Raw genomic sequence first — 71,777 nt, forward strand, 5'->3', positions numbered from 1 at the left:
TATGTAAACATGATACACAATGTAATGCCAATACGTGTGTGTATACAACTGCACATTTTAACTGCACACATGAAAAGGCCCAAAGGACAAAGTTGGGAAAAAATATTATTTGCTATGTACCTATGCATGTCTCTGTATTGTTATTTAAAAATGAGGGATGGTCACCAATATGATGGAAAAGGCATGAGGATAAGATAAAGTATGAAATTAAACATTGGAGTTTTATGACATTGTGGTTAAAATTACAAGGAAACAAAAAGAACTATAATTCTTCTTTTTACAGCTCTTTGAATTTTTTTCTCCTCTATTGGATTGTGATTTACTGTGTAATGCAGATGGTTTCATTTTCCAAAAAAGTTCTTTGCACATTTTCTACTCATCTTTTTTGTCATCGTTGCCCAGGTTAATTTTTCTCACATCCTGTTTCTCACTGAGAAGAGACCGGTAAGATAATGAATCTTTCACAGAATGGTTTTTGGGCAACATGGCTGTCCCACCATATGGTGGGGAAAGTATAATAATTTATTATGCCTACATTCATCATCCAAATATTTCATTAATGCTATTTTATCAACTTTACTACATAAAGCTACAAAGAACAGAAAGCAAACATTTGCAGCAGGACTGCAGTGTATTCAGCAGGTGCATTGACAAATAATTGACAAATAATGTTTATTTAGGGTATCAAGTGTCTGCTGTATTTCATGCAGAACTTGAAATCTGTATTCTGTCCTCAGTATATCTTAATGTTTTTTATGTGCAGAACATTGTCATCATATGTTGAGCAGTCTGGTTCCAATAACCAAGGCTAGATAAAATTGTTTTTCCTCTAGACCTGTCACACCGCAGCTTATTAAAAATACTTCTTCAGAACATCAACAGCAGTAACAAGGTCCCAGGTTGTGAGTCAGGTTACTCCCTCAGCCAGGAGAAATGTTAATCTGTCTTGCTTGTGTTAGTCAGCAATCAATGAGAAGAACTGTAGTTCCTAATAGAGATCTGAGCGCTGCTGTCTTCCTTTTTCATCAGGCACCATTCCGTGTTTTAAGTGGCCTTGTTTCCTTGATCCTTTCATTAACTTTTTGCTTGTTGCTATACCTAAATTCATCATGCCTCTTTCTCTCCTCTGGGGAGTGGAAGTGAGAGGAATCATTATAGCTGCAGCTTGCTGTGAATTCCTTGCAGGAAAATGTACATATTCAGCTTCAGACCACTGAATGTGCTTTTTGGTGTGCAATTAATTCCCTAAGAAACTTCTCTGCACAGCTTCCAGTCTTTAAATTAGGACTTAGCATTTCAGGGCCTCTTCTGTAAATGTCTTGGGCAAGGTAATAAATATAGCTGCTGATGGCTGGCATGAATTGTCTATTCTGGTAGTTGGCTATAGAATGGTATGATGGAGATTACTCTTGGTTTTTATAGATGATTTAATCCCGTAATGAACATATTTTAAATCCAAATTTGTGGCTGAGGTAAAGTTGTCCGGGATGACTAGAGCTAAGCAGACCACAAAACACTAGATAGACACTGGGGCAGGATACCTCAGTCTCAGCATGATTTTAAAACAATTTTTGGAACAGATGTCACCTCTTGCAACAAAGATTCAATGACAATGAATCCAAGTAATTTTTTGTCTAGGGAAGTGTAAATTAAAATTGGTCCATGTCGATGAACAAGCAATATGTTAACAATGACTGTGTCAAAGGGTTATTACTGCATCAAAGTGCTAATGAAACCTAATCTATTTACACTCAGAATGCCACCCTGATGCTAGTACAAATATCTCTCTCCACCTTGCTGTGCTATAAGACCTTATGGGAATTTTCTAGTGTAACCTTTTGTCCAGATGTCTGTCTGTTCCTTGTGGAGAGCTAACTGAAGTGTGTTTAGTCTTTACTAATATTTGACCATGTTGTTGACTCATGGCTAAAATGTAATCAGGTTTTATTTTTGCTGTTTTGTTCTTTGTTTTCTCAAAGTATGAGGAAAATGGGTAAAAAGAAAGAGATCCTGAACATGTTGTCCTCATCTGGGATTTAGCAGGGGAGGCAAAGACATAAGTTAACCTTTAGCTCTCTCTTAGGGACTTAAACACCCACGGCAACCGAATCCAACAACCACATCCCTGGGGCATATATGTAATGCCCAATTTTAATATAAAGCCAGGACTCTCTGCAAATAATACCAGTAAAAATCCAATCCAGAACAGTGCAAAGATTAGGTTTGGAGATCTTAATAGAGATGTCTAACATGTGCATCCTTGCTGATCTCATTAGAAACATTTCATAACCAACCCAGAACTAGAGCTCCACAGCAAGTGGTCAAACGATGTGCCTTTTACATTTTTTTTAGTCCTTCTACCTCCTCACCCTCCTCTTTGGAAGAACTTTAGTTCTTTGTTCATATTGGTCCATTAAGATAAGAAAAGGCTGAATCAGACTGTCCCACACGAAAGAGGTCTCGCAGTAGTGCAATACAAAATGGAAAACCACAATATCCCTTGTCAGAATTTGATTAAGGAATTCTCAGAGGCATTGAAGTATACTGTTAAAAAGCACATTAGGTGAAAAAACCCAAAGTTTGATAAATGTACTTAGCAGACCAAGGACACAGCTTTGCAGATATAAAGCAGATTGGCCTAACATCTCTGTTATTAGAGAAGTGGGCATTGGCAGTGCAAGCTTCTTCAAGATCTTGAGATCATCTTGAATCTTGATCTCAAGCTCCTAGAAGTTGTTGTTGTACAAAAAAAATTCTCATAAAATGTCTAAATTCTTTGACTGTCATTTGTATATCTGTGAAAGTCTGCGTAGTTGTTCATGTACTGCCAATACTAATGTGCTTTTGAGGGTGCGGGGTAATGAATACTACCACGTGAAGATATATTTCCTGTTTTCCCACTTTAGCTTATGAATTTTTGTGTAAATTTAGGGACTATTCAGATACTGTCTTTAAAAGAAAGTCTAAACTAAAAATGAATAGAGTAATGTGTTTAAATGGAAACAATACAGATTAACCTTTAGGTTTTCAAGGCCAAGCAGATGAGTTAATCAGCTGTCCTCTCTCCTCTTACTTATCACTCACTCAGTCTGGTGAGTGACAAGTAAGGGGAGAGAGAGGACAGCTGATTGGCCTCAGACTGAATCTGGTGTCAGGACCTCATACAGGGCTTAAGGATAGCTTATGAGAGAAATTCTAGAATGCCCCTCCCTCTTCCCTGGGTTCACAGAGGTGTCACTTGTCTGGAAGACTATTTTGGAAGGGTGTGAACGCTTTAAACTCCACTTTTTCATGATGGCCCACCTTCATTTATTCTGTGGAAGGCTATAAGTCACTGCAGGGACATCAACTTGCCATGGAGGAGAGAGAGAGAGAGAGAGAGAGAGAGAGAGAGAGAGAGAGAGAGAAAATGAGAATGAGTGTGTGTTGGGGAGGGGGGGGGTTGTAAGAGTTTGGCTGTGTATGTATATGAGAAGGTGCTGTGGAGGAATCTGGGTAATGCTCTGTTACTTGACTTTGGATGGCAACCAAAAGCTGTAAAAGCAGCTCTGGAACAAGCATCATGGACTTCTTGTGGAACACAGGATGTTGCAGAACAGTAGGCCTATTCAAACCAACCATTTTCCCCAGCATAATTTTAAATTGTAAAAAAAAAAAAGAGGTCACAGTATTTTAACACATCATGTCAAAAAAGCAGAGAATATGCTTGTTTTTTTCTTCTACAAGAGCAGCAGAGGTTATTTGGTCTTTTATTTTGATCTATTCTCTCCGGGGGAGAAAATAGTCTGATATCCTGTTATGTGCAATAGTGGTTTTATTATTTTTTCCCAGGTTTGTTCAATGTTAATATTTTGATCTGGGTTTTTTCATTTATTTTATTTTTATTTAATGTGCGTGCGTGCATGTGTGAGAGAGTGCAAGTGAAAAAAAAGTACATTTCTTTGCAGCCTGTCCCATCTGGCTTCCATGATGCTCTGGGCATACAAACTTGAAACCACGATACGCATTTTACGCCAATGAGACGGCCGAGTTCCACCATTCCACCTTGTGGTGCAAACAGATTTTTTTGGAAGCAGATGGAGACAGCACATAATCTGGGGTAAGAATGACTACCTTATGAGGCCTTGATCCAGGGATACAGATAGAGTGAAAGCTCTCCATGGGGATATGATTATTTTCGGCTAAGTTACCAAATATGGTGGAATGAAATCCAGATGCATTTTTTTGGCTGTTGCTGCCAGAGTTGGGTTTTGGCTATATCTGCAAGATCAAGGGAGCACATTTAAAAGAGTGAGAGAGAGAGAAAAAAAAATCTATTGCATAACTGGATCTTCTAATTAAATGCCAGTAAAGGCAAACCCTTATAGAGCTGCAATGCAATGGAATTTAATTTTACCAAAGCATGCCTAGAGACTGTCCCAAATAAGTTAATCTCTCTCTTTCTCTCTCTCTTGCTCTCTCTGTAGTACTTTGCTAAGTGATGTGAGGCCAGTTCTTTGGGACATCATTCCTGGTGAGAAGTGCACTGTTTGAGTTTTCTTTATGCTCTCATTCCATAAATTTCCTGGTTGGGACTGTGAGGGGATTTTAGGTTTTCCTGAGAGGCAAACATGGCCGTAAAGAATGCTTTGCAAAGTGTAAAGAAAACAGCTACCCTAGATGATGGGTAGTTACATATTCCTGAAGTTGGTGTAATGATATGGCAGAAAGTGAGAATCTATCATTATTATTATTATTATTATTATTATTATTATTATTATTATTACAAAAAAAGCAATGGTTCAGAGGGATTAGATGTTACTTGACGAAACGTTTCAAATTTTAAAGAAGGGATGTATTGTCTTTCTTTAAAATGTATTTTCACTCTGTAGGGCAAAATGACCCCTTAATAAATAATAATAATTAAAAAATAATAATAATAATAAAAAAAAATAATAATATGATAACAATATTCCAAAGGAAACATCATTTAAGGAGTGAAATATTTTGAATACATGCAGATGTAGGCCATGACTTAGACCTGCAATGTAGCTTATTAGCATACTGACACTGTTTTCATAAGATAGCATTGGCTTTCTTTCTCCACTCTATCCCTTTATGCACCAGTAAGTGAATTTATTTATTGTATGATTTTTCCAAAAATAATTTTAACTTCTGGGGTCTAACAATCACATTGCATGCGAAATTTTGCTGAAATGACTTAATATGAAATTACCAACTAACTAAAGTCTGTAGCTTCTGAATCCAGATTTCATGGAGTGATGGCTAAGTAGCCTTGTATCCGCAGAGGATTTTTACCACACAATATTTTCTCTGGCACTGGAAGGTTTGACATACTGCCACTGTTCTTGCTTTGCAGTGCCTGAATTCCCTTGCTTTTTAGGTAGCTACTTTTATTATTTTTTTTGTTTTGTGTTGTCTGTGTGAGTATGCAAACTATGAGAGAATTTACAAATAATCTCAGCCAGCTTCACATTGTCAAGTTAACGTCCACTGTCATCACTCCAGTGCCACAATTATGATTACATTTGCAACACAAGGCAAACCACTGTAACAATTGAACAACATTGTCTCAGAAGTCAGTATCTTGATTATTTCAGTCACAGACTTCATACTCTTCAATAGCATTCAGAGATGTTTTTCCAAAAAATATCAAATGGCTGAGGTCATCTATAGCAGCCACTCTAAGTCATCTAATTCTGTAGGTGAACACTTGTTACGAATTTTAGATCTTACTGCTTTTACAAGATATTCACACAGCCTGCTGGCCACATGCTTTTGATTCTGCAGAGAACACAATGCACTCACACACACAAAAAAAAAACCCCTGCTCAAAGTATTTGAATAATTCCATCTAGATATTCATCCTCTACTAATTTGCTTATTTGTTAGCATTAAAAAAAAATTCAATCCAAATGGCATGCTTCCTCATATCATTTTATTGTATGGTGCAATAAATCAAGCATCTTTGGACAGCAACAAGTTTCAGTTACACTGAGCAGTACAGTTGTACACTAAAGTGTGCTTAGGAAATAACAGGCACCTATTAGCTGGAACATTGAATGACAGCAGCTCTGCAGTGGATATCCAGTCCCTGTACACAAGATTTCCACTGTGTGCCACCGTGGAACATTTTAATGAAGAGCAGCCTATTTAGTACGTGTTTATTCACCCGTTAATAATGTTAACTTAGTTACAGTTACAGGCTGTGCTCAAACAACAGTGAAGGCTTGTCTGCAAACCATACAAACATGCTACATAATACACTGTGTGTTTTGATAAGATGCCACAGAAAGGATTAAAAGTCTAGAAATTACTTTTAATCCATGACAACATGAAGATGTTTCTTATTAGCAAAATCATAAGAGCTATGTGTTTCTTGGTGAGTCCAATGTTTGTTTGTTTTTCAGAACAATGCACAGTATTGAGATGTCATAAAAATTCACCCAGTCCATATAATCCATGACAGTCTGTAACATTGTGAATCTTAAAGAACAGATCTCCATCCCAAGGCTGAGGTTAGGGTCTTGGCCTCTCAGAGTTTCTGTTGTCATTAACTGCATAATTCAGTGCTGATTCATAGCTACAAGTTGTTAGCTCTGTGGGTCTTTCTGGCTCTAAAGGTCTGTGTGCAGCAAAAACTGTGGGGAGGAAGCCTAGTCTGTGGCTAGGCCCCCACCCCTTCCACCGCCCCGCCCCTCCCCACCCTGCCCTACCCCATTTCTGAGCTGGAACAGCCTGTTCCTAAAGTTTTACACTTTGCACCAAAACTGTGACAATTAGCCAAGACCTTGGGCTAGACTGGTAATACTCATACAAATCATTGGTGTTGGTGGCCACCCATCAGAAGCTTATTACTTCAAACTGAAATGAACACGGTACACTGTTTCTAGCTGTTCTCAGTCTCTCAGAGTCTTGAATGCCAAAGTATCGTGCTCTGTTGAAAAAGGCTATTTTTATTTCTCTCACATCGTTATTATTCCCCTAGCTTCTGTGATTCGGCCCAGGATACTGTCTTTTCCTGAGAACATGGCAACACAGGCTGGGTTTGACAGACGACCAGGAATGACTCATTGTGGTTTTAAACAGCAATGCCGTTGGAAGTCCCTGACTGAAGAAGCGTTAACATATCACATGCAAGCAGAGGATACTGTACCTCAAAGAATCCCATTATTAGGGGTGTGTGTGTGTGTGTGTGTGTGTGTATAACCTTGTTTTACAAAGGTTATACCATATTATGGGAAGTGGTAGCTCAGAGGTTAAAGTACTTGACTTGTACTCAATCAGTAGGTTGCTGGTTCAGGCCCCACCACTGCTAAGTTGCTGCAGTTGGGCCCCTGAGCAAGGCTTTTAACCCTCCATTGCTCAAGTTGTACTTAGTCATAATTGTAAATTGCTTTGGATAAAAAGCATCAGCTGAATGTAAATATTACCAGTGTGACTGTGCTTGCTTTATTAGCATCAGTAACACATGGCTTAAATGAGGCCTGCTCTAAAGAGAAGCGGGGCCTGGAACCTAGTTCATGAAGCCAAGGTCTAGAGTTTATGACACTAGCAAAAATAACTGCCTATAACTTTTGATTACTGATATTATGTTACAGCTAAGGGGATGGCCTTTGAAAAAATTCAGGTCAATAAATAAAAGGAGATGACATTATCACATAAACATGATTTATCTGCTGATCCCAACACCTTAAATGTATGCAAATGTAAACTTAAAAAACCCTAATTTTAAATTTAGCTTTAATTTTTAAGCAGTGGCTCAGCACTATGCAGTTTGCTAGATACTAATTAAAGAGTTTTTACTCACAAGCTCCTTCCAAAGATGACTAACTGACTAACAGGCAAATCAGGAATTTCAACTATAAAAGTTTAATTTTAGTTATTTGAACCATAAAACCTTACTTCTATTCAACAAAGGAAGTCAAACCCACCACAATGTGGTTGAAAGCAGAATCTACGAGCACAATATATGAGTTTTACACTGGAAACCCAATAAGTACTAAGCTTTCTCCATTGGCCAGTCTTGTGTCTTCTCTCAGATTACCAGTGACATGCTGGAATGGTAACCGTAATTGAGACCGTTAACAGCCCCCAATATTGACTGACAGTGCTGGGAGATATGGAATTTGTGGATGGCAGATTTGCACAGGCTCTAAATTTACCCTTAATGCAGGGGAAGGATGTGCAGGCCGACCTGTGTGATGAGCTGAACTGTGCTTGAATGGCTGCATGGAGAGTGCAGAGCATGTTGGTATGGTTTCGCCGCAAGTGTACAGAGCCGTGTTTACAGCAGCCAGCTGAGGCCTCATGCATGTAATTTTCTTTATTGAAATAACAGATCACAATGTCCCCGTTCTGGGACTGAGGTGCAGGCTAAGTTCACAGTTCGGTGAGTTAACCCTTGTCTGGGGAGTAGAGAGCAGCTGCCCTTTGCACTCAATAACACTCTCAGCCGAGCATCCATGTCTCTCTAGGAGTTCTCACTGGAGAGGGGCAGCTGTGTTTGCCATTTTTACATGCATTGCCTACAGACACATTGATTGCTGTTACAAACACAAGCCTTGCTTGTCTCTGTAACAACAGGTCACAACTATTCCGCACTGTGTGACAAGGCCAGTAGGTATTTATGAGAGTCATTGCTTATGAAATCTTTCTCTGTATTCCACATACTCAAAACAATAAGGATTGCCATTGACTTTTTTTTGTGAAATTATGGCAGTTCTATAATGTTCTAATAGACAAAAATTGTGATGCATACAAAACACTTTTTTATTGTCTTTAGAAGTGCTGTTTCACCATTTTAAGACATGCACAACAGTGACTGGTATCTAAACTTAACTGGTTTCAGCTGTCACTTGAATACAGCATATTAATATGATATTGCAGAAGAAAGGAGATTATCAGCATAGCAAAGGGACAAATGTGATGTGCCAAATGCTATAAATGCAAAATCCACTTTCACATCTGTACAATATAAACTCTGCACTGACTGGCTACAGATTCTGGAATATCTGAATTTTTGCTTTGGGCTCACAACATTGAAGCTATGCATTTCTTATCAAACATGTCATGTCCCAATGGTGGACATATGCCATCTACATCATTTGTAAGAGGAAATTTGATCAATGGAATTATTTTACAGCCCAGCTCCATTTGTTCATGGAATTGATTTCTCTATGGAATAATATTCCTTTGGCAAAGTTCTATTCTTACATGCTGTATGTTTTCCTCAAGAAAAAACTCTTCAATTCAGTGGTTTGTCATTAGTGACTATTCCAGCAGCTGTGCTCCTGTTTCCTGCTGAAATTAGTTATGACCCAATCAAAGTCCAATTGTGTTAGTGGGGAATTGACCCCACTCACAACCTCCCACCTTCCTCTTTCAAGCTGTCAGAGGTTGGATGTCACATACATCCAATATTTAAAATATAATTTTAGCACAAGGCTTCCCCACAGAAATGCTATACTGATTGATCAAAGCCCTGTTCATGGGGCCTCCAAACAAGGCCCTTTGACGCAGAGACTGCTATTTAGCAGGATCTCCACCTGTCACAGTTGCCTGGAGTAAGTCCCACGAGGACTTGCTGCTTTTATGAGCACACCACGCTGCATTATACGAAGAGGCTATTTAAGTCTGGATGGTTGGCAAGGAGCTGTAAGTAGGGGCTTAGGAACTAAAGTTAGACAAGGCCAGAGGCCTAGCTGGGAGAGCTAGGGAGGATTTGCTTAAACAGGACAGAGCTGCAGAAGTGCTTGCTGCCTTTTTGGACGTGCTATTGTTCTTTGATATATTGTTCAGACTTTGATATCTGCATCATAAACAAAAATTTTCAGTATTCCATGGAACATCTGAAGGTTGTATAAGCATTATAAAAAAGCACTAGCAGACCAAGATGTTGGAGCATTACATACAAAAATGTTTATCAAATTTGAATTAAATTACTAATATCTAGATATCTACAAATAACAGCTAACACTTGATTACAAAAAGAATAACAATGTTTTATACAATTAGTCAGTATATTCCTCCAAGTGAGCTGGTCAGTTTTTTTAAAGAGTAACCAATCATCTTCTTTCTTCAATGCATTTTTCAATGAGTTTGCTATAGTTCCAAAGTAGTTAGGTAAATGTATTGCTCATTTAGGAATTCATGCAAATTTCTCAGACCAAAGCAGCATTCCTGTCTGACAATATTCCTTGACAACAAACACGAAATGCCCATGTATGCAAACACAAGGAATTAATTGGGTTTTATAGGTGATTTGGTGCCTTTATACATGTTTAATCTATGTAGGCACATATTTTAATACATTGTGAAAGTGGCTCTCTATAGTGATAAGTGCAGTGATGTATGCAGTTGACATGGTGTACTCTGCAGGAACATTTCCCTGTTGCCAAGTAAACAAGAAAAGGTTCATGCAGAATAGTAGTGAAATAAATATGAAGCATTTAAAAAATCTAATAAAACTGTAGTAATTTAGGGTAATGATATTAATGTAAGACTGTATTTGTCACGGTTGGCCCCTTCTAGTATTCCTGTCTCCATGATTTCCCTGTCTCATGTTGTCGTTTCATTTTCTCCATTCCTATTCCAGTCCTTGTTTTGGTTTTCACTGTTTTCATTAGTTCACCTGTGTCTTGTTAAGTTATCATTACCCTGTGTATGTAAACCCTGCCTTTTTGTCTGTGTTGGCTGGTCATTGTTAATCCTAACCTCAGTGTAAGTAATACTAGCCTTCATTTATCCTAGACTCATTATTATAGCCTGCTCCCTTTTTGTCATCGTGTGTTTTGTTTCCTTTCGGTTAATCATGTGTTCCCGGACTCTATGTGTTTGCTCACTGACCCTGGACTGTTCTAACGACTCTGATTATGGATTTGCCCTTAATAAATCTCGTTTTTCTCAGAGTATGCATCCGCTTCACAATCATTCCATGTTACAGTAATCTAAAGAGATGCCTCTTTTACTTGAAAACATCCACGTATGTGTATGCCAATGTATTAATAGGTTTCTGAAATATTTTAAAACTTTGGAAAGTCTATGGTTAATTCCTATGCTTTTAGGAGTACTACTGTCATTCATTATTCCAAATTTATGGACTGAAGATAGAGACTTGCTTAATGTGATTGCCACACTGTAGGGATCTACATATTCACATGGGGGTATTGTCACTGACCTTTATGGTTCTCTTATTCTCCTATGCTGTATAGTGTCATGCTCAGCAGATTACATATGGCTTCCTTCCAGACCTCACAAACACTAGCCCTAACGTGGTTAGATTAGGTCTACGTATCAAGGTTGCTTGCAGTCGCAAATCTGGAGTCAAACCTCCTGAATGCAAATCATTTACACTGTTTAAATTAATGACTCAGTGTGACAGTAAATATTTGCTCAGTGTCCACACCAGAAACTTCCTGGTCCCATATAGAATTATACATGGACAGGTTAGCACAAAGACTGAAAAAAACATTGTTGAAAGTATTTCTGAGCACAAAAGCAATGCATTTTATGGTATATTCAGTAAATGGTAAGTGAGTCAGTCACTGAGTAAGTGAGTCAGTCATTTTGATGGTTGTGAAATGTCCTCTCTCATTCATTTCATTAACTTCCTTCTACCCTTTGAAAACTTAAAAATGCAATGTTGTGAAAACAGCAACTTGTCAGTCATTCAATTAAATAGCATTTACAGGATTAATAAAGCTAATAAAAGTTAATAAAGTTAATAAAGTGTGCACAGGAAGATATCTTACAGACTGAAATTGATGAATGTGGAATTTAATGTAATGACTCAATCAAACAAGAATCGCACCCAGAAAGCACACAGATCTTGTATATTAATATATTCACAGTACCTGTGTGTGTTCTGAACATTCTTAGTCGATGCCTAGCTTTTCCCATAGAAGTAATTCAGTGCAACTACTAAGTGTAGGAATTTTCATGTGGCCTTCTTCAATCATCACATGTAATATTAACTTATCATGCTGTGTGTCTTATATAGCACAGTGTCTGACACAGCATAGTTTATCCAATGAGTCTGAAGTGAAAGCAGAAACGTTACAATGGACTGTGTCTTCCAGAGTTTACAGAGTCCTTGGTAATCATATTACAAAAATAAAAGCTTAGCATTTGCCTGTAGTATACTTTAAGGATGTCCTAAAATGCTGGTGTGTATTATAGATTTTACTTTGTTAGTACAGAATATACTTATTACATCTTCAGGTTTTAACTGACAACCATTAAACTTTCACAAATACAATTACAAAATAATTCTGAGCTTCTCCATCCATTGGTTGTCTTCATTGCCTGCTATGAAATATATGTGTATAGTTTGATATGTTGATATAGTCAGTAATCCCCTGGGTCTGATAATTCTAATTATGCTCTGATAAAAACTACCAGTCTGTAGCTCCTTCTAGGGTTTCACTAGCCATCCCAGTCTGTGCTGTCACAGGTTGCTCTGATATGACAAGGTCTAGCCCTGTAAATACCTCTAGAAGGGAACACATCAAGAGCAGCTGGGTGAAGTGTCTCTGGTGTCATGCACCTATGGCCCCTCCACACACAACCAGAATGTTCTGTATTTATTACAAATAAAATGCAAGAAACAGAATTCTATCTGCCTTGTAAATTATCATGGACTGCAATATAAATAAGCACACAAATTAAACTTGATTATTGTGTTACAACCGAATATACTGAATACTTACTGTAAATAAACCATCAGTAATTTAACCATTTAAAACCATGCACTATACATAAACAACTGTCAATTTGGATGCTAACATTTGCACTTATATTGTCTTTGTCAACTGTTGTGATTGATAATAATAATTTTCCTTTATTATGCCAAACATCATGTGCAAATGTCTTTCAGCCATTTGTGGTGCACATTATGCAAGTGTAATTAGTGGAATAGTGAGAGGGTAAGATACATTATAAACAAGTAATAGCAGATTTTGACCATTGACTCAAGTCAGAGCATTGAATAGTATAGCTTTTGTCACATAGTAACGAATGGCGAATGAGATGTAAGAACTGATTACTACCAAAGAAAAATACTATTTCATTATTACTTTTACTTCATTTGTATCTCCATGATTGTGTTTTTGTGCTACCTAAACGTGATTCCATTTAGACCCATGCATATGTGCTGGTGACCCTTTGAAGTAACCATGTGGAGGTCTGTGTCTGCAGTTCAGTGGTTGGGCCTTATGTGGGAAGGCATGTATTACAATATCATTGTTTTGAGGTGAGCAAAGAGGTGCTATAGATCCTGGACTCATGAAGGCAGACTGACTGCAGTAGTCAGAGGATACTGGACAGGAAAGAGCTGGTGTGTGTTGATCAGGTAGAGTATGTGATGTATATTGTTAGAAGGAGATCTGTAAATGTAACATGTCCTGCTCTATTTTCACAGTAATAAAAGCTGCATCTTGTTTGTTATTTCTAAATATGCTCTTCATTTTATGCTTTGAAATTGTAGGTTGTGTCTATATGTCATGCTTTGTTGAACTTAAGCAATAATAATGGATGGATTCCAAGATTTTTGCACAAAAATGAAACTATAATACATTTTACATAGTAGTATGAGAACTCTATGATCAGTATGGTGCTGGTGTAATAACATGTGACATTAACTATATGAGGTACTGACACAATTTATTAACCATCAACATGCTTCAGCTCTAATTCACTTCCAGTTACATTGCACAACAGTAATAGCATGATCATGTTTTAGAACTTTGGAACACTCTGGTTTTCCCTACTCCATAAGAGCCATCTTAAGATGTTTTGTGCAGTGAGAGAGAGAAAAAAGATTTTTCAAAGGGTTCTAACAATATTTCTTCAACATTAAGTAGTTTGCATACATCTTTATATGAATACATACAGAAATCATGTTAGTGAATGGATGTCAAATCAAATTGTAAATTGTAAATCAGATAAAATATAAAGAAAAAAAGGAAAATAATGGGACTTTGTATTGAATTTTATGTAACATTCTGATGTAACAGTTAACAGATGTACAAAGATGCTAAAAAACAAGCCTCAATCGAATAAATAATAACAAAAATAAATGGTGTCAGCTGGAATATACAATGCTACAAACCAAAGAAAATGTCTGGGGAAACAACCCGGAAACTTTTCCTCCTCTTTACAGTGCTTTATCCATGGAAGGGTTATGAAATCACTCTTGCAGTCAACAGAATGTGCTAATGTCTTTAATGATGATGAAACTGTTGCCCTTTCCAGGAGTACTGTGCATCTACTGTAAGAATGTATTACACACTGGTGAAAATGTATCATATTTAAAAATTAGCCAAGTCAGAAACTCAAATTAAAATATGCGGAAAAAAACAAGTTTATCCTTTTTTTTTTTTTTTGGTTTCATGCAGCACACTACAATAAAATAAATTCTGTACCTGTCTCTCATAGGTTATGCATGGTTTATTACTGAGTCTGGCAACTGTGTGCTCAGATCCACTGAGACCTTGACATATTAATTTAGTGTAACAGTAATCATTTGCTCGTACTTTTTAATACTTCTTCAATATTGTAATTTTGTAACTGTGTTCTTATAAAAACAAGAATATAAATATTTGATTACCAATCTTTAAAAAAAAATTTAACTGTTTAATTACAAACAGTTGTTTTCAGATATGAGCCATCAGCCATCAGGCATTTTCTCTGAAACCCACACCAAATGTCAAATTCCTCTTTCTGCACACAGCTTTGCAAAACATAAATAATGCCTAAACTTCTTAAATCCAACAAGTGGGATGCTTTAATGGCCAGTGCAATGAATCAAAGTCTACTGGAACTGATGACTGAGACATCCAAAATGTAATATTATGGCAGAGCTGTTTAGACAACTTAATCAGTATTTTCTTCTTAGCATTGGCCTTTGATCTTTAGCATGGAACATTCACGTTATTAGAATACAATTAAAAAAAACGGACACCCTCAAGATAGTAAAAGTAGTATAGTTGAAAAGTAACCTATTGATTCACACATCTTTCAGATTTTCTTATTCATATACATATTGTGTATTGCACCAATCTACTCCATATCTTACATTTTAAATTTATATTGTTTTCTATTGTTGCTCCCGATTTAACATACAATTCAGCTGAAGATGACAAGATCCAAACTGAAAGACCCACGCGAGCTGTGAACATTATTAGGCTATTTACTTTAACCATTAGACCAAGGCTGGATTTTATTTGTAGATTCGGGAATTCCAGTTGTGGTAGGAACATGCCTTATATTTAACACGTATTCACCATTTATGCGTATAAATCACATTTTAAGTGTAAAGGACAATTAATTAGTCCAAACAACTGTATAAAAGCGAGAAGAATTCGGAGAGGTTCCCAATAGATTTGAAGCGTCTGTTTCTTTAAGGCTTTCAAGGGGCGGGAAAATCTGTCGAAGGCGACGTGTTCGACTGGGGGAATCCAGGGACGAAATCCGACTTTACTCACTTGTAGTATTGCTGCTGTTCCTGTTCGCTGTCACAGCTCGAAGGTGGCGGATGACTTTCACTTCGGTATAGTCTTTGCGTAATTCGACATCACACGCTATACGTGGTTCATGACACAGCAGCGCGATTATTATGTTGCATATGACACTTGAAGCAAGTAGTTAGTGTAGTGGACTTTGTGCAATATACTTTCTTGCGCTTGTTTTAACACAAGTAAGTGGTTCTTCAGTGTTCGTTCCTGTCGTTTCTTTGCTGAAAATAGATAGTCTCGGCTAATAACTTAATTGAACGTGTGGCATTAAACGAAGACTGTTAGTTCTCGAAGAATACGACATTGGGGTCTCTAGTGCACTGAGACAGACAGAATCGGTAAGTGTTTTCTAAAACATCTTTTTAATTTTTGCCACAAACGAGATAACCCATCATTCAAATATTATTACAACAACATCAATCAAATAACTAGCAAGGCATCTTTACAAGGGCAATCTTGGATACAAGGCTGGATCTTAATTATGTGTATCATTTTGCTCCTATCTATAAATCAACTATGATCAATGACATTTGAACGGAAACCATAGATGCGATAATTGATTATTCAAAACTGAGTCACGGATTTAAATACAGGTCATCGTATTATAGGTTTACACACTCATTCAGTAAAATCCTGTTTTGTTGGTTTCTTGACTTCAATTTAAATTCTAACCTTGCTAATGTTTTATCATCTTAAATAGATTTAAACTAGCAACAAATTATGCATTCCCAGTTGGCTGATTGATAACTTTAAGCTATCGACTACAGATCTCAATTTATTTTGATTTGAACCAAATATGAAACGGCAAACACAAACGTTTACAGCAGATTCATATTAACGCTCTTAAAAAGTGCAGCACCTGTGAAGCGCTGTGGGAGGGCGACACAGACTAGTTATTCACTATCACCAGAGATCAGAAATATAGTTACATAAGTCAATACACAGTAAAACATTTTCATGGGTGCTTTGAGGTCTTTGCTAAACTGTTGTGTAATAATCATTTAAAACTAAAACATTTAAAACTAATCAATTAATTAAATTATGTCTTTTTATTTTAAAAGTGAATTTATTATAATAACTAAAATAAAACATTTAAAACACAATTCATCTGTGCAGTATTGATGGAGACATATGCAGTAACCCCTAGGTGCTCAGGCCATGTATCTTAGTTTGCTTTCAGCACAGCATATTTCAAGTTCTGTTGGTTATGTGAGAGCAGGCCACAGCTAAATGCCCTCTCTTTTTAAAGTTAAAGAAAACAACAATGAGCAGTTAGAATAGCTTGCTAAAAATGAGCTTTGAGCATAACACAAAGCCACCAATTCTATAAATATGTTGATTAAAGGACAATCTGTCATGAGCTTAATATCTTTGAAAACATCAGTGAGTTCTGTAAATGCTGTAAATAAATACACTCCTTTCTAGGCTTTTAAGAGGTAACCCCTGTGTGGTCCATCATATGAAATTATAGTCATTTTGGTAAAATGCATGCTTCATAGTGCACTGCACTCCTCCAAGAGTATTAACTGCAATTCATCATGATACTTCATTTTTATTTTGAACACCTAATACCTACCGCCATGCCTAAATGGTTTTCAAGAAAACCCTGGCTGACCTTGCAGATCTTGTAGATAAATTAATGGTCCAACTGTATTTTGTTTAATGGCTTTGAAGTTTTATCTAAAAAGAGGGTTATATAAAGTTTGTCTACATCTGCTTTGTGTTTGAACCAAGAGTTAGCAAAAGTGGCAGTTGTTTTGGCCATTTATAATGGTGCTGTTATCCTCTTTGCTCATGTGGCAACCCAGGCCTTAATGATAGAGGACCTGATTGACTGGTGTGTCTTTAGTGCTTCCATATCGGGTATCTCCCACCATTGTTTGCATCAACTTTCACCCTCTCAGTCGAACAGGTGATGAGGCTTGAGCCACAGATGCCATTTTGGGAGGTGTGTGTTGGTGCATGTGTGCATGCATGTGGGTTTTAGTAAAAGAGTGAAAATGAGTGAGTGAGGGACATGGGTAAGATGGGAGAGAGAAGAAGGGATGAGTTTCTGTTGTTTTTTAGTGCTGTGTGGGAATGGTCAGCACAAGTGAATCATTTCTGGGAATCACTACTGTCTTTTTTAGATGTCAGATCTTTAGATGATAAGATGCTGCAGCATATTTTACACGTTTACACATGCTCTGTATTGATATACTATGAGTTGTTTTGATAGCTTTAAAAAGAATCTCACTAATTCTCCCATACTAGCTTTCGCCTTCTTCAGGAAAATGAGACAGTGATTAACCAACCTCATGTCTACAGATAGTGTACAGGAAGGTGAAAATGGAACAAGGCACTATTGAATTTAAAATTAGTTAATGTGTTCAATTTATTACATTTTAAACTTAAAGCTATTAAAATAATAGTGTATATAGCGTGCTGTTTGTGTGGAACCAATGGCTACAATTCAGTTGAGTAAATTAATTTATATTTCTCTTTTAAGTGCTGGTATTTCCATGTCCATTTATCCCTTTTCTGTGATATCATATATTATTTTTCTAACACATTAGCACATGATGTGTGCTATTGTCGGCTGGTTCTTTACTGCAGTTTTTGGATATTTCCTCCCTGGAATGTAAAACTCACTTGGGAAAATCTCAAAGACAAATTTGCTGAGTTATGTCAACCACCAGGTGAACAACATAAATTCTTTCATGCATTAGTCATTTGTTTGTATTAGTGTTAGTTTCATTTCCTTGTCACAATAACTACAAATGAAAAGTTAAAAGCACCTTGGGTTCATTTCCACATGAAAGTGCAGTGTATCCTACAGGATATTATGGAGGGGTGAGCCAAATGCAACAGCTGTCCAAAATGAAGGAAGCTGGGACTTCATAAATGGCCGGGATACATTTCACTGTGCGCAGAAATAGGAAGGATGCGCTTCAACCGCTATGTGTGGAACAAAGATGGCGTGTTGGCTTTTAGTGAGTGGGCTGCAGTTTCTTCTTGACTAACCTGCACCCAGAACTCCTACCTTCACCTACCTGCATTGAAAAAATATTCTAAGTCTCTGGAGTGCTATGGTCACTCGTGTGCCCCAGCACACCTGTATATGAATGTGACAAATATCTTAGTAGGTTGAAGAATTGTTGATAAAGTTGTCAATTAATCATTTTCTATTTCCGTGCCTGTATAGAAGCAGTACAGATGGATCCATCTGGGAAATATGTTTGGAGAAGTGATGAATGACTCAAACACTGAGAACAGCACAATCCCAGAAAGTCTTAGTGATGGAGAATAAAAGCAAAGTTTTTGTCTTAAATTACATTTTTCTAAACTACTGATTCAGACCCTGACTATTTGAAAAAGGTCTTCGGGGTAAGAGATTTCACCTAGGATCAACTGTACCTGTAGACATATTTATTAGCATAGGAAATGATGAAACTTGAGCTGATTGTAAATCAGCAGATTTATTCAGCAGTTTTAATACACGTGATGCCTAATTTATTTTTTAGCTGTCTGTGATGCACTTATACATGACTTTGAATCAAATTGGACCAAATGGTTTAATGGCTTTTGCTAGCAATATCAGCTAGCGGAGGAGTTCATTATTTGTTGTATTTAATCATAATCACATGACGGTTCTGTGAAAGTTAGTGTTGGATTGTTTGTACTGCTTTTACTTTACTGTGCTTTATAAAATCTTTTTTTTTTTCTTTCTAATAAAGCTGGTACCCTGGAGCACCAGTGTTTCTACCAGTAGATCAAGCACCACCACTAGTGGTCTGGTGGATAATGGTGATAGACATCAATTCCAGAAGCACTTCAGCGCCTTTGCAAATACATGTGGTATATAAGTGTAGCGTCAACAAAGTGCTCTACCCACCACACTGCAGTGTAGATTGCTGCCTGTTTGTGCTGCAAAACCTGCTCTGACCTCTAAGATATGTCCATCCCCCTCCCAACAATGCCCCCGAAACAAATAAACATATGCCTAAACTGTTTTTTAGCACTTTTGCATCTCAAGTCAGATTCATATTTGTATAGGCCTTGAATAGCTATTGCATTTATTGTAAATTCTCTTTTAGATTTGTATGTTTTCAGTTATGAGTGACTGGCAGGGCCACAGTCTCTTCAGGTTGTTTAGCATTGTAAACATTGAGATGGAAAGCAAAATGGGATGTCAACTCTTTGCACCTGAAATGTGCAAGAAATCCTTTCTTGTTATTTTCTGTCCCCCAACATCACGTGTTTCCAACAACAACTGATCCTTTACCTTATCCTCATTTTAGAAAATATTATATTTAAATTCTAACACAACATTTTATTTTCTCCATGCTTATCTCACTAATATTTATTGTTTTCATTATAAATGTGCGTTGTGAACATCCAGTAGCCACCATGTTATTTGTTAATGACATGATGCGATTGTGTTCTCTCAACAGCAGTGATGTCTAAGACAATGAGATCTGCTTCCAGGACCCGCTCCCACTCTGCGTCTAGGTCGAGATCACGCTCTGAGTCACACTCTCGCTCCAGGTCTCGAAGCAGCTCACGGTCACGCTCAAGGAAACACCGCTATGGGTAACTTCCTACTCATTCACATTTAAAAGCCTTTGGTTATGTAGTTTCCTGTGCAGCTGCAACAGACTTTAAAGTTAATGAAAAAGCATTAAGCACAGGTGTTGACACCGATGGACAGTAATTTCAGTTTTAGCTAGATGTAGTCTCAGATTCAGGTTTCATTCCCCAGTTTCAATGAGGCACAATGTGCCTCAGTGGAAAAAGATACATTTACATTAAGGTAAAGGTGTCAAAGGTTTCTCTGTTTACTGTATCAATATGCCTAAAACATGGAAATAAGCACTGGCAAGTATCACTCAGGGCTATAGGATTTGCACAATTGGATCCAATGGTAATAGACAGAGAAAATATCTGCAACCTGTTAAGCTTGTCTGACTAGGTGCACAAGCACAAAGTGGATTCACTTAACTGACAGCACCAAAAGAATAACATTTAAAATTGCCACTGTGTACACAGGACTTTTGTCAGTGCCCTAGATTCTGTGGTAATAAGATCCACAGAGGCAAAAAAAAAACAAACAGTCTAAGAGAACAGAACCCATGATGACCAATTGTAGTGTTTCAGTGTTCACTACTCTCTATCATATACTGACTATTTGAAAGGCCTGACAGACAACCCCAAGAACTATGTGCAAGTTCATATGACATGCTTTTTATATTAGTTTTAATTTTCTGTAGCTTGTCTCAAAGCACCAAGAGGAAGTTCGGAGATCTCATATTTGCAAAGTTTATTTTCAGTCCTCATAAATGACTCATTGTATAGTAAAATCAATGTTCCATTACACACATGTAGTCGTTTTATTTAACTGAACACCCCCTTTGCTCAGATGGCTATAGAATATGGCAAATATGGCTCAAGGTTTTAGGTTGTTCAGCAAGATTGATCCTTTCTAGTGTGTGCTTTGATGCATTGGCCTAGGTGATAACACTGTTATACTTCTGTCTTTAAAGCTTCTTTGCGCAGCTGTGCTATTCTGCTTGACAATTATTTTATATTTTAAACAGAACTGTGTTTTCTTCTAAACCATGAAAATATAGTGGGGCAGTTTATATGTCTCTGGCAAACCTTTTATATCCCCTGCTTGCAAGGGAAATCTGGACTTTGATATGGATGTTTGGATGACAAAGCCCAAAACTTGTAATGCCCAGAATGTGGTAGATTTGCATTCTGTGGGAAAGACACATATGTACATCTTTGTGAGTCGATTAATATTGATTTACTTCAACAAATTTTCTATTTGTTGACCTCTTGTGATCCAGCAAATGCCTAAATGTAAAGCTAGTATATTTTGGCCAGCAAACCGAAACAGTAAAAGTGCATTGGTATCCAGAATTATGGACTGATTTCTTAAATTCACTCACAATAATTTTGTGATCAGAAATCTGCAAAACAACTTTTAGAATAAAGCTTTTTAAATTATTACTTCAAGCCAACTTTTCTTGGTAAGGATGCTGTTGTAATAGGCAGTCAAAGAACATGCTCTATGCCTGGCAGTATGAGAGTGGAAATCTTTCCCATATGACCCATGTGACTGCCTCTTTCCATCCATACTCGGCACAAGAGACATAGAGCTCCTCTCACTCTCTGCAATGAATGCAATGCTGCTCTGTGTACTACCACTTCACCCTTTATTCCAATGAAAAAGCTCACTGGGTGAGTATAATAGAGCATTTAAAACATTTTTAAAGTCTTTATAAATGAGGCAGATAGCTGAGGTAAAAGAAACAATACCATAGAAATGTCAGTGTATTTGATTGTATGTCTGTTATTTGTGCTCTGCATTTGTTTGGAGGAACCTAATTTAAGGTGGATTTATAGCAATGACTAAACTTCACTTGAATTTTATTTCATTGTTGTTATAAATTAGTTGAAAAAATTAGGCAAGTGGCACATGAGTTTATAGACCGACTGTAAAAAGGTGGTCAGCAAGCTCAAAAGTTTCCTTGCAAAATATGGGATCCTTTGGAAGCATAAACCTCTATACTTTTTCATTCTTTTTACTTTTACCTTAAACGGATGTTCACTTGAATTTATTTGGTTTTTTTTTTACAAGGGATACAGTTATGATAAAATGATGAGAAATACAGGTCAGATGTTTTGCCTATTTCTGTCTGTGATCTGATTAACTGTAATACATTCTGCATATGGAATGTGTTGGGGCATTTTCTGTTTGGGATTGAAAATGACACACTGTATGTCTGGAATTATCCACTGTTGGAATGAAATTTGTAGTAAAAAAGGTTGCAAAAGTGAAAAAATACTATAGTTCATCTTCCAAGTGCTTGTCATGCAAATTAGTGTTAAAGAAAAAATGTTTGTGTTCGTTTTGGGTTATGCGGTGTTTTATGGCCACCTTGTGGATTGAATAGGCTCTGCAGCAACAGCTCTACTTGGACTCATGCAGTTATTAGTGTAGTGTAGTGATTCTATGCAGACCTAAATTTCATTTTGTATATTACACATCTCACACAAATCTCTTTGTCAGCCAGTTTGTATATTGTTGAATCACGAGTATCAAAACTGACATTAAATCAGGTTTCACTGCCATGAACTACAAAAAACCCTCAAAGGTAGTCAATGCTTGGTTATTTTGGAGTGAAGTTAATGCAGTTTTTCACTGTGGATCTGGTAGTTTGTACTTAAGCTTATAGTTTAATTTTTATTCTAACAGAAAACAAAATCTTCACAGAAAACTGTTTCTGTGAACAAGTTTTAGCTCGTGCCTGAACCTCACAGTGATATGCATAAGTTTGATCATCAGTATGTTTGTACATGTATGGCTATATCATTCCGATTCTCTGTCCTTGCACCACTGTTTTTTGAGCACTGTTTTTTTGTTTTTTTTTTGGGGGGGGGGGGGGGGGGGGCTTGTGTAAAGGATTTGTTTTGCAGTGATGGAATTGAATTTGAATGTTGTATGTATAAACTTGCATATTATTGGGATCTTTTGCATGAACTAGAATACAGAATGTTATATGTAGATAACAGTTGATTGAGGAAGACTCAGTGTTTCCTGTTGCTCTTTCCAAGCTCCAGGTCCCGCTCTCGGTCAAAGTCCCATTCTCCGCCCCATAACTGGGAGAGGAAACAACCACGGGAATATCAAAACCATCGTGAATTCAGAGGCTACCACAGAGGCTTCCGGAGGCCTTATTACTTCCGGGGCAGAGGACGGGGCTTCTTCCGTGGCCGCTTTCAACGTGGAGGGGGATACAATAACTTCCGATCGAATAATTGGCAGAATTTTCGCCAGCAACCACAGCAAAAACAGCAGCAGCAGCAGCAGTATGCCCACAGCCCCAAGAGAGGGCACTCTCATTCATGCACGCCTAAAAAGCGCTCCCGCAGCCATTCCCGCCGCTCTGACAGGTCTTCTTCACCACATTCACACCACTCCTCTTCCTCCAGCTCTTCCAGACAAAGGTCTGGGTCTGCTCAGCACAGTTGCAAGGCTGCAAGAGAGGGTGTCTGTGCACCTGAGGAAGCACAGAGGAGTGCAGGAGATGAGACACTGTCAGAGCAAGGAAGGGCCTGCGCAGAGGCAGAGGGGAGTACAAAAGGAGGCAGAGCACCTGAAGTCTTTCCACTTCCAGTGAACCACGATAGCAGCTCCAAGATGGCCAGCCCACAGTTTTGCTCTGCTGTCACTGCTGGTCATGCTGATTCAGCTCCTAGTGAAGCACATTCTGTGTCTGTGAGTTCAGGTACAACTAGCAATGGCTCCACCTGCTGGCAGACTGTCACCTCTAAGGCTTCTGCCACCAGCCCATCAAAGAAAAGTCCAACAACAGTTTTCTCTGGCTTTGGACTTTTTTCAGACATTGATCAGCAAGAGGATACGATTGCCATGTCCATGGCATTTAAAAAGTAAGTTATTATCAGGGCAAAAAATAGATATACTTTGTTAGTAATTATGTATAATTTAACTTCTTATACATTTATAAGTGCAAGCAAAAGTCATATAAAGCAGCATTAGTGTCCTTTTTCAGTTAAACTGATATATATATATATATATATATATATATATATATATATATATATATATATATATATATATATATATATATATATATATATATATATATTCACCATTGGGAAAGATAGATAAACAGGGAATAGGGAAAAATAGTTGCACTAAAATAATAAATGCAATACATGCAGAAAATGTGCTCTACATTTCAATGAGATCTCAAGAATGTAGAACCAGGAGTGCTTCTTGGGGTCTTCACATAAATACTTGTTTTTTTGACTGTATGTAGATATGATTAACTGTCTGTGTCTTGCTTTCACTGATTAGATTCTTGGAGGAGCAGAAGAATAAAAAGCAGGCTTCTGTTAATACTCCCACGCACAAAGTGGCAGACAGTGGAAACGGCTCAGGTGAAAAACGGTCTGAAGCCCTTTTGGATCAGTCGTCTGGGCTCTGTAGGCCTGTAGACCACAACAACAAAAGGGAGAGTCAGAAATACAAACATGTTGACAGAGCCCCATTGCTTTGTGAAGATGCAGAGGAAGAAGAGGATGAGGAGACTGAGCCCCAATTACCCCTGCAGGTTGGTGAGAATGCCACTTCCAAGCGCACAAGCAAACTCCCATTCTTTGCTCGGGAACTGTTTGAGCAGCAGGTCAGCAAGCTGGAGCACATAGATTGGGACGATGAACTTGAGGCCTTTCTGCTAAGCAGGAAGCAGGAGAGAGCTGCAAGCTTTTTGGCTGCGTTATCTAAGAAGGAGAAGCTCTCACGCAAGTTCAGGGAGCTTTCCCCTGAAAGACCATTAAAGGTGAAACGGAAGGAGAAGTCCACACTGAGCCCCTCTCCCACATATGCAGCTCTGCCTCGCAGGAGCTCTGAGAGGCGAGAGCGAGAGATGATCATGAATATGAGGGATGAATCCCCACCACCCAGGCATTCTGGGAAAAGAGAGACAGAGTTCAGTCTCAGAATGGATTCGCTTAGTGACAACCTGGCGAGGTAAATGCTTCTTTACCCTGTTATTACATCTGAAAAATCACAAGTCTCAGGTTAAGCAGTGAAGCATGTGTTATTAAAAACTTCAAAACAGGCTATTAGACAGATAGAAGCATTACAAAGAATATACTTTTGAATTACATGATTCATATAGAAATTGGTGCATTTCTTTAGGTTGCTAATAGCTAATAGTAAATTCAGTGGTGTAGCTGTGAAAAGTTGGATTCAAGAATGGACTCAATGTATGTTGTACCAGAATTTTGCCCCACTCCACAAATATTTCGCAGAACAAAGAATATTTGGTATACTGACTCCAGACAATTTGAGAGGACCTGCGAACTCTTTTAAAACATTTTTTTAATATAATTTTTAAAAATATACTTCTGTTCATTTTTAATATAAATCACTGTATGTCAAATGATCTGTGTTTAGTTTACTTCAGTAGTAAATGTTTATTCAGTTTTAGTTTTTCTTAGACATGACATATTCTTTCAATGGAGTTATCATTACTAATGAAGTGATTATAATTATTCCCCCCCCCCCCCATCACTTGCTTGGTTATGGTCCTTGTTTTCATTTGTCTGTACAACATGTTCATTCTAATGTACCTTTGGTTGATTTTTGTATTTATGGTAATGTCAGCCAACTATCAGCCACTAACTATTGTTTATTACTATGTCTTGTAGATCCTCTGTTTTGTCTAATGACTGGAGGAATGCTATGGATTTTGTGCACCCTGATAAAAAGGAACAGGAATTCCACTCAGTGTTCCAGCACATTCCATGTAATAAGTTATGCAGAAGCCCCTCAGAGCTATTCGCTCAGCATTTAGTTGCAATTGTTCATCATATCAAAGGTGATTGTCTCTGCTAACACTACATTTACATTCACAGCATTTAGCTTACACTTTTATCGAAAGCAACTTACAATCATGACTGAGTACAGCTTGAGCAATTGAGGGTTAAGGGTATAACTTAGGCAATTGAGAGTTAAGGGCCTTGCTCAGGGGCCCAACAGCAGCAACTTGTCAAGATTACAGTTCAAGTACCACTGAGCTACACTACAATTCTGATTGTTGTTTGAGTCTTTTAAAAGATTTTCTATGTGGTTCAGCAAATAAATAATATCTTAAATTAATAAGTACTTTTAACCTTTAATGCATGATAGAAGATACATACAAGCTTATGACTTCATTTTTAACTAATCTTTTCAAATTGAACCACTGAATTATTGGTCATTTACAGTGCAATGTAATCCAAACAGATCTTCACAGTTTTTAGTTTAGCTAAAATCTGCAGGTCACAGAAATATCCATGGCAGTAATATTTCATGTCTGCTGTGATACTGTCATACTGTGTCACTTATCTCAAAACTTAAGGAATCATCTGTGTTGTGCAAGTGGTATGACTTATCATGCTTATATTCTGTTATATGTTGTTTGAGTTGTGCCTGTGTTCACATTTATATTAAAAAGTTGGCTGCAGTTCGGTCTTTTAGTTTGTACTCTGTAACAAATTAAAATCCTGTATATTGTTTTTGTATTACCCACAGCGCAACATTTCCCTTCCTCTGGAATGACTTTAAATGATCGATTTGCCATGTATCAAAGAATAGCTGCTGAGAAAGAAATTGCAAAGCCAAGGAAGAGTCCAGAGATACACAGGTATAAAAATGTGGTAAACTCTTACATTGTTCATACTTTGGTGTTCTGACAAATGACATTCAGTTCAGACATTACAATAATTTCCAATTAATTTCACTTCAATTTAGAGGATCTGTATTCCCATGGAAGCTCAGCTCCCAAAGAGCCTAGGGACTATAACAAATTCCAAAATATGTTTTTTTCACAGGCGAATTGATGTTTCTCCCAGTGCTTTTAAGCGACACTCTCTCATGTTTGATGAATTGAAAGGCTCCGTGGATAGCAGCTTCAAGGTGACAGAAAATTTTGCAATATGACGTATTTTGGTAAACAATGCTACGAGAGTGAGTGAGCCCAAGCGCCTTTAGCATTGCCTCGCTGTCCTTCTCTAAGCCCGCGCTTTTCTCTCAAAAGAGAAAGACATAAGCTCTCTGCTAAATGAAAGTGAGTTGTGAAAAGAGGCACTTTCAGTTTATTGTGTTGTATATTCCCCCCACAACAATTGATGGTTATGGTTTACTGTGGGTACAAGCCTTCCTAAGGCAGTTGAGTCAAGAAATGAGAGGTCATAAATGGAAATGAGAGGTCATAAATGGAAATGAGAGGTCATAAATGGAAGTGAGAGGTCATAAATGGAAGTGACCAGTTGCTCTCATGTCAGAACCATTCAGTGGACTCTTATCAAACTTCATAGTAAGTATTTTTCTTCAAAGCCTGAAAAGAGCAAACCAAGCCAAAAAACAAAACAAAAACAAAACTCTTAACATACTTTCATGTTCACCAGTGAAAGTATTTATTCTGTGGTAATTTCATCTTTAATGTCCTGTTCTCTACATTCTCTCAATACTGTTTAAGCTGTGGAATGGGAGGTGAATGGAAGACGAAGGGCCTCTGAGGTCTTTAGGGTTTTCTCATATGTAGGCCTACTGCTAAAGCTCTTTGCTGAATGAAAGCTCTCCATTAGCTCTCAATTAGTGGTTTTGGCAGTGGCTTTCACCAAAAGTCGCTTTGTTTGGTCTAGCTGCATGATTCAGTGTTTCATGTGTCTTCTGCCTCGATCCCATCTCATATTATTTTTACAGTAGGTCTCTGGAACACAGCACTAATTTTTAGTATGGCTGCATCATCTTTTTGTCTCCTCAACACAGGTTGATGGTAAACAATTGAAAGGTGATACAGTGGACCTTCGGTTAGATATTGAGCACCGTAAAAAGTACATAAGCAGAGACCCAAATGACAAACAGGAAGGGGATGGAGAATCAGGGGAATCTCCTGGGTCAGACATGGAGATATCCATTGAGAAATCTTTGAAGCACCATAAAAAATCAAAGTAAGTTCTCTGGCATATTTAATGCTATATAAAACCATATAGCACACCTCTCTGAGGGAAAAATTACCTGGTAAGTGCCACAAATGATCAGCTACCTCACAGTGTAGACACATACATGTTTTAAATAAGGCTTTAGAGTAGAGCACACTGTGACATTAGAGTGAGACTGAAAAAATCAACTCATTATTATTATTATTATTATTATTATTATTATTATTAGTAGTAGTAGTAGTAGTAGTAGTAGTAGTAGTAGAATTAGTAGTAGTAATATTATTACATCACGTGGCTTCAATAAAATGGGAATGTGTAGACGTGAATTAGCAATGCTTTTGATACAAATTGTAATACTCAAGTAATATGTAGATATCCAGTGCTAAACTCTGAGAAGTCATCACACTTCAGAAAAGTGGAATGCTTCCAAGTCCAGTTTTGTACACTTTTATAATGTTGCCATTATAATATGCTGAAATGACTGTTTCAAGTAAGTTTTCCTGTTTGATCCTCCAGAAAAAGCAAGAAAAAACAAGAACGCTCTCACTCTTCATCCTCCGTGTCCGCTCTTTCTCATGAGGAGGAGGCTGAATCCACAGAGGAGACCTTCAGCAAGGCCCAGCTGCAGCTCCGAGAATGCTCCGGGCCCATGGAGAGGGGGCAGGCATGTGGAGCAGCTATTAGTCTACTCTAGCACTTTATTTTTCTCCAAAGGCACATTGCTATGCATTTATGTAATTTGTCAAGACAAGCACAATGATCTATCTTGTGATTATGGACTCTTTCTTTTGCAGCAGCAGTTCAGAACACAAGCTAGAGGCTGGAACAAAGTTAATTCCTTTGGAAACAATAGTAATAGCAATATCAAGACTTATGTGACAGTGCATCCAAAGAATGAGGACTGGGATCAAGAGCACATGCCTAAAATCAGAAAATACTGCCTGGTAGGTTATCATCCCTTAAATAACTTCTGTGAATTAGTGAATCACTTACGTTTGCCCATGATGGTTCTGGTTAATGCTATGGGGAGAGTGTTATTTCTGCTGGGTCTATGTGTTAAACCTTAGAAGTTTCTTACCTCCTCACAATTTTAAAAAACTCTTTAAACATTACTCTATGACATTTGGACTGTGCAAACTTTGCAGTTGGTTTCTCTTCAAATACAGCAACTTACTATATGTCTTAATATTTGTTTCGTTCTTTGATAAAAGATCACTTTAGATGTTTCCTTGGATTGACCTGATTTATGCTTAGAGTGTGGTTTTATACTGTCACCTTTTATACTTTTGTGGTTGTAGCAAGTGGGAAAGGATGGAGAGGGGGAGAGAAAGTGGGCGGCGGCTGGGGGGCGTGGCCAGCCAAGTGTCCCTCGTGTGAAGGGCCGTTTTATCCTGCGGCGACCCACCAGTACCTGCACTACAAACAGCTCCAGCTCTGACTGGAGCCATGGCAAGTTCCAGGCCAGCAGTGAGGATGGTGAGCGGCCAGGCAACAGCACAGAGCAGGACCACAAAAAATAAACCAATGCCTGAGCTCCAGCTAGCAGGGGAAAGAAGGATTAAGCACTAGCCATTCCCCACACTTTTACACTGGCTGGACAGGACCAGGGATTCGTCGTACATCAATGTCTGCAGTTCACTTGTTACCATCAAGAGTGTGAAACATTTATTCAGTAGGAGACCATTAGAATCCAAGCCCTTCCTTTTACTAGGGGTATTCTGTAATGCATTTTGTAAAATTACTTTAGCATTAATGTGTTTTTTTTTCCATTAAGATGTTATCTATGTGTTTGTAATAGATTCTTAGGTGCACTCTTTTACTATGCAGTGGAAAGTGGTTGATTTTTTCCCTTTTTATATGCACAGATATTTACAAATGATCACATTTAAAGGGAAATATGGGATACAGTTGGTGCCTTAAGAGATGGATATGCTGAGCTGATTTTGCTAAAAAGCAATTAGATTTTGAATTTAATGGAAAGCTTAGTATGTCACATAAGTACAAAGATGAACATGGTCTGTCTCTGTCAGAGATTAACATGAATCTACTGTAGCAATAAAAATAAAGTGAGTAAATTATGAGAAAATTAGGAGCAAGATACAAGTTATCACTGTGTCTGTGGTGGATTATACCCACTGCATTACATTTCTTACACATATTGCTTTTCTGACATCATAAATCTGAAACTTCGACTCACCATGTCTGTTAAGTGTGTCCAGGTCCTTGTATGTCTGAGCAGAGAATATATCTTATTAATTTCTCAGTTGTTGGCAAATTGTTTATCCAATAAATATCTTCAGTACTTTCTCATGTCCACCTTTCGGTTATTATGTACAATTGCATATTCACTAGAGGTGTCCAGTTTTACAAGTTTGTAAATTTGCACCCAGGTGTTAATGTAATTTTTCTAAGATGATATACAGATGGCCAAGTTTCATGAGTGAATGGGAATTACTTTTGTGAATGACGTCTCATCATGGGCCCAAACTACTGCAGGTGACGCCCTTCTGACTGACATTGTATTTAAGAAAAATGATCTGCTATGCCTACTGTAGACCCACCCAGCTAACAGCTACAATTCCTGCCTTCTATATTTATTTCACAGCTGAATTAATAAAAGAATTTAGTGGGACAAGGATGTGTCAACACCCCAATAAGGATTCTCTGCAATTAGCAGGCCAGTGTTTGGTACTGCAACCACAAAGAACTTCAAACAATAACAGGAACATTATATCACCACACCCACTCAAATCTAGCTATACAGCGTGTTGTGATGTCAGAAACGTCTCACTTTTGCTCTATGAAATTATTTTAAAGCATAATAGATGTATGTAGATGTATAATAGATGCAATGTAGGCCTTGCATTTTTTGACAATGGGTATGTGTAATGGTTTAAATGTCATTGAACATGTAGTTTACAAATGAGGATATCTTTAAAATAGAACAATTTCTATTTGGAATAATATACTTTGTTCATTCTTTATTCATTTTATGTCATGTGTTTGGGATGTCCAGTGGATTCTTAAACATGTCAGTAAAAAGTTTTTTTTTTTACTGAAAAAAAATTGAAAACAATATGTTTTGCTTTCATGTTTTCATGCTCAACAAGCACATTTAATGTGTTTGTATTCTAGGTTTGTATTATTAAAAATGTTTGACAAGAATAAAATCAAGGTTTTCCCACATGAAATGGTGTATTCTGTAATAGCATAGAGATTATTTTGTCATAGGGTGCAGAAGTATGAGTAGCATGCTTGGTGAAGTAGAGTATTAAGTCAACATGGGAAGAGTCTTGCGAGGCTAGGACTTTGGACTTTGCACACAGAACAGTGACCTGAGTGATATCGATTTGTTTTATAAGATTTCAGGACTGTACAGTAAGTGAAATACTATTTGATTATTACTGTGTCTGAGAATCCTGAAATTTGTTCATGAGTGCAAACAAATACATTGCAAAGCCTACTTTAAAAATAATAAACAAATAAATAAAGGATGGAGTGCTAGTGTCATGACAGTGATAGTGAGGTTTGAATAAGATGAAAAGTGTGCTCCAATCCTTATACTGCATAACAGACATGTAATGTAGACCAATACATCAGTACAGTGGAAGCTAGGGGGAAATCTTTATTTATTGATTGGTTTAAACTGCTTAAATAGATCAGTGTTGTCAGTGTAAAATATATGTCATTCTTTTAGATATAATTTGCTGTTTCTGTGTCTTATGAAAAAAATGTATTCATTATGTTCTTTTTATTAACAATCAACATTTTAAATAATTAAAGCATTAGCACTTAAAAACATTGTGACATGATTGAACTGAAGGACCTTTGGCTCTCAAGCCTCAGGGGTTTCAATTGACCCTATACTTGGCTCTTCCAATTCTGCCAAGCATACAATAGTCTGTTTTTGATGTCATATACTTGTAAGACAGATTTTATCCTGAGGATCATCTGGATTCAAAGTCAATCATGCACATTTCCTCACATGGTAGTATGTCAGAAAAAACATGGGTCATTACTTGAGGGTTTCCTGCTTGTTTCTTTTTAGGTTTTACGGCATTTTTGAGCAGTTATAACAACAGAAACCTGTTTCACCTGTTTTTCTCTCTATGGCTCTCTCTATGTCTCTCTCCCTGTCTCTCGTGTGTGCATGCACATCCACCTCAGAAAGGTGTGTAGCTTGTCATGACTAGCTGGGAAGAGCTTCTCAGTGTTAATATTTGAAGGAGGAAGCCTTTTCTCTTTCTGAGTCTTGTGCAACTGCATTTATTCCTGCTGTGCTTTTAACCTGATGTCACTAGGACTGTTGGGCTGAGAAGGACGTCTGCCTTTTGAAAGTGAACAGGACTAAACACAGATTTTACAAGCAATGGGTGAGCCTCTGCTTCTTTTACACTCTAGAGGTGACATGTTTCAAGGAGAGTTTGATCATGCTTGAAATATAACACAAGCTTGTATTATGCCAGGGTTGTAAATGCTGATTAGAAGTTAGTATACAATATGTTCCCTATGTGTTATATGGACTGTGTGACAGTATGTCACTGTAGATCAGTTTAAAATGTTTATAAACTGACCACATTGACCAAACTATGCCTGACTATCTTAGATTGATAGGCATACAATAATAAATAGATAATTACAATGCTATGGCAGTTCAGTCAAAAATTAGGTTTAATGAGTCATTAGTTTAAGATTTCTTTAAGAACATTAAATGTAAGTGAACTATTTTCAATTCCATACTGTGCAGTTAAAATGCTGAAAGTGCTGTGTTAGAGGGAATGGCTGACCTGCCTTCCTCTTTTCTGAGTTACTCTGTACCGGGTACTCTGGCTTGGGTTTCTTTCATTCATAACTTGAGCAATATGTGATTTAACAGCAGATAAGATACTTGCAGTACTGTAATAACAAAGGTTTATACCTTTGTAAGCAGACAATACTGAAAGCTGAATTGAAGCATTTGCTGTACGAGCTACTATTTAGTAACTACAGCTAGTGCAGTCAGTACCACAAACTCCACCTGCAATCATATCTCGCATACCACATACCTTCTGGCCTGTTGAAACACATTACTTTGTAGATATCTGCTGACTGCACAGGATAAATCACCCCACTTTTCTGAGATCTAGCATTGTGATGATCTAGCATTTCTGAGATCTAGCATGTCAGTTTGTTTATCACACTGGTGCACTGGTTAAAACTGTGCCCAGTCTATATTTGACAGATTAAATAACAAAGGACATCATGGTTTATTTAAAAAGTTTGCATTGTGTCTGAAACAGTAGCAGTGCCAGTAAATAATTCTGTACTAAACATGTCACTAACATGTACGTGAACCCCAGCACCAAGCATTGATAACTTACATGTACCTGTGCTCTTTGTGCGCACATGTGTGCCTCAGAGGTGCTGGTGCTGGTTGACTTTGAGGGAACAATGGAAGACGAGCTGACAGTGCATGCCGGCGACGTGGTGAAGAATGTGACAGCATCTGCCGAGGAAGGCTGGCTGGTGGGTGAGCTCCGTGGGAAGAGAGGAATCGTCCCCTCCAACTTTGTCAAGGTCAGATCCTTTTCATATGCCATTTCTCATGTCTGGGTTGCCTGGAGGCCACCTTCTCACAGTGTAGTCAGCCTCTCAGTGAACTGTTTCTTCATTGCTTCTGTTTTTGTTTGTTCAGGAGGTTCCCAATTACTTGACTGGAGACAGCAAAAGGGAGCCACGAAGCATGCGAAAACGTATGTGTGTCTTTTCATGTAGAGACCTACGCATTCCAAAAGAAAATGACAACAAACTCAAAACTGACTTACTTTGGAGGATTATGAGCTTTTAGTTGCTCATAAAGTGTGCATTGGCTGCATGATAAACAGAACCAAGTAATGAAAGATTTCTTCCTCCACTGGGACCACATCCTATCTCGAGGGCCAAGTGCTAATTATAAGTGCAGAAATAGTGTTAAAAGGCATGTGACAATGAAGCGGAATCCATTTGACTAGAATCTTTTTTCTTAGCTGTTGGTTTAAACTCAGAGTTCCTCAGATGTTTATTTGTACTTGTTTGCCACGCCAGTGAAGATGCCGAAGGAGCAGTGTAGGAAATGCGAAGTGGCCTTTGCCTACACACCAACAAATGAAGATGAGCTCGAGCTGATTGTTGGAGAGACCATAGAAATCCTCAGAGAGGTAGTTAGCAACATGTTTCTCACACTCTTTACAAAGGCACACTCATTACAAAGGCACTCTTTGTAATGTTCAGTGGTCAACATACTTTAGTTTGTCATTTTTTCATGGTTTTCATGACATTTTGTCATGATATAGTATATTGTTACACCTTTCTTTTGTTTTTGTCCATAGATTGAAGATGGGTGGTGGATGGGGAAGAAACATGGCAAAATAGGAGCTTTTCCATCTAATTTTGTAAAAGAAATCATCTCTCCAAAAGGTTTACTTATAGTGATTAACATTTTGGAGTATTGGATTTTGTTGGTCTTCACATAACTCAAATATTTTGCAAGTAATATTGAATGATTTCCTCATAAGACATGTCCATAATGTCTCTGCGTGTCAATGTTCTGCAGATACCAAGGCAAATGAAACCAAAACCAGGTCTAAGATCTCTGAGGCTGTATTCAGTAAAGAGGTACTTCCAGACTGGATCTCTGTGCAGAAGAAAGCTTAGCATGATGCAGAATCAAAATCTAATTAGTCTCTTTCTGCCTAGGGAATACAAACAGAGAGAGTGAGCACACACCATAAAACAAATGGTGAATACATTTACATTTCAAATTATTTGACATTTTAAAACACTGAACAGCAAAACTGACAACTGGCTTCTGGGACTCTCAGTGCTATTTGGCCTGTTCAATGCATGGCTTGTAAGTCTTTCTTGTGATGTCAGAACATCACAATTAGTGTCATGAAGACTAATCAGTATATATAATCCACTAGCTCCTCAGAATCCCCCAAAGCCTGTATCCTCGGCTGGTACATAACTTCAATACGTCTATTACATTGCAACTTAATACACAATTATTGATCTGTCTGTCATAATACCACTTGTTAAGATACATGTGTATATACATTAAAATACATAAATCTAAAGATGTTAATGTATTATGTTAATGGTCTCAGTGGTTCTGTGTGAGACTGTAATTCTTTTGTCTTCCTTTCTGCTGGTAATGATTAACATTCCCCACGTTTCCAGTTAAACATTCCTTTAGTGCACTGTCATAATGTTCGTCAACTCAACACACTAAACATTCCTGTTTTTGTTGTGTGCCAGTGAAAGAATGTTGTCAGGTCATGTTTGACTATGCAGCCATAGCCGAAGATGAGATGAATCTAAAGAAAGGAGACTTCATCACCATCATCAGCAAGGTCTACCACTGACTGATAGTAAACTGATTATAAATCTTCTTCTACCCCTTATGCTGTATTAATAGATGTATTTCAGATACCTGCTTCACATTCTCTTGCCTGTGAAGGCATTAGCCATTATAGCTGACTGCTGATCATCTTTCAGTCTGATATGCAATGCATGCAAGAAAATATTTAATTCTTAGTCCAGTACACTGCTTGCTGTATTGTTCCAATCCTATTTTAAAACTTTAATCAGATGAATATAGTTCCTGTATATTACAGGTTATTTTTAATGCACTGGGTACTTCATGAGTAGTGGCAATTGACTATTTATCCTGTAAATGGCATTGTTATTATTGGTATGTTTGAGTTTGTGTGTGTGTGTGTAAGAGGACACAAGGGTTTGGCTTTATGCACTGTTCCTCTGGGCTACAGGTCACTGATGATGAGGGATGGTGGGAGGGTGAACTGAACGGTCAGAGAGGCTTCTTCCCTGACAACTTTGTCATGGTGATCCCGATGGACACTCTCCAAGTGAGTGGGATGGAGAAAAGTTCTCACACTAGCTCTATTGCATGAAAATGGAGTGTCTTCTCAGTCAACATTTCTCTAGGATTTTCCCAAATGTTTTCAGACCAAACACATGCAGTTATTTTACACAGACTGTCGAAGCTGATTGATCAGTTTATTAGTAGCTTTACTTTGGTCTTTCTGTGGCTGTATTTTTTTGCTGTTTTTTTAAGCATGTTTAGCATGAAATGAATCAATGATTTCCATTAGTCTGTGAGCAAAGGAGGGGCATGATGTTGCTACTATGGAAATAGGTTTAATCCAGCACTGTTTCTAAACAACACTATTTTAAAATTTTTCTTTTAGCTTATGGACAAAAACCAACCACCACTGAGACGTGGCTCAGAGAAGAAATCAGGTAAGGCAGTCATTCTATTTTTAAACAGTGGATCTGGTAGAACTGGTAATCAGGGATAATGTAATCATGAGATTTAAACATACTAAATGTCTTCATATATGCTAGCAATATGCTGAATCCTTCACACAGGAGGTTTATTTTGTTAGATGTGTCAGGAAGCCACAGCAATTTTTCCAGTTTGGGAACATTTTCTCTACTGCTGTAGGGTGTGAATTCATGGAGTCAGAGTATACCTTTAGTTGTGAAAACACATAGCCCAAATAAGCATTGGCAATAGGTTTTCAAAAAAACTTTCAGCAAACCCAGGAGTCACACAATTATGTATACATACAACAAACACATGTGTGTGTGTGTGAGAGAGAGAGAGAGCGAGAGCTCTACATATATACATATGTAAATAAGGTTAGAAACGACAGAAAAGTCAGTTAGGCCAAAGTTATAAATGTCTTGAAAAGACATTCTACCTACCTGTTCTAACTGAAAAAAAACCCCTCTAATTGCAGTTTCATTTATCCTTTGCAATTCCTAGGCTAGGTTTTTGTTTGTGCTTTGTGAAAACCGATATTTATGCTCTGTAATCAGAGGCACAGAACACTTTGAGTCTTGCTGCACTCAGTGTGTCAGCTTGTGAAAAAGGATGTGAAATGCTCATTTACAGCTGTCACAACTGGAGCAGGAAGTGGGTTTTTGACAGAGATAAGCTTAAAAAAACTAAGAACACCTGCGACTTCTGTGGTTGTTTTTCATTAAAAGAAATTTCAGATAAAAAAGTAACACCGTTTTAGATTAATTTCTGTAGGATGGTTTCAATGCATAAATGGCTTAACCTGCATGCTCTTATAAAATCAGGACTTTCAAATTGGTGTAGTTCATAGAACCTTCTAAACACATTAAGTTTTGGTAGGTATGAGTTGTTCAGGAAGTTATAGGCCTTGCTGACATCACGTGAGCTGAATGCTTGGAGGGCAAGGGCACTTAAATATGTTTTGCGGCATGTGCAGCAGCTAGAAGCAAGGCTTGCCTTCCTGACAGGGTATGTAGAAGCTGACCTACTGTATATTAGCTTTTTTTTTTATGTAAAAAGGCTTTCTTTCATAAAATATTTCTCTAATAAATATATGTCACTCTGGATAAAATGACATAAATGTAAATGCTCTTTGTAGAGATTATTATTGTGCTAAATCTGTTAAGAAGTAGCATTCAGTAATCTTTAAGGATCCAGAAAGAGTGCCATAAGATTTAAAAAAAAAATTGTTTAATGTTGAATTGAAAGAAGGTTAGATTCCATTCTGGCAAGAAAACCTAAACTGAAGCAAATGCTCTGTTACTAATTAATGTCACTACTTTAAGACTTCACAATTCAAGGGTTGTTCTGAACTGGAGGTAGTATACAAGTGGAAATTCTGATTACACACCATTTTAATTTTTCAAACTATTGACTGCAGTTTAATAGATTACTAAAAGCTGTGAGTTCTATTGCATGTGGCTTCATGAAATCACTTTAGGAAGTTTCCCAGAGTTAAGTGTTTCCCAAGGTTTTTTTTTTTTTTCTTGTGAGAGGTTTGCGTAGCCCCAAGAAACAGCATGCTGCTTCCTCCATCAGGAAACCTCTGACATTCCCATGCTTTTTTCAGACCTCCTCTGCACACCCCATGTCATTATAACTGCGCTGTAAAATATTGCTTATTTTGTTAGTTCAGCTGAAACATTCATGCTGTTTAATGTTCTCTCTGGAGTCAAAAATGACTTATATGTAGAAATTATATAGTCAACACTGACATGAAAAGAAAATCTCTCTTTATATGACAGTAAAGCAAGCTTCTGGAATGGAGAAGAGCAGCACTGAAGCAAGCTTGAAGACCGAGACCATTGGTAAGAGTACTGTGGCGCTGCTCTAATTATTATTTTGCTGACGTTTTGAAGAGTACATTTATGCCAAAGATGACTATAAACATCAAACTGCCATGTAAAACCATTTAGTGCTTAACAGGCCATTATATCTACAGGGCTACTAGCATGCATGACATTACCTTTGTTTCCAATTAAGGCTTCACATAATACAAAAAATAATAATAGTAAAATACATAAATCAGTGTACATGCTCAAACTCTGAGCTGCTTATTTTAATTAACAGGCTCAGTGAAATAAAAAATAGCCAATCCCTACTTCTTTGTGCATTATGGACTGATTTTGTATTGTGATTATGAATGCTTTATTTGTTATTGTGTGCAGATGGAAAACTAGAAGGCAAAGACTTCAGAAGTGATCCCCCTGGTAAAATCAAACTGCCTGGCTTGTTCAAACCCTCTCCTCCTCCAGTGAAGGACAAACCCCACAAACCTGGGCCCAGGTGAGCATCAAACACTCTAGCTGGCAACTTAAATAACTTAAGTACACTAAATATAGTAATTATAGTTAGTAAGCACACATACCATAAATTTTATTTATTAAATATTCATACTTAACAAAATGCACAGTAAATACAGAGAAAATATGGCCACTTTCAAGCATGTTAATTGAAAGTATGATTGCTAATTTTTTGTTGTTGTTAAAATGTGAAAAAGAATGTAACACTTATTAAATACAGGCTAATAAGGAGCTTTTCCCTGGCATTTTTGCTTTCTGCTGTGTTAAAAATGCCAGACCAGAACTGTCTGAAAGTAGTGTTACATGCCCAGTCTTCAGAAAATCTAAAGAGAGAGAAATGGAAAAACTAGATGAGTCACTCTGAAACTAAATGAGTTTAAATTGCATGCTTCCTGTTTTTCAAGCATGCATACTGTAGACTATATACCACTTATCAGGAGAAAAATCACCTTGAGCTCGTATAACACTGACACATTGTGGAAATTATTGATGCAGGAATTCTGCACAGACTTTTAGAGCTACTTTCTGTTGTTGTCTGTTATGTTATGTCATGGCACAATTTTAATATTACTTAAAACCTAAAAGTAAATGTTTGACATTTAGGTATCCTTAAATAACATTCATATTAACATTGTTTATTAATGCTAAAAGGTTTATTCAGATTTCATGGTAATTTTAGAACAAGTGCTCATATGTCTTGGTGACCCATTTGTGTACACCTGCAATATTATCAGCAAATGAAGGCTTGTTATAGCCATGCATGGAAGATGAAGGTGTCACACAGTCTTACAGACTGGGCTGTGTTTTCATATTTTAGGAATGGTGATGAGCAACCTCCTGCCTCACCAAAACACCCAGAGAGTAAAGCCAAAGACCCAGGCCAGTTTGATGGAGTAGACGTGTCTTCAGTAAAACTTAGCCATCCTACAGCCAACAGGGCCAAACCTCCACAGAGGAGACCACCAACAAGCCTTGGCACAGCCTCTCATGTAAAAACATCCTGTCATTTAATGAGTTAATTTTAATCTTATTAATTCATGTCCTTTAGAGAAATGTTTATTCCCTGTCCACCCACCACCTGCAGTGTTTCCTTATGAGCTAATTGTCAATCAATTCTTAAGTTGGATCAGATGTGTTAATGCCAGGGAAACAAATCCATGTGACTTAGTTTGTGACCCAGAGCATGAAATTGGAAACTTTAAACAGGTGCTTATATACAAAATTTCTCAAGATGTGTGGATTCTGCAGACAAAAGACCAGATATATGTGACAGTCTGTAAAACATTCACATGTCATGAGATGTAGGGAAGCCAGTTCCATGTGACAATGCTTTTAATGCCAGTGCACAAAGAATTATTTGTTACAGTTATTACAAGTGTGAAAACAACAAGGAACCAAGATGCATGAAAATGTTATCTGATTAAATTACAAGCAGGTCCAAAATGCTGGTTTCTGACCCTGGTGTTGTTGGACAATGATTAGTCTGAAAATAAATCAATGGATGGTTTTAATGTTTTAGAACAATTTTGAGGTGAAAGATATATATCAACAATAGATGAATGACATTAGACTAGATTTGTCAGAGATTGTCATTTCAGTGATTTAGGCCCAGTACTATTGGCTTAAGAAAGGAGATTTGGTTCAGTAGCAGGCTCTGGAAAGCAGGGCTAATGGCCTTTGTTTCTCTATAGGTTCCTGCTGATGACCATCAGAATGAGGTATCAGCAGAACCAGACGCAGCACCCCAGAAATGTCCAGTTCCTCCCAAGGTTTGAAAACAAAACAATTAGCCAGAAGATGCCAACTACTTCCAGTAGGCATAACAAAAATGACTGTGTCAATGTTTAGACAATAATCTGGTAGCCAGCAAAGGTTATGTCCTCAATCATTATGTTTTTATGTACTGATGCATTTATATATTATCATCTATCATGAACACAAAATAACACATTAGTATATAATAAATATAACAGTAAGTTGAAAGTTAATAAAATCATAGAAAGTAACTAAAACAATGTTTAATTAAAATATAAGTTTTTCAACATATAAGAAATGTTCAATATATCAAATAAAATGATGTGTTTTACAGGTCACTGATGACCATTTACCATCAGCTACAAAGGAAGAGCATCTTTCCACCACTGCCTCAATATCACAGCATCCTACTCCATCCAAAACTGTGAATGAGGTCAAGTTCGAAGAAGAGAAACCCACACTGGATCAGGTGCTTGCTGATTTAAAGGAACTGCGCATAGCACTGGAACTGTTCAAAACTCGGCACAAGTGAGTAGCTTCACCACGCCTGCATTGTTAGAGGCCAGAGTCAGTGATTCCAATACCAAACTACAGCATGTGGCTCATATTTAATCATCATATGTTGAAATGTATAATTCCCAACAGTACAGACATGCAAGATCTTAAAAATGAGCTGAACGAGGAAAGAAACAAGCGAATGAAATTACAGGTATGTGGACTACTGAGAACTTTTTTTTCTCAGATCATAGTTTCAGATCATTCATTCAGTTATGATAACATTCATTCAGCTTTTATGGCTTGCTCATCAGGGATCTGGATGCATATATTTGTAAAGCTGCTTTGTAACAATGTGTGTCGCAAAAAGCACTATATAAATAAATGTGACATGACTTGGCTTTACTTTGGAACTCCTGACTCATAAGGACATATATGTTCCTACAGTGCATGGCTTTGTGCCCTCTCTAGAGGGCAGTAGTGTGTTAAACCTCACACATAGTCAACAATAAAAATGTATTAGTTAAGAATGAGATGTCATACATTGTCAGTCATTTATAATCTTATATATATATATATATATATATATATATATATATATTTAACTTTATGAAAGTGAAAGTTACAGCAGATATTAACATGATCCATGTTAATCCTTGCAGGATGAGGTACAACTGCTGAAAAAACAAAATTAACCCCAGAAGACTCAGTGATCATTTGGACTCTCTCCCTTTAAATATATTGTTTTTATATTGCTGCTCCCACTGAGATACTGAAACAGCAAGAGATAGAGTGTGTAGAGACAGCATAGATGAATATTTCAGGCACATAGCTTCTGTGGCCCTCTGACTAATTCCACTCTCAGTGGCTTAAAGGCAACTGAGTTCTGTATATTCCTGTGGATAACTCTCCAGGATCATGGCTGTACATATAATGATATGTGGGACTGATGGTTAGGATTAGCACACTGTAAATATAGATCTCACTGATTATAGGCTAATGCATGGGGAATGAACCAGTGTTACATTTTTTTTTAATTATTATTCTCAACTTTTCTTTTTTTTCCTCTGAATTTGAGCTGTGTTATTTATAAGATGTACACATCTCTTTTAATTATATATAACATGCTGTCCCTGTAGAGCAGTCTGTTTGGTAAAACGTCTGGTGTATGCTTTCACAGACATGTGGTTCTTACTGGGGATTTGTACTGTGACACTAAGCAGGATATTCTTGTTCATAGGCCTTATATTTACATGTCTTATTTAATGTGTGTGTTTGTTGTGATTAAACCCAGACTAGAGCCTAGCTGCATTATGAACAGTTAGTGAATTGGAAGCAGCCGAAGGATGTATTTTGTTATTACAAATAAACAAATTTGGTGATGCTATATTAAAAGTTGGTATGTCTGCTTCTATTGAAGCCTTCTATAGAAGGCTTGCCAGCAGAAAGAGCATTCTAATTGTTCCACTTCTTACTGATATGTAAGCAGTCCAAGTCTTGTGAATAACCTGAAATGGTAAGTGGTAAACTGCCAGAGATTAAAAAAAAAACAATTATTTGAAAACTGAAAAATCACATATATTTCAGAGATATAACAAAATTAAGCTTTGGAAATGTATACAAACAATTTGTACAGGTGAACCAACCTATAAACCCTCTGTATAAAAGCAGTGTTATTATTTCCTTTGGAGAATATTTGGACAATTTTGCAGTGCAGGATGTAGTATATTGTTATCATTATGACAAGAGAAATGTACTTAACAAAGGAAGATCAACCATTGCAACCTGTAAAAGTATAGAACTTTCCTGTAAAGAAATTGCAAAGAAAGGTGTTGGTAGTAGTTTCCTACACCACATGCAAACTGGAGGAAATGTTGACATAAACAGGTCTGAGAAAATAAAAAAGAATCAGATGACAAGTTTCTGAGAGTCAACAGCATGAATTATGTACAGCTCACAGGATAATGCCTTCAAACCCATCTTAACACTGGTCAAAGTAAACAAGTCTCAGTTTCAACTGAGAAGAGAAGGTTTGTAAAGTCAAGTGATACTAAGGAACCATTGCTAAAATGTCAAAATAAGAAAAATGTGACTTACCTAGTGTGTACAGCACTGCCAGTGGACTACTGAGGAATGGTATGTCTTATGTACTGATGGATAAAGATTTTAAATATTTGGTTCATCATGCAGAGTTTTTGTATGCTTACGAATAGGTGATGGTTTTTCAGTGTGTGACAACAACTGTCAAACATGGAGGAGACAGTGTGATGGTCGGGTTATTTGCTGGATTCAGAGTCAACAATTTCCAGAGATTGACTGGCTCCCTGAACCAAAAGGGCTTCCACAGCATATTGCAATGGATTAAAAAAACTATGGATTCAAAAACTACATTTATTCATTGCAGTAGTATTGTTTCCCAGATATTACTTAAGACCATTTGATTGGCTTTAGATTTTTAAGGATTAACACACAAGCAAATTGCTGAACTGAATAACTAAAAACATTTGTGTGTGTGTGTGTGTGTGTGTGTGTGTGTGTGTGTGTGTGTGTGTGTGTCGTGTGTGTATAAGGGTAATACAGACAAAAATTTTTTACTAAACAATTAGTGCCAGGGAGGAGCCTTACATTTTAGTTTGTGAAGTGTAATGAGTTGTGATGACTTTGGCTTCATGGACTTTCTCTCTAAACTAAGAACCCTACCTGGAGAACTTGTGCTTAAAATACCAGCTGTGGACTAAATAATAGGAGGGGGCTATTTGAGTATAGATATTAAATGATTACACATGGTCTTATAATTGTATTACACATACAACTGATTGCAGTAGTACTGCCATTTGTTTTAAGTGGGACACATTTATTTCCACCACAGCCTCAGGAATTTTCTTTTAAGTCGAAATATAGCCAAAGCCATAAGCATATCTCAAACACTTGGTTTGTTTGTATTTTTGAAAATCTTACAATCTTACAACAACAGAGAATCTTTGATTAAAAGGTACAGTTCCTGAAGAACTTTCTGCTGTGTCCTCCCCGTTATTACATTTCAAATATGGATTCACCTAGGCTATCTGTTTCCTAGGCCAGACTCTGTGTCTTGACTACTGTTGCTGGGAAGTGTCCTAATAAATATACCTCACAGTTACATCCACCTTTCACTGACTGCTACATGCTACGTTAAATGACACATGTTCTGGTAAAATTATTCTGAATATACCATGAGGCAAGGATGTTAAATAGTTCAATTGGAATGAAAGCATATGTGATCTGAAAAACATGCTAAAGATTTTAAAGTACAATCAAACAGAAAGCTTGGTAGGATATTATTGCACCAGAAAAATAACTTACTGTAGCACTCATGCCGAATGGTATTTTAAGCAATAGTAAAAAGTCAAAATGGTCATCTTGATTTTTGGTCCTTCTAATGAACTTCTCATTAATTGATATATTGTGAGCAGATAAGTAATTGGACAGTCACACAATTTTTGTTGTTTTGTCTCTGTTCTCAAATTTCTCTGTTCCCTTATTTTAAAGTGCAGAATATTGGTCTTAATTCATGGTTATTTAGATCATAGACATACCCATTTCAGGAAACCACAAATAAAAGCTGATCTTAAAAGAAATTAATGGTCATATTTCATACTTGGTTATAAATCCAAAGACACATAGACCTCACGATTGGCATTGTGCTAGTGAAACTGTCAGGCCTTCAATGCCGTAATTTTCAGGGCAAGCCTGTTTGAGGACCCTTCAAACTTCAGTAAGTGAATTCTTGCTCAATGCCATTTGGGTAGGGTGATTTGGCCAGGCAAGAAAAATTTACTTGTTGGCAATGAAAACAAAACCACACAGTTGTTCTAGTAGTATGTTTGAGGTAATTGTCCTGAGGCAAAGTGAAGTCCCATCCACTTAGTTTTCCAAGGCAGTTGGTTGGATCAGTTAAGATGCTTCTATATACTTAAGTGTTCATCATGCTGTTGCTGCTAGCAGTCATATCATCAGTAAAGTCTAATCAGCAAACAGCCTGGCAGCCTCACATGCCCATGCCAGCATTTCACAGATATACACGCAACTCTTTGGTTATTTGCAGACTACATTATAACTTAAGAGTGCTCATTGGTCCATTAATATTATAAAATGTGCCTGATTTTGGGTTTTGTAAACATATAAAATGTTTAATTAAGCAGTCTCTCTGAAGTCTTTAATATTCTTTAACATAGAAATAAAAACACTAGAAGAACAAAATTTTAATTTTGGCAGACAAACCCCATGACCCAAGAAATGAAAATGAAATATTAGTTTAAGTTTAATTTTTGAATATAATTTAATTATCCAAATATTAAAATTGTATGACTCAAAAAAAAAAACCTGGGAAGCATTGATGTTAGGGACCTGGAAGTGTGAAGTGGTTGGTAAATGCTAAATTAATATTTTTCTTTACATTATGATAATACTTTAACACAAAGAGAAATTTCAAAGGCAAAATAAAAATGATTGGATAGAAAGTAGAAAAGTGCAAAGGATTAAGCACAGTCTTGGAATCATCTAGAAATGACAAACATCATTGTACATTACAATATATCTACCCCTTAACCCTGAAAAAGCCTGAGGGAGAGTGTGCTTTTCACATGGCTACAAAAACAGCAAACATTTCGCAACACCTCTGCAGTCACAATGTAACACATAGCACCAAAACATGCCCATGTACAGCAAGTGTGCATGCTGCAGTTGTAATTCTAGACTTGGGCACTGGACTTACACTGGATAAACAAATAAAAAAAAGAGTGCACCTTCCAAAAGTTTTCGACATTGTCCTGTAAATGTGCTGAACCAATAATATGGCTGGAGACCACATCCCAATAATACTGAAAGCTAATAGTAATGCACCCTTCCAATGGTGCCAGTGCCTGTGCCCAAGAGGTCTGGCTGTCCATTCCTCCAGATCTCCCTGATGATCCTCTCCCGCTCTTCCAGGCGTTGGGCACGCTCCAGCTCCTCGGCTGAAGTGAACACATTTACACTACCGTCCGGTGTGCTTTGGTGGTTGCCCATGGGCATCTCTGTGGTGGTGGGGGGAACTAGGGCCTCCACATCCACCACATCCTCATTATCATCATCATCATCATCATCATCACTCTCTTCGTCCTCCTCATCCTCACAAAACTCTTTCAGCTGTTTGTTCTCTGGGGTGGTGGGGCTAGGCTTGGTCTGAGGCTTGCAGGAAATTCGGATGACTAACAGGCACAGAGTGAGCACAAGGCCAAAACACACACCAATGACAAAGTAGAGGCCAAAGCTCTCAGGATTAGCTGAAAAGGAGAACCATATACATTACAACCTAGGTGGTATGATTTCACCACAAAACAAATACAAATACAAACATGCAGTGATTAATATAAACAGTTATCAGGTTTGAAAATAACCTTTTATGTGAGCATATGCAGCAATGCTGTTACTCAGAAGGTCCATTTCTTTCTTTTTCACATCCATCCTGGCTTAGTCCTGAGTTTTCACACCTATTAAATCAAAACACAGAAAGTAGAAAGTAGAAACATGTGTATTGTCATTATGATCATTGTGCACAGTGCAGACCTTGTGTGTTTCTCATGGATACTTGCAGACTTATAGTTACTAATCCACTGCCAGACTATGCAGCACCAACACAATGCATTTTCTCTCTTGAGTACAGCTCCACCCATTACTTTTTATATAAGCCTAAAGGGGCATTTCTGTTCTGTTTCATAGCTCTGCTTTGCACAGAACATTTAGCAATAGACATCCCACATGTGTTGGAAGCTGTGGGAGTAGTCCATTAACCACTGGTAGGACAAAGTGACATGGTACATCTAACTTTTCCCATAGCACAGTTTACAGTGCAGCCAGCACATGTGAGCCTTTTTTTTTTTTTAGGTCATGGGGTCATTTTTATCAGTAGCGAAGGAACACCATTTCCTTTACAAATGATTACTTTTGTTGGCTCGATAAGCCTCTATTTGTACACACTACTAGATGATCATCTTTAATTACCTGTTTAATTTAATTGTGTTTTTTATCATGTCCAGACAATGACTCTATCTTACTGTACACTCCCAGGGAAGTCTCAAGTTTCCAAAAAAACCCCAAAACAAACAAACAAAAAAAAGCCAAGCCACATCCTCATGTCCTATATAAGTGGGTGAATGCCTGGAAAAATGAATGATGATTTTAGCTCATTGAAGTCAGTATGTCCCTGTTCCTTTCCCAGCTCTATGAAAGGAATCCTGGGTCCAGTCCAAGCAAACTGCTAGACTGCGTCACAGGAAATGCAGCAGCCTCAGGTCATGGTAAAGCATTTAATAGAGGGATAGCAAACACTTTGCTTCTGGGTCGTAACCATACTTCCTGTGCACCCCTCCAGTCCCCTAGCCCACCCCATCTATCAGCGTCACAATGCTCTTCCTGCTGACTTTGGCCTATCCCACTGTACTCACTATTGTTCCCAGCACACAAGACATCATTGCAACTAGGTAAATTGGAGCAAAGGAGCAATACTCAGTTTACTATGGAGACGACTACCTCATCAGTTGGTAACACGTAAATGAACTGCTGTTACATGAATAAGAAACTGCTGTTACATTTATACACTTATGGTTATTATTTTTACAAAACATAGAAAACAAACTCAGAATACCTTTACAACTTAGTATAACATATTGCAGTGTTTGTACAATTAATTGCATCTATTTGTCCCTTGATTTTTATTGTATTTTGATAAATTGTGTTTTTATGTTATCAAGTGACACAAAATCAGTTAAATAATCATCAACATGCACATTATCTTACCATAGAAACTGAGCTCCTTAGAGTATGTTCATAATACACTGGACACTTTGGTTGAATTGTACCTTTTACACTGTGGATTTGCTGCTCTAGACTTTGAGTGACTCAGGCCTTTGGCTGGACAAAGATAAGAGCAAACATGAAAAGATATACGTCAGACCACATCATGTCCAAACCCAGTAAGGCATCTGTAATACAAAGAAATGACTGGCGGGTGCACTGGATACGGCTAGTACATTACATCAGTGGCTCAAACTGAAGCACTGACAAGCTCAATCTAATTATTTTGTTCTATTCATATAAATGTACAATAAAGGTAGGAATATTTCAGAATGAATTAAAACACAATTAATGAAAAGGCTTACTGGGGACCTTTTAAGCCAGGTAATTAATAATAGTGCGCATTGTACCTTTTTGGTACAATTAAGAAACCAAAACAATGCATGTGAACTGCATCCCAGTCACCAGAAACCTGAACAAAAGTGTGGTGGGTTTTGTGAAAAATGCACTTCAGCAGGAGTTTCATAAGTTCTGTCTTGGAGGTGCCAATAGACGTTAGTTCAGCAGAAGTCTCTTGCTGTGCTTTACTGATTTGGATCCTGCTGACTCGTAGTAGCCCTTTTGCTCCAGATCACTGGATGGAAGCAAGAGCCAGAGGTCACTATTGCAGCACTTTTCCTCATGACAGACCATTGGGGAGAGAGAGACTGCCAGGTAACAGGATCCAAGTGCATCCTACCACTAGACTTCCGCCCTTTGGAAACACTTTAACTAGCATGGTCAGCAAAGCCATAATATATAATCAAAACCTACAATATATAATAAAAAAGAGCATAAGGTGCACATAATAACAACTTTTTTCCCCTCTTTTTTCTTTTTACTGTGCAAAGTCTTAGTATCAGACAATCGAGCAATGCCGAGGAATCTATAAACGAAAGAAAATGGTAGCCTGGTTTAAAACCTTGTTTAAAACCTAAAATCTAAACACCCTTGCCGAGTTGTTGTGTTTGTAGTTTGTTTTTCCCTTTAAGTGAAAATTATTAACAGGTTATTGTCAACTCTGTGAGTCAAGACTTTCAACTATGTGACTCAAGTAAAGTTGTGTATTTTCCCATATATTACCTTATTTTCATGTCCTCAGCAGACTCTCTCACAAGCTTTCACAAATGTTTGAGGATTTAAACACATTCTAAGGATTGATTTATGCCTTGTGTTCTAAGGATACACTTAATATTTCCAAAAAGTCTCAAAATCTCAAAGACACTGAAAAATGTACTAGCTCAACAATTTCTACTGTTGTGACAATGACAGCCTCTTCCTGCATTAGTGCTCTTGGCAAACTTTTATTCTTTAAGCTATATTCATGAAATATTAAAGATACAAACATTAAACATTTAAATTTATTCAATGTAGAAATAGAATGTATGGAGAACAAATAAGTATGAAAAAACGTTTTAATTCTTTATTTTAAGTTTGTCCATGGAGACCAGAGGATTATCACTGTTCAAACCACTTCTAAGACAAACAATGCATGAGGCTAGAAAAAGTCAGATTCGTTTTGGCTGCTGGAGTGGTTACTTTGTGTTTGAAATGAGGAGCTTCAGGGAAAGTGCAGGGACTGTCATATCATATCATAGATGATATTTCTGTTCCTTTACACAATGAGAGGACAACAACAGCATTTCCTTCCCCTGGGTTTACTTCTGTCTGCTAGGACTATCTGAGGCCTAAGAACAACTCCAGTATATTGTGAAGTGCATTTGTCGTTTGCTCAGGCTTGTTTGGACTCTGTGATCCTCAGTTGCTTATTAGGTTGTCTATAGGAATAAGGAAGTGAAATAAATGATTTGGTAGCCATAAAAAGCAATTTAAGACAGCCTTCCTCCTATAAACCACAAGACAGGAGCCTCTCTTTTACAGAAGAGGCTCAACCATTCAACCATTGCTACACAGGAGGGTTCCTCAGGACCAGGCATGGGTTTTGGTGGCTGATGTATCTTTTAAATCTTAAATTTGATTGCATTATTGTATTTATTTTGCTGGATTCCATGTTGCAAACAAATGTGACCAGGGACTTTAGCTTGACTATGGGCACATCAAAAGTCATATCAGCTAAAAATCATATGGCTAATGTATTGCAAGTGGAAAGACAATTATATTAAATATACCATAGAGCACAATAGAATACCATAAAATACATTCTATTATTGTATTTAAACATTCCATTATCATATCATTAATCTTTGGTCTTTGAGCACTACTGTTGGCAAACATTTTGCAAAAATGCTGACAGTGCTGCATGTATGCCAGGATGAAGTCTCCAATGGCTCATGCAAGCCAACCAGGATCACCTGATTGGCAAGTCTGGAGGCACTTCAGTCAGTGAGAAAGAAGCAGCATAATGGAAGTTCAAGCTTTTCCCTGAAACCACAGAAGCTCTGGGGATGACTTTCCACCTGATAAACCCAGACACATTTCTGCAGCAGAGGGACAAGTCTGACTTGCCTGTAAAAGCATTCAGGGAAGGTCCATGGTAAAGGTGTTTGGTGTATAAGTTTCATTTGAATTTTTTTTACAACAAAGAACCTTGAAAGAACATTTTATAGACATGGATTCTTTCTTTGGAGGTACTCCTGACCAGAGAGCATGGAGATCACAGAGATTGTGAAGATCACAGAGAGCACAGAGATCATGCTAAGCACAAGGTTTGCTAGTTCCTGTGGTGCATGTCCTGCCAGTGGTGCTTTTGTATTTCATTTAGAACCAGATCAAACATGTGGTTGCCATCAGATCCTTGACCTTTGCACACAAGGTGGAGCTGACCCTGAAGCTCCATGCCAGCTGGGTGAACAGACACTACACTAATACTACTTCATAACCAAATGCTTAAATATACTTCTCCAGAAATGCATTATGTGCAAGTTGACTTATACACAGCTTCCTCAATTTTTTGTCTCCTAGAATATTTAATTAAGTAGCTCCAGGCATAGTCTAATAAGGAACTGTAGTAAATCTAAATATACACACCTTTATGGCTACTGTAGGTGATAAAATATATTTATCAATGACTGCTTATTCTCAAAGGCTAACCCCTCACACTCTAAGTTGGCAGTCATCTAGCACTGAGGTACTAGTAGTAGCAGTGTGACATAATTATGGCTATAGAAGATGGTTGAGATAAAGGCTGGGGCTGAGGGTTAACATGGCCCAAGTGTGTGTTTGGTTGTAGAGAAAACATCAGTACTATGTTCATTCTGAAAAGAAAGCTTAACCCATGAGGCCCATATTCCTAATAACCACATAGACCATATCATTCATATCGTACTCCAATACATTCTGCCTTATCCACCTAAGACTACAGCCGGACCATAATCCCATCTAAATTCATAAATCACTCTATCCATGAGAATTGCTATATCAATGCATCAATCACTTTACACTATACTATTGTAGTAGTGGCTTGGCTTAGTATTCTTCAGTTTTTACAACCCTGCAGAAATTTGTTTTTCAAATATGACCTAAAACAATCCTAGATTTTCCATCAATAATGTTTTTTTCTGCTCTTTTTCCTATTACACACAACTCTTATAGCAAGGCACAAATAACCTGAACTAGATTACTTTCAAAGGATATGCAAGATGTTGCAAGGCAAACCCTAGGTGATCCTTGGTTTCCACAAATAGAATATAATCTTGCCCAAAGATCGATGTGAGCTAGCGGGCCCCTACAGACCCACATACTGGATCTATTATGTAGACCTTCATATTGCTGTCCAATGCAAAACATGTGCTTTGTCTTTCCCATGGGGGCATGGGTATCATTAACTCTGCCCCAACCATGAATATATGCTATGTACATGCAGTACACTGCTACCCTCAGACACTAGCTGCCAATATTACTTACACTGGCCAATAATGTGCTGAAAAAAGTATAGTTATAACTAATCAAACATTTTTGTATAATTGGATTATGAAATAATTTCTTGACAAATAAGACCACATATTCATTATGCAGAAAGGAAAAGTGTGAAGAAAAAAAGTGCAGGCCATGACAAATTGCATGTCCTGCTTCATCCTCAGGATCATGCCCAGTAAAAAGGTGGGTCAGGTCACAAGCTGCCTGTAAATCAGTCAAATGCCGATTTGATGAATGGTCCTCTGGTTCTTTAGGGCAACAGGCATATCACATCTAATTATAGACATGTATGCATCCCTTGTGTGTATGAAGGTGTGTATGTGTGTGTACACTAGCAAAGCTGGTGCTTTTGACAGGAATTTACACAAGTAGTTAAACATGGAAGGATTGACCTCTGGCCTACCTAAATCCACAGAGAATGTTAAGTACTAGACCAGAGACAGATAAGACAGGACTGGTGAATGACACAGGAGAGGAGGTTAGGCTAAGGGTGTTTTCATGGAGCAGATCCACCTCCACTCAGCCATCCAAAAACAAAAAGCAGATGCAGAGCTTATCTTGTCTTTCTATCAAGCAATTTATCAATCATAGCATATCAAAACAAACAGTCTTACAATCAAATTTTAAAATTGTCTAATTTGACTTAGAGTTTATTTAAGCATTATAGATTGTTATTTTAAATATTTGAACATTGTATCATAATGATTTGAAATGGCTCTGCACATAGGAGATCCTTATATACTGCTGAAGCAGGGAGTATAAATTTCTTAAGTATAAAAGCAGGACGCTCTCACCACAGTTTTCCTGATCAAATTTCTTTATCATTGACTCTAGAGGTAGAAAAAATGTAGACAGGCCAGGAGGTTTGTTTTCACTATCATACAATTTCAAATGTTTTTTAACAGCACAGAGTTATCACTGATGGGACTGGAAATTTTTTGCTCTGCCTTAATTTGGAGTAAACATAGAATACACTTTTTTTTTTTTTTTTTTTTTTACAATTTCAACTGGTTTGACTGAAATACAATAATAAAGCTTATGAAATATTTCATATAAAATATATTTGTTTTACAGCTTACAGTCTCTATGTAAATCATGTTTGCTGTGTACTAAGCTTAGAAATAACAACAAAGAAAAGATGTGGTAACTAAAAACTTATTTAAACACTGTACCTAAGAACGGCATCTCTCATACATGTATTACTATACCAGTGGATTTATGGCATACCAAAGTTATGAATGCATTAATGTCTCCATGACATTCAAACATTATGCTGTTCCATCCAGGACAACAAATTAGCCGAGGAAAAGCATGGAGTATCCATGCTACACTACCACTAAATGTGTAAAGAATTCAACAGTCTTTCACACCATATATTCACTGCATTATGCATCCAAAGCTGATATCAACAGAAGAGATTTTCACTCACCATACAGTTACTTTATGAAAATTGTTCATAGAACATTTTTCAACAGGTTTCTGAGGTCCAAACTGATTCCACACATATATCATTCAACCCCAACACTGCAGAGTTTCTCCCAATTGCTGTTGGATACACTCCTGGATGAGCACACAATCCACTGTCTTCTCAACAGTGATCAAGCACTGTACTTAAAGTGTTTAGTTTTGTACTTCAAGAGTGCAGAGAAGTGGCAGTGATGTCTGCCAGCAGCTACAGCCCAACAGAGCCGTCTCCTTTCAAATTGTGCCTTACAAACAGCAGGAAGAGTTGTCTCGCAGTCCTCGAGGCAGTGAGCGGGAGGGAAAAAAGGGAGGAACAGCCTAAAATGGGCAGGGTTTAGGGAGAGGGGAAAAGGAAAGGGGGGGAGTCTTTCCCGTGTTGTTAAGGAAACGGTCAGGAAAAGTCAGCCCAAGACCAATTAACTAAGATTTTCCACACTGAATGAAACATGACTTTACAGGGAAGGAAAAGAACCAGTGACTAAAATGGGGATGTTCACTTTTAAATGAAAGGAATGCTCTGAATGGAAAGCTGAGACTAATTTTGTTGCTTTCAAACACTTAAAATGACATCTGTGTGAATCAAAATGAGTTAATTACATCAATAACATGCAAAATATGCAAATATACAAACATACAATTTGAACTTTACAAGATCTGCAGGATTTCATGGCCTTTATGTTTTAGTTTGATTCTAAAACTAAAACCCTATTTACATTTGTTAATCAGTGAAAGTCCACTACTGTGCTGCTAAAGATCTGAGTGCTTGTTGTTGAAACATAAATGTGAACATAAGGCATGCATAAGAAAATCATTTATTTAGTGGAATTGCCAGTCTCCAAGAGTTTAATACTTTAGGAAATCCTCTAGAGGTCCAGAAGTAATCATAGATTGACTCTGATTATATCCATCTTGAGGGCATGCAGACTATTCCCATGATGGCTATTGCTCATTCTATGCTAAATCACCCCTGGAGGATGACAGTAAATACTTTATAAAAACTGTTCATTACTTTTTATAGTGTCTAAATTGGCCCAGTGTGTGCATGTGCCCTGTGATCGACTGGCACCTTATATAGGGATGGTTCCTGCCTTGTGCCCCATGCTGGCACAAGGACAGGATCTGCCCACCTTGACCCAGAATTTAATTTAAACAGTTTAGAGGATGAATTGATCAATGAATAACTTTGTATAATAATAATAGAAAGATTTTAGTAAGTTGTACTCTGTCAAAGTCACATCTGCATTTTTGTATTTTTTGTTAGAAAAGAGTGGGAATGAAATAACATGTTAAGGTATTAATATAAGGTCCACCTGAAACATCCACATTTCTTCCTCAATATTTTCTATTCTCTGCTCTTCAGCCAGACTGTCAAAGAAAGGGAGAGGCAGCATGAGGCACACCTTCAATTTCCTCTCAGTTCTGTGAGGGGGCGTACCAAGGGAGAGCAAAGAAAATCCATGGACCTTGGAGGACTGTAAGAGTAGTGTGCTGTTTATTCAGGAAGGCATTCCTGTTTCTCTAGATCACTCCATTCATGATGACATTCTGGGCTGAATCTCTACATGGCTAGCATCTGTCTATCTGTGCACGAGGCTAATTTACTCCCATGCAGAGTGCTGAAAAGTAGTAGGGTGTGTGGGGTGGGTGAGGAGAGGCAGGCTGGAGGATGTGGGAACTGTCAGGGCTGGCTTATCTGGACTTATAACACTCCCAATGTTCCAATTTAGCACAACACAATGATTACTATAGCATTCCTTACAGCAAGATTGAGTAGTTGGATACACAGTTGTGCATTTATCATCAAAATGGGGATTTTAAACAGAAGTAAAAAGGATATTATGTTTAAAGGCTGCACAGTATCACTGTATGATAGGGCACTAAAAGATCTTATGAGTAGTGGAGATGAGAAGATATCATAGACAAGACCACACTTGTTCCTTCGTAATTCAAACCAAGGTGAAATGGTGTGGTTAAAGTTTAACTGTACAAGTATTACAAGTGATCTTGGGCCACAGTTAATATTGGTGCCATGTGAGGCAAAGAAACTAAGGAGTGCCTCTTATATAAAAGTATAATATAGCTGAAGGCATAAAAAAGTAAGCTCCCTGACACATCATACAATACCAGTGTTTACAAACGGCTTGTGGGTCATGGCACATTAAGAAAAATTACAGATGAAGGACTTCAGTTGATGGACACAAACTAACCAGGCCCATGCCATGTTTTAACACTTAGCACATTCAGTTCTTGGTGAAAACAAGAACACATGCCCCATCATCCAAATAATTGTTGCTAGTAGTGCAGTTGGCAACCTGTAACCTAAAAATTGACCAGGACAATTGTATTTTCCAAACATCAACATCCAGCTTTACTTTAGACATAAGGCTAACATAGAAAAGTACTTAACACCACTGAATTAGTAATCTGTACAAGAAGTGCCAAAAGTGCTCAGGGGGATGAAGCTTGGGGAGTTCACTGCTACATTCAATCAAAAACACATGAGAATTACACAATGTAAACACATGCTTTGCAGAGCTCACATGGCTCACCTCAAAAGACACTGAAATTTCAGCTCTAGTGAAAATTATGTGGAAGTTATGGAAAATTGTGCTCCACCACCTATTGCTATGCTGATGGATTCCTGGCTCTTTAGACCAGACATACTTATTAAAAACCTTAACACCAGACGAAGACATCACTGTGCAGGTACAGCCCAATAAACAATCAAATCTCTGCCAAACAGTTTATTTGTCTCCAGTGAAGCCCACACAACTTCTAAAGGTCTTGAGTGGAACTATGTAACTATACAGAGGCTTCCTCGACAGATATTTTACAGTGGCATTCAACAAGGTGTACATTGCAACATAAATATGCTATATATTTTTTAAATATACTGACCTACATCTGTTGCATCTCTTATACTAGAAAGAGGTTAAGAAGGTTAATGGTCCCATGCTGATTTCTTCTCTGATGCTACTGCAGTTTTTTAGTGAACAGAGAAAGAATTCCAGCATGCTTGCTGGTGAGTTTGTAAAGGGAAACCACGAAGAAGGAAAGGTCTGTTTGGTATTAGGTGGGAGGGCATAAGACAGGAAATGGCTCAAGGGGACTGATGTGGTCCCTCCATGGTCAGCACCACTCTGGAAGCTCCAAGGCTGTACCAGTAAAAGGCCTCAGTGTTCACTAAGGGAGTGTGAAGAGAAGACTGTGAGGGCTGTGGGGTACTGGGATTACAGAAACACTTCAATACTCTGCCAGGCAAGCATACTCCACCCACCCCTTCTGGATGCAGGCACTAGCCAAATCTTGGAGTTTCTGAAAAGTCATGGATACTTTTACAAGCTACCTTTTTTAACTTTCTGATTATTAGCACAATGTCCAATAATAATTAAAAAAAACCTCATCAAACTAAAAGTACTTACTCTGTGGAGGTTGTAAAGATAGAAAAGTTCACATTGTCCAGTGCAAGTTCAAATGGTAGTTAAGACAAAAAGGTCCTTGAAAGCTATGTGTTTACAAAGAACATTTCAAAGACCATAGATGATGACATTGAAATTTGCTTTTATACCTAAATGTTTGCACCTAAATTAATGACTGAGCAACAAATAGATTGTTTAATCTATTTAGTCCAAATTTGTTTTATCACAAACTAATTTAAGATCTAGATAAGGAACTGCTCTCCTGTGACTTCTTAAATGCTATATGTGCTGTTGTAAGATGTTTTAATGAGGCAGCACATTGGCTGAGAGATAAAAACCCACCACTGGGAGTGGGACTCCCAGAATGCAATTTCTAAAAACATCAACAGAACAGCATGGCGTACTCCAGCCTGGGCTCTGGGTGTGTGCACTTTGTGTGGACAGAGAGTGTCAGTTATCATGTCCCATTTCAGTGATCATTTTAGATGGTAGTCCATGAGGTAGCAGCTGCAGTTCACCCCTGAGAAGTGCTGGGGCTGTCATTATTAGCCTTTAATGGAGACTTTTGTCAGGAGCCCACAAGGCTAAACAGTAATCAAACTAACTGATAGAAAAGATCTAGACATTATGGGAGATAATTGCATGCATTCATCTGAAAGGGTAACATTGAACTTCACTACTGTCTAGTACCACAACCTTAGTTTTAAACAATTTGATAATAGATCACAAATAAATGTGAACATTCATTATACTAAAAGCCCTTTTTTGGAAATTTGATCATTATAAAATGTTATAAAACATGCTCGTGGAAATGCAATTCACGTTTTTCTAAGAAATATTTAAGACTTCATAGTAAACTTCACATGTCTTTCTACCTTTCTTCAGTAATTAATGTTGATAGTTTCACATTATTAAAGTCAAAGATATAAAGGACAAATTGTCTGCTTGCATTCTAATAACCCATCATATGATCCTGTTTTCATCTAGCCTGAATTCCTTCTGAAATCCTTGTGAGGTGCATATGAATGCCTGAGGTGGGAGGTGGGAGGACCTACACACAGTTTAGTGTTTGATGAATACTCATGACTTTATTTAATTTCAAAAACACCTGTATTAATATCTGCATCAAGATTATATTTTTATATAGCTCTTTAACAGAACATTTAATAAGAATTTAAAGAAAATGTTGAAGTTTTTATGGAAAAATAAAAGTTGGCAAATGGTAATGATCTGATAACTATGATGCCAAATGTACACATGGTTAATTAGAGGTCATCATACTATACATGCTTTCCCTCATATCACTGGTACCCCAAATGTGGATGTAGGACTCTTATTTAGACTGATCTTTCCAAAACTGTGCTGAGAAAAAGAAAATTGCTTAAAAAGTGTTCATACATGTCATTTTTGAAAACTTCATTTGATCTTCAAAGTGTCCAATGTCTTACAAACCTTTGGTGATCCTTAAACTCCAGATTGTGTTATACTATCAATGTACTACAGCGTTTTTGTTAGTAGCAACATTTTTGAGTTAACTCAGTCCATGCAGCAAGAAGAAAAACAAATTTCATCTAGACAAGAACATTTGTATATAAAATTAAAAACTTTAGTAGGAATGTTTCTTAAAACCTCAGAACTATACAGAGAATTTATCCAAAAAGACATAAAAGTCTGTAGTTTCATGAAAATGTCATAGCAAAAATACATGAGAGGGCGAAGTTGAGAGAAGATGAAGTTGAAAAAGTGGATACAATAATATTCTGAAGTAATATTTCAGGACTTCCCCATTTGCTCCTGTAAATGATTGTCCCTTTTGTGCATGTAAATACTTTCTACGTAGATTGTGGGGCTCCAGTGAATTGGAGTCATCTTTGAAATTATCTGTCTAAGACATTATGCTGTGGGTTACAGAAGAGAAGAGAACTGTGATTCACCCCATCCATGCTGTCCATGTTACTGTAGCTGGGAATCACTCCGTCTCCAGATGGACAGCTCAGCCTCTCTGTGGCTGCCTTGTAGTCTTCTGAACTGTAATTTGGCTAACACATAAACACACTGGCCTGCCAGCAGGAAACCAGTCCAAGCATGTTTAAAAATTCTCAGTTATTCCTGGTCTTTGAAAAACAAAGTACATCCAAAGGAAGTGATTTTTTTAACCATGTAACTGCACTTCCCCTCCATCAAGTGCTGAATAGCTGAGAGTTGATTAACCTCCCACCCAGGCCACTGTCCACATTTATCATAAGGACTTCTAGATTAGTTTGCTTAAAACATTCCCTTCTCTTGCCTTGTAGAATAACATCCTAATAATTTGTTTATGAAGACAATGATAAAAATCAATGGCAATTTAAAACACACCAAACTAACTTTCAACATGTTCTTCCTTTTCCCTGTCTTGACAGAGGGGGGTGGGCAATCTAATAAAAAGCCAAGAACTGCTCCAAAATGAGACCAAATAGCAAAGTGCTTATGGAAAATGCTTTCAAATAACTACATGGTGTAGAAAACCATTGCAGAGATGAAGGACAGCTGACAATGAGTGAGGTGAACTGATAAATGTCTACACATCCAGATGTCTTTCATACGTCTCCAATGGCTTACTGACGTTGCCATAGGGCTAGACCTGCCAATCAGATGGCTTATTCCCTCCTGTTCAACCCTAATCTCCTTATTCGCTAAACTGTTTCCTGATTCCTCTCTCTTCCTCAAGGACTCTGGGCCTCACTATATTCTTCTCTTTAAAAACATACAATCTTTCCCCAAGACACTATATGCACAGTATAAATAAAGAGATAGAACTACCAGATGGTGGCTAAGGTTCCAGGCCACTCTCAGTTTTTGAGCTGTTTTTATATGCCTTACTACATTACTGTATAAAGGAGATAAAGAATAACCTTATATAATAAGCATGACACCTGCACATAACATAAATGAAGTATGTATCTATTCTACAACACCCTGCAGCATTCTGAAATGCTAAAAATGTAGAAAGCAACAAAAATCTAAATGGATTTAACAAACTTTGTAATTATATCAAATGTTTTCAGGCCTATCTTAAGCTGTTCATATATTGTCATATGGTTTCTCTTGCCATGTAACTCATGTCATTGTCCATCTTTATCTGACCTCATTAAGAATCAATAATTATCTGTTATTAAATGGGCAAATTATTTTTATCTCATTTAGAGTGAGGTCCTAAGTCATGACAAGTACCTGTGACTGTTACCCTGTCCTAATACATTTGTTGTTTTATTAAGATCCCCTTGGCATTTTCCCTTGGCATGACCACTTATAGATACCCCCCCCCCCCCAAACTAATTGAAATTTATGAACTGGCAAAGTATATCAGAGACTAAACAATGAAGCTCAATGTTCCAGAACTTTAAAATTTAAGTACTTCAAGCCTCATCCTACCTTAAGCATTAGCATTAAGGAGCATCTGTGCAGATTTATCTCACTTGTGTGTGGCGAAATAGCTGTGAAAGCAGCAGCTGTAACGTGTATGATTAAGATAATAACAGGGGAGTATAAGCATGCTGATGATGGTGGGGGGAAGAGTAAGTCTAGCAGCTTTATGGCATTGCAGCACTAAGTGAGACCTGCCTTTCACCCTAAAGGGGCCAAACAAGTTAAGACGCAGTGCACTCTTGGATGCACACATGCATAGCCGCACGCAGCTGTGAGCACCTGAAGCACCTTCATGTCAAGTTGTTGCACTGAGCTCACTCATCACACTGTCAGGGGCACAGCTGGCTTTACCCCCTCCCTGCTGACTCACTCTACATTAAAACAAACACCCTGCTGGAACTTTACCCTGCCTCTCCAGTTGTTAACCCCATGCCCATCAATAGGGTTGTAGATGTCCCTTGGGTCTCTCTCCTTAATTAAAACTTAAATCAATGTGTCTGTTCAAGGCTCATTTGTAATGCTCAGCCCATTTCTACAGCCAGTTGCGAGTCCCAGTGACCAGCTGATAAGCAACAAAGTAACTGCTCCCTGAACAAGCCTGGATGAATCTATGTTCTGTCCAGCATCATTTGTACATTGCCCTTTGACACAAGCCTCAAAGGCATTCAAAACTGAATGCAAGTTCCATGAGCTTAGCCTTTTCAAAGTTTTCCCACACAGTGCAGATAAAAATTGCATTCAGTCAAGAGATATCTGGCAAAGGTCAACAGCCATTCTGGGTAACAGTTCAAGGTAAGGATTCAGGGCCTACTTTACACATGTCTGTGTTGCTTAATGACGGATGTCTTTCAAGGTTACAATATACCTTAAAGCTTGAACAAGTGGTGTTTTTTGAAGAAAAAAATAAGTAGGCAATTTGCTTAATTGCAGGGAGTTAGAGATTACAGTTGTCACAGATAAAACTCTTATGATTATTCTAAGGGTGGAGAATCCTCAGAATAGGGAGTTTCTCTTATTTTGTGCTGCTGGCTGGCCCAAACCCAAAGTAAACATCATGCCAAAAGTCATCTGCCTTCCCCTCTTTTGCACACAAAAACAACACACACACACGCATATCAACAATACCAGCAGTGCTTGTTTAGTTTCCCTCTATCCACCCTATGGTCCAAAGTAAGTGAAACCATGTTCACCATTATTCTTGTTGTTCCTGAGAAAAGCTAATGCACCTTCTTTGAAAATGTGTTGATGTCACCTTTAGAATTAGGAAGACTGATATTTGTCTCTATATAGGAATTATTTTGTGTTGGTGTGGTCCGTCTGGGCCAACTGTTGGTAATTCTGACAATTAAAGTGTAAAGAAAGATTTCTGTTAACAATTTGCCAAAGATAATAATTGCTGTGATAAAATCCACCTCCTAAATACATTTTTCTATAGAAATGTTTATACATACAGCATATCAATGTGAGATGTTTATTTTACATTAGAAATATAAACTATTTTAGAATGTTGGAATGAAACTGCATTGGCATGAAATTCATAGCAGACAGTGGAATGCAGAAATACAGCTCCCTAGAAATCAGTGTGTCTGTTTCTCTTGTAATCTGTGTTTGCCATGTAAGGCTGTTTACATTACTGCCTTGGTGCTGCAACATAAACTCCAACATACTATAAATCCTCAGCACTGTGGGACGTGTCTGAGGGGTTTGGGGTTATTGGTTTCCTTTTGTGCTTATGTACAGGCCTAAAAACGGATGTTTGGATGGGACCTCAATGTTCTTTTAACAGCATTGCAAAAATGCCATTTAATGAATAGGCCATTTTACATAACCATATGGTTTAAAGTTTGTTTAAAGTTCTATAATCTCATTGCAGGCACCTTGAATTTCATTAGCTAGCTCCTGGTATGGGCTCAGACCAGTAGCTGGGAGTCTGTCTGCACTGGCAAACTGTTGGGATTTGCAGATTCAGCACTGAGCTATAGCTGGGAACTGTGTATGATGACTCCTTAAACTTGATGGACTGCAATAAAATGCACTCGCAATAGGTTCATGCCAACATAAGTGCCAGTGGAATTTGATCGGTCTCATTAGTCAGTACAGTGTCTGTTGTTCCGGGAGTCGTAGGGACAGTCTCTCCTTACACTCCTCATTCCTGCCATGGGAGTTGAGGACAGGAGCACTCACTCCTCTGTCACTGCTGACCCGGACGCAAGCTTCTCTTCGCGATGCCCAGAATGGAGCAGTCTTCAGCTGTTACACAATATTGAAACACACTATTACTCAGACCTAAGGCACATAGCTAGGATAAATGCATAGTAATAACTCATTTATGAGTGTATTTCTGCTGTCAGAATGTACTGGCATGATTCAAAATTGCATATTTCTAGTTAATTAATTTGCAATCCCAGTGTTCAGAGGTTGTTAATGTGTGATCATGTTACAGTGCACTGTTGGCAATGATGAGCAATGGGATATCTTAAGGGGCAAATGCATGTGAAATACTGAGAACATTCAGACATGTCAGTTTAAGTAGCAGGGCAAAAAGCATGTCTGAGCCAGCCGGAAGCCAGACGGCATGCATCTCATGCATCACTGATCCTTCAACTCAGTGGCTCAGCATAGCTCACCACCATGTTTCTTTTATAGCCATGATATGCACACAGTGGAGTGCTTCACTGTGGAAGACTTATGCTCTATACTGAGAAAAGCAAGTTCACAGGCAAATTAGTGTTTCAGACTGTTCAGTGTGTGAAATGATAATTATAATTTATATTGTATTGTTTGAACCTTACTGAAAAATCTGAAAAACACTTGTAGACTTATTAGTATTTAATAAAACTGCACAGGGTATACTCTCATAATAGTACAAACAAAAAAACTGGAAGATTAAAAATAAACATCAAAATGACAGCTGGGTGTATTGCTGCTTTAAGAGAGGAAGTGTAAACACAGCTGATGCTTTGTCAAAGAGAGTAAGGCAGGGAAAATATCCTCCCACCTGCCAAAGCTTCATTCATTCTGGCATAACTCCAGCTGTGGAGAGGAAAACTCCCCAAGTGAACAGAGCAAAGCAATATCACAGTCACAATATAAAAATATTCACATATTATGATACACAAAATACACACACACACACACACACACACACACACACACACACACACACACACACGTGTGTGTGTATTTTGTGTATCATGTGTGAATATTTTTATATTTTATATATATATATATATATATATATATATATATATATATATATATATATATATATATATATATATATATGTGTGTGTGTGTGTGAAAGAGAGAGAGAGAGAGAGAGAGAGAGAGAGAGAGAGAGAGAGAGAGAGACCAAGCAATTGTTGACAACACAATAAAAGCACATCATCACCAAGTTTGAAGTTTTTTTTTTAATCTTTTTTCAGGTTACAACCCTCCCTTGTGCAACAAAACAGAAATTCACCTATATTCCTTCTGTTCATTTAAATGTGCATGTAACTTTGCTGCTCTGAAATTGCCAGTGGTTACACACAGTCTCAGTCTCCAGAACTCTTGGTGAAGGCTCTCGTGGGAGGCTAAAGGAAGAGTTTTCAAGGTTCATGCCTTTATTGGGCCCAGTCGACTCCTTCTCTGCTGAGCTGATCTCAGTGACCCTATGCAAGTACCTTCACTTGGGGCGGAGTAAATAGGCCCTGTGCTGGTTAATACAGAACAGAAGCTCCTCTCTGCATCTTCACAGCTCATTTTACACCTACAGTCTTTTTCAGAACCAAAGCCCAGGCAGAAAAATACAGCTCAGAGATATTGCCAAGGCTCAAAAGCGTTTCAGCAGATGGGACAGTTGGCTTATTATTGTTCTGGATAGTAGCAGGGGTTGCTGCTTTTTTTACAGTCTCAGATGGCGTGAAGCAATTCCATTTCCTCCACAGGAGTGTAATGCAAGGAGCCACTCCTGGTATTTTTTCTTTGTGTTTTTCTTTGTGTGACAAATTGTGTATTCTCTCCAGCTTATCCATAATTCAAAAATGCATATTTCATAATGATGTTTCAGTTTCCATTGCATTGAAGTCTTGGCTGGCTTTGTCCATATAAAACATTACAAAAATAACTACAAGCTGTCCAAAAACAGTCCTTTTTTGGTAGCTGAATTTAATTAGGACAAGAAGAGTTGGTATAAAGTAAATATTATGGATCTCAGACAAATTATTTACTATTGATATTTTAGACTTCTTAATTTAAACAGTCTGCAATACTTCTAGAAATAAAATATCTGCAATAACTGAGTGAATGGGTAAAGGACTATAAAACACACACACACACACACACAAACACACACCCCATTACCAGTAATACAGTATTATTAAACATATCCCATTACAGTCTCCATTCTCACTGTAATGAATAAAATATGATCCCACATATTTCCCTGTCATATAGATAAAGAAAACATACCCTTGTTTCATAGTCAACAGCTTTCGAACTCCAAGGTCTTGTTCCTCTGGGCAAAGTGTGCTGGCATACTGCCCAGTTTGGTTATTTTACAGAATACAAATACTCAAATATGGAAAATATGTCTGTGTTAACACAAGTGAACCATCAGCTTGTGCTTCCCCCAGTGACAGATGTACTATGTTCAGTACAACCTGGTGTTTTTGTTTGCTTGTTTTACTACAGACCAAGAAAAAAAAACAGAACAAAAACATTTTAAGCTCATATGAACAGCCATATTCAGTACATAGTGCACTGAGGAAGTGTCTGGTGCTCCAGGGACCAAGGCATCATCTCAAAGGCATGTTGTCAGTGACCAGCCAGAGTGTGATTAAGACGACCCCAGAGAGACAGCCTTAATGACAATACCCTAGGCCTCAGGCAGAACAGGCTCCTCTTATGGTTACCGGCACTTCATCATAGAAATTTAGGCTCTATCTTGTGTAACTTCAGTGAATTACAAAGTGAATATTTAATGTCCCAAAAGAAAGTGATTTCATTTAACTGATATACGCAATAGTTGGCAAACACAGTTAATTTTCCCAATGATCAAACCCCAAAACGAAAGCATGAGATGAGTGCATTGTAAAAGTGAGGTTTTTAGATGCAACATTTCATAGCTTTTAGAAGTACAGTATGTAAGAGGGTAAAATCATTCATCCATTTTACAATCATGCTCAGGGTTTTTCCACACCTCTGGCAATTTATGATCTCTATACATTTGAACCCAACTTGAGTCCCAGCCTCACCACCTCAGGAATCTTTAATTTCATTTAATACTGAAAATGACCTGGATCAAACCATTTAATAATGTGGAATAAGAAAATTAATTATCCCACTGAATATGATGAGCAGAGTGAAGCAGGGCACACTTTCTCTCCAGCTCTCTATGTTAGGGAGTGAAGTTATTTTAACCCTATGCCCTTCTGCATTAAAGGTGCAGCTCCGTGAGCCAAACCACTGGAATGCCGACTCATATAGACTTGGGCCTAGCCAAAATACGTGGGCACCCTCAGCCAAAGCTCACTTTAACAAAAGAAGCAACAAGCAAGGCCACTGGCACTCCACCCAGGCTCAATTGTGGTGAAGCTGGGAGAGAGACAATTACATGCAGCAAGGCTGTCCATCACACTGCCAAGTCCAGCCAAGACCACACAGGGCCTGCGACCACTTAGCACAACCCATGGAACATCATAATGAACATGCTGCAACACTTTCCTCTGTGTGGGGAGAGAACAGCAGCAGAGAGTACTCTGTAAAAAATAGCAGCTTCTACCCCAGCGCTTCACAAGTTATTATTCCCTGCTATTCTGGAGTAATTCAAGAGCCTTCTCTTTTCTTTCCTTTTCCCCTGTCTTTCTCACTTTTCATTTTTCTACCTCTGTCTCTCTGTGTCGTTTTTCTCTTTTTGTATCTTTCTCCAATTTCTCTGACATTCAATTAAACTGACACCTTCACAGATCCAGTACCTTTAAGGTAGCAGACATTGCAAACATCCAGCCTTAATTTACTGAGCAAAATATCCATCATTTCTACCATTTACTACTTACAGAAGAGTTTTGTCATAAACCCTAAAGGTATTTCTAATAAATGAATTGAGTTGTGTAGACACATTAATTCACATACACTCTTACTCAGGCACACACACACAATGTCACTGAGCCTTCTGAGTTCATATCACAGCACTTTGATGATATCATAGTGATAGGCTTCCAGATGGGCACTCTGACCCTTGGCCCTTCCATTTAAAAGGCTGTTTCATCACTTTAATCATTTTGGGGGCAGAGGAGGCAAAAGCTTGGTGCAAACAGATCTGATGACACACATATTTGCAGACTAATATTAATATTTACATTTTCCCTTTGAGTGATTGCTATATAGTATGTACAGGAAAAGTAAACCTTTTTTAAAAACATTTGTCAAACATGGCAGGGTCCATTGGATTCTTAATGACAGCATACCTCTGCTTAAACTGCTAGTGCTGAAAACTAGCTGATACTGGATTTAGATGACTGGGGCATGCTCATACACCATTCACAATACCAGTCATTAAAACATCATTGTATTCCACTAGAATGCCACTGCCTGTACTCCATTTGGAAAGAATGGCAGTTCCTTGATTTGTCAAGTGTTATTTTGTTCATACTCCCACTAGGGGGTGGAGTGACCTGAACAGGGCCGCCATGCTGCTCAGCTCTGCTGAAGGCTGACAGCAGTGTGGACTCTGGCTCTAACTGGACACTGCTGCCTGTGTGAGGGAGGACAGCTGTTAGAGTCATCATTGCTACACACACATATACTGCTCCCAATCCTGACTTAGCATCTGTTGTTTCTGGCCTGTGTAACTATTGGAATTAAATTAATTTCTGTGCATGAGTGTGTGAGCATAATGAGCAATAATGAATATCTATAAAGGTGAAACGAGTAAGGAGTTGTGTCAGTAAATACCTGGCACCATGATTCTCAGAACTAATCCATTTTATTTTGGCAAGAGCATGATATTATGTTTAAAGTCATTCCTAGTTTTATTGTACACTAAATAATACAACAGCTGACATTCATGGTATTGTAGCATCTACAATGATGGGGGAAGGACAGTTAAAACACAAACATACCACAACCACAGTAAACATCATGTAAGCATGCTAATCAAATTAAATGGAAAAACAAGACTATGCTAAACTAAAGGCACACATACTACACAGATCAGCTATTTAAAACAACACCATTCATTTACAACTACATGATGTGTGAGGAGAGGCGCTTGCCATTCTGGGAATCCTTACCAAACCTGTGTGCTCTCTCTCCTGGCTCACAGACTAACACACCTCCCCACTCAAGGCTGAACCTTACTGGCAACTCAGCCAGCCTTTACAAATCCATGAGGTGTGCAAGCACATGTCACTCTCCGTGGCTGTAGTCCAGGCCTGCCCACTGTCTTGGCCAGCACAAGTACCGCAGGGTGGCCGCTTCTTGGTAACAGTTCGTCGCCCCACCTGGGCCCGATACACTACCTCACCTAAGTGATCCTTTACTACACAGTGGCTCTCTCACAGGGTCTGGAGCTTGAGGCAGAGTCCCCTATTGCAGGGTGGATTGTACTGCCTCACCTCAACTCTGGCAAGAGCAGCTGTCTCTGACATTGTGAGTCATAGGCTTGCTATTGGTGAGAGTTGATGTCACCTGATGATCTCTGGTTATCTCTGGTGAATGGCATGCAGGTGATAACAGAGTTCCTTGGCATACTCCACCCTGGGCATCCTTCTTTGACCCTGGCAGACAACCAAATATGAGCTCCATGGGCGTCTTAAGATCATGGCCAAACATCAGGACAGTGACAACTGCAAGCTTAGCAATGAGCATCTAAATGAAATACTCCATGAGGCTGCTACTCTGTGGATGGAGAGTGGCCTGAGTGTTTTGGATGCTCAGCACCTTGCAGACATCAGCCAGGACCACCGACTCCAAATTGCACCTGGTTGCTGTGGAGCTCCACAAACAATCCACGCGGCAAAAGAGCTCCTCAACAGGTCACTCTGCCATCGTGGCTGCGCTCAGGTCTTGGACCATGTATACTTCAGCCACTTAGTGAAATAATGTATAGGCATGACATCATAGAGGTTTACAGTATTGGTAGTGGGAAAAGGGCCCAGGATTTCTACAGCAATCCTCTCCATAGATGCACTGGTTTGGAGGGACTGGAACATGGAATGTGACTGCTGCAGCAGTCCTATCAGTGCACATGTATCTGTATGTCCATACCAGTAGAAGCCCAGCTAGTAGAACCTGTGCCAAAGCAACTTAGCCCTGTCCTGCACTTGCGAAAGGACAGTGCCATGGCCCTTATCACTGACATCTGTGTCCGCTTGCGCTGGGAAATGCCACAGATCAACTATTTAAAATAACACATCAACCATTAATATTAAACTAAATATTGTGTGTGGAGAGGGTCAGGGAATTCTGGGAGTCCTTGCTGTTTCCCTCTCCACTCCGTTTGTGACCTACAGTCTATGGCAGATGCACAGTATGCAAGAAAATAATTATTTATTAGGGACTATTCAAATATCTGTTAAATGGATAATGGTGAATTGGACTACTTCTGAGGCACTGTAAAATATACAATTTCAGCTGGTTTGATTCTAGTCAAAACTGCTAAGGTTGCTAAAGAATGAGAGCAGATGAGATGCAGCTCAGATTATGTTAACTGGCAAGACTAGTTTGCAGTAATTATCAGCAACATAAACAATTTCCTTAAATTAACTGCTTTAATGGGATATTCCAAATGCTTCACTGGTCTTCACTGGCAGGTGTTACAATAATGCTGCCTATGCAGTGTTTCAGTCAGTGTTTCATCAAACTTTGCATAATAAAATTCTAAGCTTAGTTTCATCTTTTCAAAATTCTAATAACTAAAGAAACATAGATAGGGGAAACTGATATGGGGAAGATATTGTGTGGAAATAGATATGTTGTATAATCTTACCCAAAATGCTTATAAAGTTACAGATTAATCACTGGCACTGTGCTGACACCTCAGTGTCAACACAGGAGACAAAGGTTCTAGTGAAGGGTCACACGGCCTCCTCTCCCAAGCCGTATGTTCCCAGTTAGCAGACAGCTGGTGAAGGACAGCTTCAGTCTGGCTTTACCAAATACACAGAAACAAACACTGCATAAGAAGAAGAAAAACCAAAGCCCAGAGGAGTGGGATTATACCTCCAGAACAGCATTCCATGTGTCTAAAGGAAAATATTCAGACAATATAGAGCCAGAGGTTTAGGCCAACTGGCTTGGATATAATTACATTGCTCCATAGCAGTGACAGGAAAGACCATTTATGGTGTAAGAATAGGGTTTAATGGAACTTACTGATGCAAAAGAGAAGAGAAGAGAATCTCATCCCATCCCATTGTGGAAGAGAATGGATTATGGGACTCCACAACTCATATTGCAGTAATCTTGCTAATGTATCATTACATTATCACGGGGAAGACTTTTGTGAATCCAGATATAAAGATTTTCAAATCCAACCAAATCACTTTCAAAGTCATGGAGACTAATTTGCCCCAACTGGATTTAGTGGACATGCTCATGGCATGTCACCTGCAGACTAACTGCTAAAGGTCCATTGGAGCCTGCTTAGACCACTTTGGTGAAAGGAAAGCTGGATTTCGCAGTTTTATGAGTGAACAAGCAAACCAGTCTTAGCCAGGGACTCCACCAGGCAGACAGATTAAAAAAAAACACCCACACTGCATAGTGCATCAGTAAGTCTGGTGTCTTTGCCACAACTTCACAGCAGGATGTGTGATATATCAGCACATGGAACTCTCCAGTGAACAGAGCACACTCATATTTTACATACAAGGTCAGGAGAAGAAAGACCCTGGAGGCAAGAACTGAGAGGAAAACACAGCATGGACTCTACCTAAGCAGAACACTTTAATTGATTAAGTCTGGATCTAGTTAAATGGGAAAAATGTCACAGAATGTAGTATTATAAAATAAAGGACAACAGAAATGATCCCCTTCAGAGGGCCACATGGGATAAAGAGTCTCTCTGGCAGGTCTGGCAATTCAAAAGGAGACTATTCACAGTTACTTAGACAATTAGACAATGTCCCCAATTAAACTAGAAAATCTTTCAAGTTTGCATAGTAGAGCAGGTGGATCAAACATCTGTGGCTTATAAGCCTAAATGATTAATTGATGATTAAAAAAAAACATGATTAATGTAAACAAAAATGTATGTGTTTTGTTTACTTTGTTAGCGAACACAACCAACACATAAATAAAATAATCTAAACACTGTCTGACAGGGTCGATCATTATTGCTCACTGGTATTCCCAAATCTTGACAAAATCAGATAATTGTTTCATTTAAAAATCCAAGTTCAAAGTTCAAGTTCAAAGAGGTTTTATTGTCATTTCAGCTATATACAAGTACACAACAAAAACGAGACAGTGTTCCTCCAGGACCATGGTGCAACACAAAACAACAGTGCAACAGTGCAACAACAGACAACATGCTACACAAGTGCAAACGAAGTAGAGATTGTTCATGACTGAAATAAGATGAATTTTATGCCCTTTCATATTATGGTTGAGGGTAAACTTGGAATAGTAGTGGATCCTAAATCTTCTAATACTTCTGAGAGCAGAGGATTGTTGGATGCTGCAGTATCCAGGAAGTCAGTGGGAGCAGCTGAAACCCATCACAGCTAAATATGTTTCAGATAAACAGAGCAGAAAGGTGATTCCCAAGAATCCTACAGGCCATCCTGTGAACTGCTACTTTCACACTATTGCATTCTTTCTCACTTTTGTAATTACCCTGAATGACTTTTCAGAATTGATAAATCATGAACTTAATGCCATAAGACAAGAGTTAAAGACTAAAAGCTATAGCACAAGTACATAACAAAAGCAAGTAGATGGAAAGAAATGTTTGAAGCTTTGTGGCCATATTAAATACATGCTTTGACTATGTTACTTAGCAGTATACCACAGATAATGAGTAAAAACTATTATTCACAATAATTGATCCCATTAAAACCATCTATCTTGCTTATTTGGAACTGCTACACCAATCCCAGTCCAGCTGAGTTTTGAGTTTTCTCAGGCCAGACTATGATGCCATGGGAATGGAAACTTCCATGTCAGCAGATAAAAACAGATTACCAACCCACAAGAAAGCCTGCTCTTGCTCTCCCCCAAATGTCTCCAATTAAAACAACAGTGTATGAAATCCTTAACATCCATTACTGGCCTGTGTCTTTAATATGAGGGCATTGGTGGGAGGTAGTGGTTTGGGCAATGGGAATGTGTAGTTCTGAAGCATGAAAATAGTTCCGGGAATGCCGGGATCTTAACATCATCAAAGTGTTAACTCCAGACAGGCAATTCTGGAAAATTAAATGTTATATTGTTGTTTAGTTACTTTAAGAATTATTACTTTTATTCTGTGAAATTTGTACAGTGCTCGAATTAATACAGTTTGGAATGAAATATTGTATGATGTCATTCTTCTGGCTGTTTGCATGTATAGTTGTATTGAGGTTGTACAGGAGCTGTATGCACAGTATAAAACAAGCCTGCACAGGTTAAGCACTTGCACACTGATCTTATGAATTTTCAAACTAGCTTCATATATTCACATTGAAACTATCGTGTTCACACTTTGTTTCTCTTAGATTTATTATGGCATTTCATTAACAGCAAACTGGAAACAACAGTGACATAACCATAACAGTCACCATTTAGCTCCTTATCCACTGTCAATGTCCACATACACCCTAAGGGACATGTTGAAACTGAAGGATACAAAGCAAAAATTTGATAATTTCTGCATATT

General features: G+C 37.9%; 3 protein-coding genes across 8 annotated transcripts; 2 read left to right on the forward strand and 1 right to left on the reverse strand.

Moving 5' to 3' along the window:
• The first annotated feature begins 15,438 nt into the window (after positions 1–15,438).
• Positions 15,439–30,326, forward strand: thrap3a (thyroid hormone receptor associated protein 3a). 4 transcript variants are annotated; one of them, XM_027001579.3, is made up of 11 exons: positions 15,439–15,550; positions 19,949–20,087; positions 23,118–23,954; positions 24,385–25,059; positions 25,743–25,912; positions 26,608–26,719; positions 26,907–26,991; positions 27,847–28,028; positions 28,536–28,683; positions 28,814–28,963; positions 29,318–30,326. In XM_027001579.3, exons 2-11 carry the CDS (start codon positions 19,954–19,956, stop codon positions 29,537–29,539), a joined length of 2,715 nt encoding a protein of 904 aa, XP_026857380.2. In that variant the 5' UTR covers positions 15,439–15,550; positions 19,949–19,953; the 3' UTR covers positions 29,540–30,326. The 4 variants fall into 4 exon arrangements, with proteins under 4 accessions (XP_026857380.2, XP_026857381.2, XP_035386760.1 ...); XM_027001580.3 differs by having other exon boundaries at positions 15,484–15,853; positions 28,817–28,963; XM_035530867.2 differs by having other exon boundaries at positions 15,485–15,853.
• A 1,886-nt stretch (positions 30,327–32,212) lies between these two features.
• On the forward strand, positions 32,213–42,033 carry sh3d21 (SH3 domain containing 21). The gene is made up of 17 exons (XM_081696590.1): positions 32,213–32,392; positions 33,418–33,575; positions 33,694–33,751; positions 34,083–34,195; positions 34,367–34,454; positions 34,591–34,652; positions 34,734–34,776; positions 35,295–35,389; positions 35,807–35,905; positions 36,248–36,299; positions 38,109–38,171; positions 38,532–38,649; positions 39,484–39,655; positions 40,358–40,435; positions 40,756–40,949; positions 41,067–41,130; positions 41,579–42,033. Exons 1-17 carry the CDS (start codon positions 32,389–32,391, stop codon positions 41,609–41,611), a joined length of 1,494 nt encoding a protein of 497 aa, XP_081552716.1. The 5' UTR covers positions 32,213–32,388; the 3' UTR covers positions 41,612–42,033.
• A 38-nt stretch (positions 42,034–42,071) lies between these two features.
• Positions 42,072–53,383, reverse strand: eva1ba (eva-1 homolog Ba (C. elegans)). Of its 3 annotated transcripts, none has more exons than XM_081696591.1 (4): positions 53,074–53,383; positions 47,795–47,846; positions 46,334–46,426; positions 42,072–46,219 (listed from the first exon to the last, which is right to left on the reverse strand). In XM_081696591.1, the coding sequence occupies exons 3-4, from the start codon at positions 46,398–46,400 to the stop codon at positions 45,783–45,785; spliced, it is 504 nt and encodes a 167-aa protein (XP_081552717.1). In that variant the 5' UTR covers positions 46,401–46,426; positions 47,795–47,846; positions 53,074–53,383; the 3' UTR covers positions 42,072–45,782. The 3 variants fall into 3 exon arrangements, with proteins under 3 accessions (XP_081552717.1, XP_026857324.2, XP_026857325.2); XM_027001523.3 differs by having other exon boundaries at positions 47,733–47,846; XM_027001524.3 differs by lacking the exon at positions 47,795–47,846 and having other exon boundaries at positions 53,074–53,382.
• Between the last annotated feature and the right edge of the window lie 18,394 nt (positions 53,384–71,777).

Source organism: Electrophorus electricus, chromosome 14, assembly GCF_041902795.1.
Source record: "Electrophorus electricus isolate QZ-2024a chromosome 14, ASM4190279v1, whole genome shotgun sequence".
Classification (NCBI taxonomy): Eukaryota; Metazoa; Chordata; class Actinopteri; order Gymnotiformes; family Gymnotidae; genus Electrophorus; species Electrophorus electricus.

What these genes read in the sequence shown, in the direction of transcription:
- eva1ba (XM_081696591.1), bottom strand. Translation starts at nt 46,400, where the DNA reads ATGGATGTGAAAAAGAAAGAAATGGACCTTCTGAGTAACAGCATTGCT. An exon ending in TGCATATGCTCACATAAAAG is followed by an intron (nt 46,220 to 46,333) that starts GTTATTTTCAAA and finishes TCTCCTTTTCAG; the next exon opens with CTAATCCTGAGAGCTTTGGC.
- sh3d21 (XM_081696590.1), top strand. An exon ending in CTGTTCAAAACTCGGCACAA is followed by an intron (nt 40,950 to 41,066) that starts GTGAGTAGCTTC and finishes AATTCCCAACAG; the next exon opens with TACAGACATGCAAGATCTTA. An exon ending in ACAAGCGAATGAAATTACAG is followed by an intron (nt 41,131 to 41,578) that starts GTATGTGGACTA and finishes TAATCCTTGCAG; the next exon opens with GATGAGGTACAACTGCTGAA.
- thrap3a (XM_027001579.3), top strand. Translation starts at nt 19,954, where the DNA reads ATGTCTAAGACAATGAGATCTGCTTCCAGGACCCGCTCCCACTCTGCG. An exon ending in CTTAGTGACAACCTGGCGAG is followed by an intron (nt 25,060 to 25,742) that starts GTAAATGCTTCT and finishes TATGTCTTGTAG; the next exon opens with ATCCTCTGTTTTGTCTAATG. An exon ending in AATTGTTCATCATATCAAAG is followed by an intron (nt 25,913 to 26,607) that starts GTGATTGTCTCT and finishes TATTACCCACAG; the next exon opens with CGCAACATTTCCCTTCCTCT.